At 38.0% G+C, this 72,089-nt stretch overlaps 1 protein-coding gene across 1 annotated transcript; it reads right to left on the reverse strand.

Moving 5' to 3' along the window:
- Positions 1-13,688: 13,688 nt before the first annotated feature.
- LOC140235929 (uncharacterized) lies at positions 13,689-15,623 on the reverse strand. Its single transcript, XM_072315922.1, has one exon. The coding sequence runs from the start codon at positions 15,621-15,623 to the stop codon at positions 13,689-13,691; it is 1,935 nt and encodes a 644-aa protein (XP_072172023.1).
- Between the last annotated feature and the right edge of the window lie 56,466 nt (positions 15,624-72,089).

Consider the following 72,089-nt stretch of genomic DNA (forward strand, 5'->3'; position numbering starts at 1 on the left):
TATGCTTATCTGCACAGTACTTCTATCCCTTAGAAGGCTGTTATACATGACACCTTAACTGGAAACTTTTGGCCATTTGTTTTCCTGATCATAGGCGCCAGCTTGAGGTCGACTTTGGATCTGACCCTCGAGATGATGTCGTGATTCATCATGGGAACACAGAGATCGGGAAAGAGATCGAAGTCTATAAACAAATTTGTGTCGTGCGCAAAGATTTCTACGATATCCTTCCCGAGGTAGGCCAAGATCAAGAAATCAGTTTCAGAATGTCTCCTCATCTCCAGGTCGTCTTAGTTCTGTCATCAGTTTTGTGTTCAAGTGATCAGAAATGTGAGAGCGTCCATTGTAAATCAAGCGTGCGCTCACAAAAGTTCAATTCGCTGCACCATACTCTATCTACTATGCAATGGTCTGTGTGCGTGCGATATACGAAAAGGAAAGAAAACTCTCGTATGGGGCGCCAAGTGTCGCCCAGTCGATTTCTTCACGGAATCGATAGTGCGACACTTGGCTCCCCATACTCTTACACCCAACATATCTTTATTTCATTTTCATTCCCTAACAAAAAAATCCTGGGTCCCATTGCATAAAACTTTTTTAGCAACCTTAAAAAATTCAGGTTGGGATTTGCCCAACCTGAATTTTTTAAGGTTGCTAACTTAAGAATGTAAAATCCGCTGCATAAAAACTCTGGTTGGGAGCTTCCAACCGGAATTTTGTGATTTCAACCGGAAAAAAATCCGGTTGGAGTTTTATGCAACGGGCCCCTGTGGTACGCCCTGTGGTACTTGTCGGTACCACACAATGTACCACATACAAGCAATGTTGCCACAGGAACTGTGTGGTACTGTACCACAGGCTTGTAGGGTACTCCCCGTGTAGTACTTGTCAGTACCACACAATGTACCACATAAATATATTTACAACAGGAATTGTGTGGTACTGTATTACAGGCTCATGTGGTACTCCCTGTGGTACTGGTCGGTACCACACAATGTACCACACAAATATATGTTAACACAGAGGCTGTGTGGTACTGTGTCACATGCTGGTGTGGTACTCGCTGTGGTACTTGTCAGTACCACACATATACAGCAGAAGCATATGTCAGCACAGGCACTGATGAGTGGTACAGGAAAGTACCGAAGGACAGTACCACAGGACAGTACCACACAGGACAGTACAATTGGAAATGTCCTGTGGTATTTTGGAACGTACCACAGGGCAATACCACAGGAGAGTACCACAGGACTTTACCACAGGAACTGTCCTGTGGTATTTTGGGACATTACTGCACGACAGTACCACAGGATCTAGCGACATTACCACTGGAAAGTATCACAGGAAATAACTACAGAACATTACCACAGGGCAGTACCACAGGACCAGTACCACAGGACAATCTATAAGTATACCACATACCATTAGTATAGGGCAGTACCACACAACATTATCACAGGACAGTACCACATGACCAGTACCACAGGGAAGTACAAAATGACCAGTACCACAGATCATTACCACAGGACAGTACCACATGCCATTACCACAGGGCAGTACTACACAGCATTATACCACAGGACAGTACCATCACATGACCAGTATTACAGGACAGTACCACAACACAGTACAACAGGAATTGTCGTGTGGTATTTTGGGACATTACCACAGGACATTACCACACTACAGGAAAGTACCACACGAATTGTCCTGTGGTATTTTGGGACGTACCACAGGACAGTACCACAGGAATTCCTGTGGTAATTTGGGGCGTTTACCACAGGACAGTACCATAGAACAGTACCACAGGACAGTACCATAGGACGGTACCACAGGACAGTACCACATGAATTATCCTGTGGTATTTGGGACGTACCACAGGGCAGTACCACAGAACAGTACCACAGGGCAGTACCACAGGGAAGTACTACAGGACAGTACCACAGGGCATTACCACAGGACAGTACCACAGAAATATGAAAATAAATGAAATGAAAATTAATTTTCATTTCATTTATTTTCATATTTCTCTATAAATAATATAAAATACATCGAATGTAACAAAATTGAATAATACATGATGTCCAACTTGGAGACATACAAAGAATACTGTAAACATATAACACATAGTGGTCGATCGATAAAAGTTGAAATATGGGAATGAATGCTAAAGAAATATGAAGGAACCAACTAAAAAGCAAGCTTGTGAATCGTAGGTCCCAATTAAATTCGAGCTACAGTTGATATGAGGAGCACGGGTACAACAAATGACCGAAATATAGAGAAAAATGAAATACAGAAAAAACAAACAAACACACAAATATACAGTGATATTGCAGTGTTAATTCTTCTCTCATGTAGGTCTGGGGTCGGATATCAAAGCAACATGTTGTAAGCGGATGAGCCGTTATCATTTTGACATTAATAACAGAATGTGGATCAATGTACAATGGCAATAGTACACGGTTTAAACAGTTTTAGAAAATCATGCATTACGTGTCTTCAGAAGAGACAGGGAGGTAAAGAGAACCCATGCACCTGGAAATCTAGACAAAAAAAGAAGTCATCCAACAACCAGTTGCAGTGCAGTGAACATAAAAACCAGCTGTTACAGCACCCCAATGTCTTTAAAGAAGAAAGAATTGTGAACACTGTGGCAGAAATTGAGAGCGCAAACAGCTGGGTTCAAGTCTGACTTAATATGACAACGACCATGCAGTACAGTACAGTGGGAGAGTCCTGAACAATATAGAGAAAAATCGATGAGCTTAATTGATGTAGTTATTCAGTAAGTACTGTCTTAATTTGCATTTGAAGGATGATAGTGACAAACAACCTGTGAGTTCTGGGTGTGTGTGTGTGTGTGGGGGGGGGGGGGATCATTCCAGTATTTCGGCCCTGCATACATAATAGTTTTCTTAGCAAAAATTTATGTGTGCAAGGTGGCCAAACAGGGAAAGAAAATGCAGATTCCCCCCCCCCCCCGACCATCATCATCACAATCATCATCACCATTACACACTCGGATGGGGTTTGTTATTCCGAAATGTCCGTTCATCCGAAAATGAAATAGGGTTCGTTAATCATGGTCTGAATGACAAGGACATTGAACTTGTGGACGTTGACAGTACTATAAGATCAAAAGTGAAAACATGGATATGAAAATGGGGAAATATAACAATGGTATAACAAAATAAATATTTCTGTCATTTCTTTTCTCACTCGTCACAGATATCCCCGCTATCAGGAAAGCGATTCCAAACGTGTAGTGTGGTGGGGAGCAGTGGGCTACTACACCACCGTCACTGTGGGGCTGCTATAGACCGTGCCCAGCTCATTTTCAGGTGAATATGATGATAATAAAATGTTAAAATTATGAAAAAAAAATACAAAAACAATATATTTTTTACATAATGCGGAGTGTAGTGCGACTGTAAATCTATTTACTTTGGGGGTAGTAAAAAATGTTTTAGGCAATGAATTGTATTCGTCGTATATGATTATTTATACAGTGTATGAAAATTTCTTTAAAAAGAAACTCTTTATAGCAGACTCCTTTCAAATTGTGCTGCCTTAATCTTATCATCACCACCTATCGCCATTATCAACAGTACCATCACCATCAATATTGCCATTAACCACCACCATTATAGTTATTATGATAGTCACTGTGATATCAGTAGCAGGTGCTCAGTTGCACGCCCCAACTCCACGGTTCCGCTGCCTAATCTTACGTCATAATTACTGCTGCCATTGAGTCCCAATTTAATGTTAGATAAATCGTACTATAAATACGATTAGCATGACCACGACTGAATGAAATTGTTTCACTCAATATAGGATGAATGACGCCCCCACCTATGGTAGGTTTCGAAAAGATGTCGGCGCCAAGACAAATATCACAACTCTCAACGGAGGTCTCCTATCTATAAGGTTCGTTCACCTATAAGCTAATCTTAGCGGGTTACAAATATTTATAAGGTAATCAATGAAGAACTTTTTCTATTTCAATTTGCAAGCATTACTATATTTTTAGAAACAGTACAGTGCTGCATGATAGAACAAATATTCAGCTACATATTCCAATTCCTGTCGTAGATCACTTTTATTTCATCAGGTCATAATGACAAGAAAAAAAATCACACATATCTGTACTGAAATTGAACAAAGCATTAACCAAACGTTGCAACTGCTATTCATTGTCATGGATTTATTTCTATCGTCAATTTGGTAAAATGTAGTTGACAGATACATATTTGACATAGGATGCGTTTAAAAAAAATAAAAGGAATTAAAAAAAAATCATATTCGTTCAGGAACGATAAATGCATCGAGGCGAACTACTCACTCTTAGCAGACACCACCCTCTGGCAAGCTGGAGAACTACCTCCAATGAAGATTGTTCGACTTCCGCTGTCCTTCAAAAATAAACTGATGAAGAACGCCCTCTTTGGTTGCAAGCTGGCCAGGAGGCATTTGGTTCTTTTCGGACACTCTCGTTTCGCCGAACGAGCTTCGTCCTTCTGGGCCAAGGTCGGGGACAACAAAAACATATCGGCCGGTGAGCTAAGGAACTCCTCATTTTTTGTTGCTTGTTGCAGAATAAAGTTTAAACGTGAATATTAAGCCTCGTTTATATCAGGATTAGACATTTTTATGTAGCCTGTTCACCCTTTTTATGTCATATCAAAATTTAAATTTAAACATAATCATTGACTAGCAAAATGGGAAAACGCCTTTCTGGGATAATTAAGAAATCCCGAATTTCAATTTTCACTGGCACCTTCAGAAATTTTGCCTACACTACTGTCATATCACCAGGTATCGTGTAAATTCACGTCTGCGATGAATATGGCAATTAACTGCAATGCTCGAAACAAATTATCGTTTTGTTTAATCTGTAAGTAACAGAGAAAGATTGAGACAGGTCATTATAGAATGAAAGAGCTTTCAAGAAACTGACATTGGAAACACCATATGCCTAACCAGCCAGAGTTTTATAGGTGAGTTTGATGTAAAAATTGAATATATGATATCATTTCTGTGAAGCCGGCCTGGACGAAGTATTCTACCATGATCCTATTTAAAGATTAAAAGAACAAGAATAATACATTCTATCACTTACAGTTCACGTCAGGAAGAAGTAGTCTATCACAATTCTACCAAAGTGTGCATTAAGCTGTTTAAGCTGTCTGTCTTGTAATCTTTTCTAAGGTTTGTACGTACTGACATTGGCCATATCTGTGTGTGAGGAGACACACCTTTATGGCTTCTGGCCTTTCCACTTGTCACCGGAGGGGGCGCCTGTCAGATACCACTACTACGACAGAAGACGTTCGGGTTCCTCTCACAACTTCACGGCTGAGTTCGCTATTCTCTCCGAGCTGCATGCACGAGGGATTATCAAACTTCATACTGAACGATGTGCCTGAGAGAAGAGTTGAAGTTCAACATTACTGAGCAAACTATCAACACAAACACCACAAAGCAGGCGTACATGATTTATACACAGTCGATACTATAAACTTTACTATTTATAACTTTATTTATTCCAGAAATCGCTAAAGCACAGAGGGCCAAAGCGCTAAAAAACATGTGGGCCAGAAATTAAGCAAAATTGTTAGTACAGTACTTGACATTATCCCCACTTTTGGCGTGTAAGTGGGATGAAGAAGCCTCACATAATAATATCAACCTATCAAGAATGCAAATGCATAACATAAGTTACGTTCAGACGGTGCTAGAGGGTAGCTATCTCCGAGGATAAGCTCTGGTCTCCTAGCTACGACGCACGTTCACACAACGAAGCTTATCGTTTAAGGTAGCTATCCTCGAACATAGGCTCACTGCACCTCTTAATTATCTGTCCACACGAAGCTTACCTACGAGTGGGGACCCCCGCGGCTCGTTGATAGAGGACTAACCCTATAGATATCTCGTGGATAGCTATCTTCGAGTTAACTTCAAGTTAGCTATCAAGGAATCCGTACTTCTACACGGTGGTTAAATACGAGCTTATCTTGGAAAATGGCTATCCTCGAGGTTAAGGATCACCATCTGAACGTAACTACAATCTGCATTCTACTGAAATATTTCTGTGGCTTTTAAGTTCCTCCTTATAAAAGCAATGCACATTTAGAAGTATTAGAAAATAATGGAGAAGAGTAGCACAGCGCATTCTATATTCTAGTTAATGCAGCCCTCTGTTGGTAAGGGTAACTACGAAATCAGTATCGTGTTTTAATAAAACTGGCAATTTATTGAAGTAAGATATTGATGAAGATTTGACACAAATCAAATTTAGAATCACTTGAAGTGAGTTAGTCAACATATTAACATCCATCCATCTATTTCATGTACTAACACATACAATGATACAAGTGGATACAATAATTTTTTTTTTATCCTCCATTTATTAATTTTGATTTAATTTAGGCTATTGCAATAACCATCGTAATTTTCCCGACATACCTTTGAAATGATAATAGAGACAGTTTCGACATAGCATGCCTGTAACGCCACATCGAATGAGAAGTATGACACCCTAGGCCGCGTTCATGCGAATTTCGTAGCCAGAATCACAAACATGAATCATGATTCAAAACGGCGTTTCAAATCACGGTCTCAGCGGAAGAGCGTTCAATGCGGGCTTTCGCAACGCTGATTCTGGCTCAGCTCATCCTTTGCCATTGCGCAGCGCACTGCGCAGTTTGAGCTTGTCTACCACGTCTCTGCAACTTTACTCGAGCCAGACCCCCTTATTCCAACTGTACAGGCCTTTGCGTTTTTATTTCGGTGAATACTTTCCGATAAGCTGTGGCATTCAGGCTCTGCCCACAGATTGAGGAACAGATCGAGGAATAATCCTAATTCTTCGTCTCTCCAATTGTTTCCCTTGGTAGACACAGCGCTGCAGCCATTACTTTTATCAACTCAATCGGAGAGTAATTACATGTATTATTATATTAAACATTTAACGTTAGATACTAGCATAGAATCGGTGTATGGCGTTGATGTAAACAAACAAGTGCAAGCATGGTACCAAAACACACGATTCATAAGACGTACACAAGCGCGCTAACAGAACTAGAAGCTGTGTACACACCCCATGAGACACGCATGCGCACAGCGCACAATGACGTCATAGAATCATGATTGAAATCACGGTTGCGTTCATGCGGTTTCTGCAATCGTGATTCTGGCAGAATCATGATTCAAAACGCCCTTTTTTCCGCGTTTCAGATCGGCGTTTTTAAACGCGTTTAAATGGAAAAATCGCATGAACGCAACGCAACTAAACACGTTTAGCGACTAAACCGTGTTTAGAAACGCAATTCTAGTTTCGCATGAACGCAGCCTTAGTCACGTGACTGAAGAAGCTCTACCCCAGGCTTTTAGGCACCTTTGTCACCCATTGAATGCTGTATAATAGATACCTCACTAATATTTCTTTACGGATGTGAAATCAAATCTCTATGGTAACTTTATTATTTAATGTGGCGAATTACCATTCCTACTATTACGATAGCTCATTCTATATATTCTGCCAAACTTTACTTTCCTGTCTTGAAAAAAAAAAAGCTGTTTGATTTAGGTTTGACCGTTTTCATCTAGGCCTCAGTGTATTTTTTTTGATACTCACTTGGACGGATTCTTTTATCTGTGTCTGTACTTTGAGCAAACTGAGGTATTAAACTCATTTGGAGTAGGCTACACAACAGCTCTGGAATCCTATTAAGTCAAAGTCTGAAAAACATATCATGCTAAAGGTATTTCATTCCCTCTCCCCATAAAATTAAAGAGATTGTATAGTTGTTGTTGTTTTTTTTTTTTTAGATGGGGATCCAAATTTTAGCTTCTTGCGAGATAATTAGAAACCACTTCTACCCAACTTTTATTAGGATCAATTTGATTTGCTTTGATTTTCCATATCTCAGCCGTTTTAAAACCGCTTATCATTAAATAAACTTTAATTCATCTTAGAATTGTATGCTCTTTGATATTTCATACAAATGGGTTCTGATCATCTCACAAAAATTCAAAACCTAAATCCCCATCTCAAACAAAACTGTACCATCCGCTTTTAATGAATAAGGCAAGAGAACGATTTCGATTCTGCTAAGTTCATGGCTCGACAAAGAAATGATATAAATTGCACAGTTCTCATAATAATTACGTTACTGAAATACATATGTTATCATTTATCTTTAAGTAACTGCATAAAGTAGCCCGTTAGATTTCAGACTGACGAAAGCAACGACAGTATTAATTCTATAGGGCAATGTTAATATAATTTTATAATTCTGTAATTATATAATTCTTTTAATTTTGAACGGCATTATTGGCATGGTTTTATATAATTTTCGCTATTTGACGAAAATGAAAATGAATTTGAACTCGAACTTAAACTTGAACTTAATCTAATATCATAACACAAGCCAGTCATTATAAACTACTTAAAAGGGATGGCTAGTAACTGATCAGTGGGAATTAGTGGGAATGATGGGGGATGATTATTCCAATTCTTGTGGGATTCATTTAAGTGTACATTATATTTCTATTGTTGTGTGAATATTATTTGCTTCAGAATGATCTCATATTCAAATAATGTGCAGTTAAATGTTTCCAGGTTAGCATGCCTGTACAGTGACTTTTTGCTCGTTTTGTGATGCACGGTCACATATGCTCCCCTTAAGATTTGCAAGTTTGGCCAAACACAAAATATTCTATCCCGCAAACATAACCTTTTTATAACCCTAATCCTAATCCTCACATCAAACTACACCTAAAACCCTATCACAACCCAAATCCTAACCCTAAGTCTTTGGAGAAAATAAGACCAGAGCTATTGACGCAGGAGTAATATAGTGATAGCGTCACAGTTGGGATCTTATGTAAATCGTTTGAGTTTTGTATAGGAGTTTTAAATTGTTTGAAATCATATTTGTTTTTGTTTTTGTTTTTCCCGTCTTACTGCGAGAACATATCTGGGTGATAGAGAAGTCCGGATAAGAGATGACCGCATAACCGAGATCCGACTGTAGTTTCCCCTTTAGCATCCCTATGAAGTTGAAATCCGGTTTAACTGGAGGAAGAGGATGCGGTGTTTCTCTCGAAATTACAAAAGTCGGAGGTAGGCATGATATCATGGGTGTTTTCCCGTAGGGTTTTGGTTGTATGTTCGCATGTGCTTTACAATATATGTAAATAATCATATGAAGAGATTTATTGCAAAATGACCAAAGGTCCATTTTTAAACGTTTCAAAGTAAGGTCATCGTCAGATAGAGCAAAATTAAACCTTTCCCAGTAATAATTCACTTGCGACATCAGTAGGAATATCCGAAAGGTTGTGATTACAAAAATATCACATAATTTCTTATCGGTTTCTCTCTTTTTTTTCTGCAGCTTTAATCACAAATATCCCAACTTAACAAGAATTGATTTAGCTTGTTTTTTCGATAGAACTCTTCTTATATGAATGTGTATATGTGTGTGTGTGTGTGTGTGTGTGTGTGTGTGTGTGTGTGTTGCCAGTACACATTTTCATGCAAAATTTGCTTGATTTCTATTTTCCCCTTTTGGGTGTGTTTCATTGCTAGCCCAATTAAGAATGCAAAGGAGCCACTTTGTCTGATTAAAATTTTCGAATAATATCCATCTCAGCACTGCGTCCTTGCTCCGAGCGAGAGTGAAAAAAAGTAATAGCAGTGTCGCGATTTTTGTTTTGTTAGGCCTATTACGTGCCGTCGTGTTTCGTTACGTTCACCCGGTTTTACCACGTCACACAAAAATCCTCATTAGCACCGGGACTGCCTTGACAATTTTTTTTTTGACATGTTAAAAATCTAACACGGCATCCACAGTCTGTCATGTTTGCCTATCCCGTCTCACCCCATTGTCTCACATCCATTCTGTTTTGTCCATGGTGGCTTAAAACGGGGCTGCCGTGGCTGCCGGGAACATGGTGTAAACACACCATGACGAGAGTCTATTTGTTTTATTCTTGACCATCATTCCATAAACTCATCTACTTATTGAAGCTATGCCTATGAAGACGGTCCGCTGCTTTCCACTTATTTTCTCTTAGCGCCAATAACAGTATGTGTTCCCTCTTTTAATGTGGATTCAACATGACATTGCTTTCTATGTTTTCTCATGTAGGCCTGAGTATGGACTGCGCATAATGCATGATGATTATGTACACATGTTATATCGCCATGTTCTAGCCGTTGTAGCACTGTATACTGACAAAACAAAATAATATAAAAACGAAATGAAATATCATGAAATGAAATAATATCTATGAAAGGAAATGAAACAAAATACCGACTTCGGGAAACGATTATGACCAAATCCTATTTTTGTTTTATCAATGTTTGACAAAGTAAATCAAAATATTGTTTTTTATACACTTTGTATGAAACGTAATGAAACTTTAAAAAGCAGTTAATGTTAACAATGAATATGTAGGCCCTACATAATCATATTGCTCTAGTGTGTATATGCATGCATAATATGCATGTATTAACATGTGTGTCTATCAAGCACAAACAGTAGTGCATCTTTAATTCTAGTAAATTGTTACTATATCTGAATAACGATATCCCCTATACACCTATACACACACGAAACATCTCTCACACACGCGCACGTGAGTCGGCATACCCGATATACATCCATTATGTAGAAACATAACCATAGATATAATAGTACATATTTTGGAAAGAAAATACCAAAAAGATGTCTTCGTACATATCATAATGGGACAGTCCATCACAAAACCAACAAAAGTCGCCACCTTTGATCTTATGTGAGGACTAAAAAAGGGGAAAATAGTAAAAAACAAACAAACAAACCAACAAACAAACAATTTTCAGTTTCCGTGTTTTCCATAAGGACTATTCTTCTTCTTATACACTATTTATAAGTTTACGATGATGAAATGAAAGGGAAAGTGGGTTTTCATCTGATCTTCTACAACCCGTTTTTGGTAGCATATAGTGTTAGTGTTATAGTCTCAGATGGCCCTTTACATATAGTGTTAGTGTTATGGTCTCAGATGGCCCTTTACATATAGTGCAAATTCTTTAAACTTTCTTCACTTCGAACTCTCATAACTTCTGAAAGGATACCGTTACTGCTTTGAAAGTATGCATTTATTATAGAAAGAATGTTGATAGAGCCTGATCAATTTCAGTTTTGAATCTGATAATTCCTTCTTTGTTGTTCTTTGGCAAAGTATGATTATCGTATAGCAGAAGTTTGATAAAGGAACTGGATTTATGTTTTCATCTTTTATCCACAAAATGTTTCTATTGATGAGGTGTTCGATTGTATTTTTGTGTTTAAGTAAATGAATGTGATACTTCAGAAGATAATTATATTGTACAATATTGCGCTATATATCATGGCGCATTAGGCCATTTCGACAAACATTGTAATGAGTGTTATGTTTGTGTGTGTGTGTAAACCAATAGAAGAGTTGTCAGATAATGACGTTATCACATATAATAATGGTTGTTACCATGATCAAGTGATGATCAGTATTTGTTGAACTGAAAAGTCATAAAATATCTACATTTATCTTATCTTTAACATAACTTTCTTATTTCTCATACTAAACGGTGTAATATATATATATATATATATATATATATATATATATATATATATATGAAGAGTTTGTTTGCAAAAACCGATAACATATCATTTAAAATGTATTATTTTGTACTTTATGACAAAGATCGTACTTCAAAATCTTCAAAAATGGACTTATCGGTTTTTGCAAACAAACCCTTCATATATATCATATATATATATATACAATTTATATAAGTAATATACATATGCATATATGATTATACATATGAAGAGTTTGTTTGCAAAAACCGATAAGTCCATTTTTGAAGATTTTGAAGTGCGGTCTCTGTCATAAAGTACAAAATAATACCTTTTAAATGATATATTGGTCACTACACATAAAGGTACATGTTTGAAGTTATGGTTGAAAGAAGCAAAAAATTCTTATTATTCTTTTTATTTTTCTTGACCTTTAATCACAAATATCTCCATTTGCCAAATATGGACTTATCGGTTTTTGCAAACAAACTCTTCATATATATATATATATATATATATATGTATATATGTATATATATATAGCGAAGAATCAAGAAATAAACTAGTAATGCATTATTTCGCCAATAAGAATGAGTTTATTGAACAACTCAAATTTTCGGTGGCCTCCACCTTCTTCAGGAGTCTCGACGGGGAATGTCAATAACAAAACATAAATTGAACATGAAGAGCGCGCACTCATACACAGAATTAGTTGCTATGAGAGTGCGTACCCTTTACAATGATGTTGCCATGTAGACGCAATGTAGTCAAGGTACCCCACGCAATCATCAATTACAAAAACTGTGGTTTTTGTAATTGATGATTTCATCTGTTTCTTAACAGGAATTATTATACCAACTTCTTCCTACCGATGATTTTTGTATTTTAAGTAATGAAACAATTTAATTGTTGGAGCGCTCTTTAACCTAATTTTGTAACTTATGGTACGTTGATGAGTACATATGTCGATATCATAACATGTGATAATACAAAGTAATTTAATACCATTGTTACGTAATAAACATGTCAATGTCCTCCTCCTTATGCGTGGGGTACCTTGACTACATTGCGTCTACATGGCAACATCATTGTAAAGGGTACGCACTCTCATAGCAACTAATTCTGTGTATGAGTGCGCGCTCTTCATGTTCAATTTATGTTTTGGTATTGACATTCCCCGTCGAGACTCCTGAAGAAGGTGGAGGCCACCGAAAATTTGAGTTGTTCAATAAACTCATTCTTATTGGCGAAATAATGCATTACTAGTTTATTTCTTGATTCTTCGCTATATTGGAGCCAATACGTGAATTCGCAACATGTTTGTATATATATATATATATATGTATATGAAGAGTTTGTTCGCAAAAACCGATAAGTCAATTTTTGAAGATTTTGAAGTACGGTCTCGGTCACAAAGTACAAAATAATTCCTTTTAAATGATATATTGGTCACTACACATAAAGGTACATTTTTAAAGTTATGGTCAAAAGAAGCAAAAAAATTCTTATTATTCTCTTTATGTTTCTTGACCTTTAATCGCAAATATCTCCATTTGGCAAATATGGACTTATCGGTTTTTGCAAACAAACTCTTCATATATATATATATATATATATATATATATATATATATGAATAACAGCAATAAATAGTTTCTGCTCGGAGTCCTAAGAAAGTATAGATTCACAACAGTAGGTCAATATAAACTCCGTTGGAGACGTAAATTTGACGAATTTTCGCCCATAGGGCTTTGTCAAGTCAATACATTTGACAATTTATTTTGAAGCAGATCAAAATAAAAGATGCGTCGTCACTGTGATGGTAGCGCGTCCATAACAAGATGCGCACAAACACAAAAAGCGCACAAGGGCGCACATAGACAATTAGCGCACAAGGTAGGACGTCACAAAGAAAACTAGGAAGGTAAGGAAAATACAAGAAGCGTACAAAATAGGACGTCACAAAGAACAAAGAGAAAGCACGTCACAAAGCAAGGAGGTAGAAAATTGCAGATGAGAGAGAGAGAAAGAGAGAGAGGGAGAAGGAAACGAAGATAAAAAGGAAGGATTATTCCCTAACGGAGAAAGAACGGAAAGAAACATTCAGTCCATTGGGGTGAAGGCAGCCGAGGCGATAGATTAGTTGCTCTTCTCGTAGTTTGCGGATTTCGTCTGGGCCATTATGACAGGTCGTCATTACACCGATTTTCAGGTGGTTAATGGTGTGCCCGGGTCGGTTGAAGTGCTGGGCCACTGGAAGTCCCGGTGTATTGAGCCTTACTGATCGGAGGTGTTCGGTTGCGCGGTCTGCTAGTCTCCGTTTCGTCTCACCTATGTAGATCTTGTGGCAGGCTGTACAAGTGATCGCGTAGACCACATTCTCAACGGTACAGGTGAACCGATCGCGAACAACCCAGGTGTATTTAGGACCTTTGATGTGTGCTGCCCTATCCACATGGCTACATGTGTTGCACCTTCTCCTTCCACAGGGATGGGTACCGCATTCCAAAACTGCTTCTGACTGTGCCTGGACCTTCAACCCCGTGTGGACCAACAGATCCCGTAGACTCCGGTCCTTCTTGTATGCTACGAGAGGAGGCTCTTTGAAGATTTCCTTGGTGGATGCATCTTCCTGTAAGATGTGTGTGTTGTCCATAATGGTAGAAACGAGCTTTTGCGTGGATGGGTGATATGTCAACACTAGTGGTACTCTGTCGCTGTTACGTTGTCTCCTCGGTTCCAGGGCTTCTTGCCGGCTCAAGCTAGACACTTTTCTTGTCGCCTTCTTGACAACCTGTTCAGGGTAGCCACGCCGTTCAAAGAAACCGGCCATTTCATGCGATTTCTGTTGGAAGTCTTCATCATCACTGCAGAGACGGCGGAGTCTAGTGAGTTGGGAGAACGGTATTGAACGTTTGCAGCTGGGTGGGTGAGATGATGAGTAGTTCAGATAGCAATGCGCATCAGTAGGCTTGTAGTGTACGCTTGTCTTTATTCGATCTCCTTCTAGGCTGAGTTCAATGTCCAGGAATGCGATCGAGTCAGCGGAAATTTCATGTGTGAATTTCAGTGAGTTATGGAAGTTGTTGAAGTGGTTGATCAGCTCATTCAGGTGTTCGAGGGAGCAGGATGCAACTCCGACGTAGTCGTCGATGTACCTCTTTAGAAGCAGCGGTTTGGGGCCTTGGAAACTCCTTATAATTTGCTCCTCGATGAAGCCTATGAAAAGGCAGGCGTACGAAGGGCCCATTTTAGTTCCCATGGCAACTCCCTTCTTCTGATGGTAGAAATTTCCATTGAACTGGAAGGTGGAAAGTCCCAGCACTAGCTCCGCAAGACGCAGGATGGTGGTGTCATCTGGCCGGTCAGGAGACGGGAACTTCTGCAAGAAATGCTGTATTGCCTGTAGGCCCTCCTTCTGAGGGATATTAGTGTAGAGAGAAGAAACATCCATGGTAAACAGATATTGCGGGCCTTGTGCTGAGAGCTTCAGAGTTTCAAAGATACGGAGGGCGTCCGAAGAGTCCTTCACGTATGTATCCAGCTGTGCAACAAGAGGGGAGAGTATGCCATCTAGGTATTGGCTTATCAGCTCCGTCGGGCATCCTATGGTAGAAACTATTGGTCTGCCGGGGTTTCCCTCTTTGTGGATTTTAGGAAGAAGGTAGAAGGTTGGAACGCGAGGGGACTTTTGACAAAGGTTCGATGCCGATGATGGGAGAGCGTTACTCCTGATAAGATCCGTAACTGTGTCTTTAACGATCTGGTTATGATCGCTTGTTGGATCCCTGTCTACCTTTTCATAGAAAGTTGGATTGTTTAGTTGACGCTCAGCCTCAGCGATGTATAAGTCACGTCGCCATACGACGACGGCTCCTCCTTTGTCGGCCGGTTTTATGATGTAGTTGGTGTTCTTCCTCAGGGACTTGAGCGCTTGTTCTTCCTTTTCAGTGATGTTGGATCGAGACTGAGTACAGGATGAGTGTACGTTGTTGACATCCATCCTACATTTACTGATAAAGCGATCGAGATTGGGGTTCTCACCTTCAGATGGAGTCCAAGTAGAACGCTTCGGTTGTAGAGATTCAAACGATGGACATGATGGTTGTTGGGTAAGATCTGCTGAGTCATTTGTTCCACGGTCAGCTTGATCAGTTTCAATATTCTTATGAGCAAAGTGTGCTTTTAGCCGCAGACGACGTGCGAAGCTCAATACACCGGGACTTCCAGTGGCCCAGCACTTCAACCGACCCGGGCACACCATTAACCACCTGAAAATCGGTGTAATGACGACCTGTCATAATGGCCCAGACGAAATCCGCAAACTACGAGAAGAGCAACTAATCTATCGCCTCGGCTGCCTTCACCCCAATGGATTGAATGTTTCTTTCCGTTCTTTCTCCGTTAGGGAATAATCCTTCCTTTTTATCTTTATCTTTTTTTTATCTTTATCTTTTTTTATCTTCGTTTCCTTCTCCCTCTCTCTCTTTCTCTCTCTCTCATCTGCAATTTTCTACCTCCTTGCTTTGTGACGTGCTTTCTCTTTGTTCTTTGTGACGTCCTATTTTGTACGCTTCTTGTATTTTCCTTACCTTCCTAGTTTTCTTTGTGACGTCCTACCTTGTGCGCTAATTGTCTATGTGCGCCCTTGTGCGCTTTTTGTGTTTGTGCGCATCTTGTTATGGACGCGCTACCATCACAGTGACGACGCATCTTTTATTTTGATCTGCTTCAAAATAAATTGTCAAATGTATTGACTTGACAAAGCCCTATGGGCGAAAATTCGTCAAATTTACGTCTCCAACGGAGTTTATATTGACCTACTGTTGTGAATCTATATATATATATATATATATATATATAATATGTATAATTATATATATATATATATATATATATATATATATATATACATACAATTTACAAAGTAATATACATATGTATATATAATTATACATATATATGTATATATATATACATATATATGTATAGGAAGAGTTTGTTCGCAAAAACCGATAAGTCAATTTTTGAAGATTTTGAGGTACGGTCTCTGTCACAAAGTACAAAATAATACCTTTTAAATGATATAATTGGTCACTACATATAAAAGTACATTTTTGAACTTATGGTCAGAAGAAGCATATATTTTCTTATTATTCTCTTTATTTTTCTTGACCTTTAATCGCAAATATCTCCATTTGGCAAATATGGACTTATCGGTTTTTGCAAACAAACTCTTCATATATTTATATTCATAATTTAGTCATATCTCCACTGTAAATACAAAAATCATCAAGAAATCAAGTCAATAACAGTGCATGTACACTAGGCCTACATGACTTTATTCAAGATGTCACAAATCTCACTATTACACTGCAAAGTTTGACAAAGTGTTGCAAAGAGCAAGATGTACTAGACATTCACCACAAGAAAGCATTTTACTTCTATTACTACATTTTTTTCTAAAACAAATTGTTTGCAGTTTAAGTACACCTCAAGTACATATCGTCGGCTGAGAGCCAGAAGGGCTTTTTCACAATTATTCATGGTATTAAGTTTTTGATGCTACGTATCACGTTATGGTGTCAATTTTGAAATCCTCATTTTTAGTAAAATGTTAAAAATCAAAACCGCAAGGTGCTGTTTTACCCGATATTTGGAACAATGCTCATAAATTTACTCACTTTTGATTAAACAAAGTTATTATTTCATGAAAATGGATCGTTTCCTTCAGTATTTATACTTAAAAAGATTGTATAGTTTTGGTTGAGACCTAATTTCTCTTTTCTAACTTCTGCTATCATTTTTTGTGAGACAATGATAATAAATCATGAAAGAAGATATTGTAATTCTAAGAGGAATGTAATGTTTATTATTTGATGATTTTTTTTAATGAAATAGCTGAGATATTAAAATAGATCAATCGTAATGAAGGGTGTTATCCATGTTTTGTTGCATTTCCTTTGTTTTGCTTTTTTTTAAGTCTCAGCCATTTCAAAACCGATTTTCGTCCAATAAACTTTGAATTTCTTTTAGAATAGTATCCACATTATGCTCTGAACTATATCATGAGTGGTATCTTGGTATCTCGCAGGAGGTTAAAAGCCCGAATCCACATATCCACCAATACTATAATACAGTATTAAATCTTAGAACCCGATAACGCCCTTCTGCTTTTCAGCTGACGATATTTGTAACTTTTTACTCACAACCGACATATTTCTTAACGTATGCAAAAATTACACAATGTATATATTTTTTTCTTTTTCTTTTTACGGTAATTGTCGTACTAAATCACGATCAAATTCTAGTCTATAAAAAAACAGTAAGTCATGTGCATGTACATTTGGGGAGATGCAGGAGCGTTGAGCCACCCTCTCAAACTTGGTTAGAGCTCACAGATGCAGCACTTGTGCCCTCTGTTGGTAATGCCTAACATCACTGTCATTTTAACACAAGCAAGTAGAGGTGGACACAGCACAACAAAGACACAGGTCACAAAAAAAAAAAGAAAATCAAAAGACAGCAGAAAATGATTTGACGAGTTTCAGGTATTACATTTTCTGTTACATAACAGCAATTGATTAGTCAGTGATTATGTGTAATCTAGTTCCCATTGTAATCTTTGATAAATTTGATGGGTTTTTGATTTGCTGATTTCGATACGCGTCATAAAAGTAAAAAAAAAAACAAAAAAAAAAACGGTCACGTTGAGGAGAGTTAAGGAATACAGTCTGGGGAGAGTTGTGCCAAAATTTTCATCAACAAACACATGAGGGTTTGAGTTGTATGGTTTTAACATTCTTCAATTACTATATCGTCTACTTCAATTCGGATTGATATAGGTAGTATTTCAAACAAGGATTGATATGGGTAGTATTTCCAAAAAATAACAAAAGTGGGTCGTCTCCTGCATCTCCCCTATATGACTTTATTCAAGCTGTCACAAATCACACTGGTACACTGCAAAGTGTTAGAAAGTGATGCAAGAAGCAGGATGTACTTGACATTCACTACGAGAGTGCATTATACTCTTATCAATAAAACTGTTTTAAACCAATTGCTGGCAATATAACGACACTTCTTGTACATAAACAACCTTTCACTTACAACCAGCGTATTACCATTCGCATGCTAAATTGCTTAAGTTGCTCCAATTTTCACACATACACACAAAGATGACTCCTATGTATGCTGTCACAAATCACAAATTTAACTGGTACACTTCAAAAATTGAGAAAGTGTTGCAAGGAGCAAGATGTACTAGACATTCACCACCAGAGAGCATTTTACTCCTATTACTGAAATTCTTGAAAAAAATATATACCGACACCTCTAATACTTATCGTCGGCTGAGAACCTGAAGGGCGTTATCACAATTATTCGGGATATTGAATTATTGAAATCACGATATAGAAATAATTTATCTCCTTTACATCTTGGTGTTAATTTTGGATCATTTTCATTTTTAGAAAAATATTAAAAATCAAAACGATAAGGGTTCTATTTTACCTGATATTGGAAACAATGCTTGTAAATCTACCAACTTTTGATTTAAAGAAGACTTTATTTCATGAAAATTGATTGTTTCGTTACCTATTCTTTTTAAAGAGATTGGGTAGTTTTGGTCGCGACCTAACCTCTCTTTGTTAACATTTTTTTTTTTTTTTTGGGGGGGGGGGGCGAGATTATGAACATAACTTATGAAAGAAAGTGCAATTCCAAGAGGAATTCAACGTTTATTTGATGAAAGCTGGTTTTGAAAGAGATATCCAAAATAAAGATCCATCGTGAAAAAGGGTGGGACACACTTTTTATTACGATTCCTTTGTATTATTTTTTTTTCGGATATGTCAGCCATTCCAAAATCAATTGGGTATCTGAATATTAGAACGACCGAAGTCCATGGAAGGCCATTTCGAGTAAACTTAAAAAGACGTCATATCTTTTCTATTTGTCCAATCGTATTCTATTTAACTGTGACGGGAAGGCAACATTGCACATACATATTAAAACATATGAAGAGTTTGTTCGCAAAAACCGATAAGTCCATATTTGCCAAATGGAGATATTTGCGATTAAAGGTCAAGAAAAATAAAGAGAATAATAAGAAAATTTTTGCTTCTTTTCACCATAACTTCAAAAATCTACCTTTATATGTAGTGACCAGTATATCATTTAAAAGTTATTATTTTGTACTTTATGACAGAGACTGTACTTCAAAATCTTCAAAAATGGACTTATCGGTTTTTGCGAAAAAACTCTTCATATATTATTATGACAATTAACATTTACATTAATTTTGGAGAGGCCATTTCGTGTGATGGACTTGGGTCGTTCTTTGAATCATATGGACTTGAGATGAGAGAAGCGATAAGAGAGGGCGCTATGATATGATTTCACTCATTTATTTTAGGCACTTCCGGGGGTAATTAGGATTTATCATTGCAAGATGAGTCCATGCATAAAGCTACAATTTCCCATGTCAAACTGAATTTGGCCAAAAATTGGACTTGGGTCGTTCTTATATTCAGGTCTTCAATTTTCATCAAATGAACTTTGAATTCCTCTAAGAATGGTACCCATTATAGGCATAATATGCTCTGTATATGAGTATATCATGAGTGGTATCTCAGTATCTGACAGAAAGTCAAAAGCCAAATCCTCATATCCACCAATACTGTATCATCCGTTTCAATCTTACAACGCGATAATGCCCTTCTGCTTCTCAGCTGACGATATTTGTAACTACTTTATTCTCACAACCGGCGTATTTCAAAACACATGCAAAATTACACAATGTATCTTTTTTTTTGTTTACGCTAAATTATGCACTGAATCACGAACAAATTCTGGTCTATATAAAACAGTCAGTCATGTGCATGTACATTCGGGGAGACGCAGGAGAGTTGAGCCACCCCCTCAAACTTGGGTAGAGTTCACAGATGCAGCACTTGCGCCATCTGCTGGTAGTGTTTAACATCACTGCCACTTAAATGTACTGTTTACCTTCGGGAGCAGTGATTTAAATAACGTTCAAGTTATCACATGTGATGCATATGTGTAAAGGTCAGTTGTATTGTATCACAAAACATTCTACCAAATAAAAATTTTTGCAATAAAGCCTAAAAGATGAAGAGATATCATTACTTTTTTTTTTAACCATAACTGTAGACTCTTTAGTCTAGAGACAACTTTTAATAACTATTGTTCACATTTTGTTTATCTTGATTATACCGATTTTTTTTTTTTTTTGCGCTGATTTTCTGTTGCGCTGATTTTTCTATCCCTAACTCACATTTTAGAAATATTTTGAAGCACTACAGCTCGACTTTTGTTTCATCTGCAAATGGTGAATAATGCCTTCAAGCACAGGCAAGTATAGAGGGGGTATAGTACAACAAAGACACAGGTCACAACCCCCCCCCCCCCAAAAAAAAAAAAAAAAAAAAAAACAACAAAAAAACAAAAAACCAAAAAAAACAAAACAAAACAAACAAACAAACAAACAAACAAACAAAAACCCCAAACAGCAGAAAAATGATTTGACGAGTTTCAGGTTTCAAATTTTCTGTTACTGACATAACTGCAATTGGTTAGTCACTGAGTTATGTGAAATCTAGTTCCCATTGTTACATCTTTGATAAATTTGATGGATTTTCGATTGACTGATTTTGATACGCGTAAGGAAAGTTAAAAATGGGCACGTTGAGGAGAGTTTAGCAATGCAGTCTGGGGAGAGTTGTGCCACAATTTTCATCCACAAACACACGAGGGTTGAGTTGCATGGTTTTCCATTCTTCAATTACTATATCTTCTACTTCAATTCGGTAACAACACTTCCTATAAGCAAAGATTGATATGGAAATATATAGCAAAAGTGGCTCGTCTCCTGCATCTCCCCGACATGACTTTATTCAAGCTGTCACAAATCACACTGGTACATTGAAAATGTTAGAAAGTGTTGCAAGAAGCAGGATGTACTTGACATTCACTACGAGAGATCGTTTAACTCTTATTAATAAAACTCTTTTAAACCAATTGTTCGCAAAATAACACTTCTAGAACATAATATATTGATAACCTTTCACTTACAACAAGCATATTACAAAACGCATGCAAAATTGCTTAATTTACTTCAATTTCACATACACACACACACACACACAAAATGAGTCCTATCTAATTATCCATAATTTTCAACAATCGTCCTATTTGTAATCTTCCTGGTCTTTTGAGAGCAATAGAAAGACTTGTCTATCACACCCTATTTTTTAATGCTAAAGGATGTACTGAACCACGATCAAATCCTGGTGCATAACGAGTCATGTGCATGTACAGTACACGTCTTTATTCCAACTGTCACAAATCTAACTGTTATACTGCAAAATTTGAGAAAGTGTTGCAAGCAGCAAGATGTACTTGACATTCACCACCAGTGAGCATTTTACTACTATTACTAAAACTCTCTTTGAAGCAAATTCCTGGCGGTATACCGACACCTCTAGTATTTATCGTCGACTGAGAACCAAACGGGCATTATCACAATTATTCTGGATATTGAATTACTGATATCATGATATGGAAACTGACCTCCTCTACATCGTGGTGTCAATTTTAGATCATTTTCATTTTTTTAGGCAAAGGCCACAAATCAAAAAGATAAGAGTACTATTTTACTCAACTTTGGGAATAATTCTAGTAAATCTACTCAGTTTTGATTAAATAAGCATTTTATTTCTTTAAAATTGATTATTTTCTTTTCACTTATGCTGCGTAGAGATTGTATAGTTTTAGTTGAGACCTGACTTCTCTTTCCTAACATTTCCTTTTTTAATTTGTGAGATTATGAACATAACTTATGAAAGAAAATGTAATTTCGAGAGGAATTCAACGTTTGTTTGTTGAAAATTTGTTTTGAAATAGCAAAAATAGATAGATCGTAACAAAGAGTGGGACCCACCTTTTATTACGATTCCTTTGTAGTACTTTTTCAATATCTCAGCCATTCCAAAACCGATTTCCATCAAATAAACTTTGAATTCTTCTAAGAATGGTACCCATTATAAGCATAACATACTCCGTCTGTATATGGGTATATCATAAGTGGTATCTTAGTATCTTGCAGAAAGTTAAAAGCCCAATACTCATATCCACCAATACTATACATATCTTTCAATCTTAGGATGTGATAATACCCTTCTACTTTTCAGCTGACGATATTTGTAACTTTTTACTCACAACCGGCATATTTCAAAACTACAAAATGCAAAATTACACACTGAATATATGTAGTTTTAAATGCTAAATGTTGTACTGAATCACGATCAAATTCTGGTCTACAACACCCCATGTGCATGTACGTACGGGGGAGATGCAGTGAGCGTTGAGCCATCCCCCTCAAACTTGGTTACATAAAGAGTTCACAGATGCAGCACTTCTGCCCTCTGTTGGTAGTGATTAACATCACTGTCAATTTTAAGCAAGGAGAGGAGGTACAGCACAACAAAGACACAGGACACACACACACACACACACACACACACACAAAATCAGAAGACAGCCAAAAAAAAAATGAATTGATGAGTTTCAGGGACTAGTATTTCCTTTTCTAGTACTCACAGGACAGCAATTGGTTAGTCAGTGATTATGTGTAATCTAGTTCCCATTGTTACATCTTTAATAAATTTGATGGGTTTTTGATTTTGCTGATTTTGAAACGCGAAAGGAAAGTTGAAAATGAGCACGTTGAGGAGAGTTTAGCAATGCAGTCTTGGGAGAGTTGTGCCACCATTTTCATTCACAAGCTCATGAGGGTTTGAGTTGTATGATTTTAACCTTCCTTTCGACTCAAGGTTAAATGATCATTCAGAGGTTGTATTAGATTACAAGGTCTCCAAAGGAAATATCAGCAAATCCCTGATGGCATGAATCATTGTGTATTTACCTTTATAAATGATCTTTGCCTTTCTCATACAGATGTCAACAGTATACACACATTCTTGGAAATAAATGACTACTTTTCTGGTGCAACAGCGCCAGAAAATTGTTGTACTTTACTAACCGGAACGAGTAGATTTTATTCTCTCAAAGTTCATATTTTTTGTTAATCATCTATGAATACATTACTTGCCTGTAGTTTTTATTCATGTGCCATGCCTATTAATTATTCAGAGGGTGATAGATACTCAAGCACTCTGAAAAGGAAAATATATGTTTGTTATATTACCAAAATATGACTTACCTTAACATTTCTTTTGTATGTCTCTAAAATAATGGTCCTTTTTAACTTCGTAAGTGTTTTTGCTTGGCTTCATTATGCAAGATGTTATCCTATCTAAGACACGGAAATGTAATGCGTTAATATAATGAAGTCCCATTGCGAAATATTATAAAGCAAAATTTCACTGTATTGAAATACGAGTGATTCTAATGAGGAGTGTTGATAAAGTGCATGAAACGAGTGTTTGAACCTCTTTCCAGATATTCCTGTAATTCGATATAGTATGAGTATATAGTATGAGTATATAGTATAGTATTTCATATCTGTTGACATCAGGGCTGAACTCTTCAAAAAAGTGTCACATGCCTTCCCAAGCTGGCTCAGCTCTCCTAAAGACATCGTAACTCTCCTCACACTGTGGGAGTGCTGAGCAACTTGACTTTTCTTTTTCCTAGGAAAAGATTGTAAAAGTAGGCAATCATTTAGAATAAAATTTCATACGTACAAGACATCTTTATAGTTGTACTCTAATTAGGTAACAAACACTTGTTAAAATATTTCGAGAAGTGTCTAGTCTCATGCATCTCCCCTACATGACTTTATTCAAGCTCTCACAAATCACACTGGTGCACTGCAAAGTGTTAGAAAGTGTGGTAAGGAGCAAAATGTACTTGACATTCACTACGAGAGAGCATTTCACTCCTATTACTAAAACTCTTTTAAAACAAATTGCTGACATTATATAACAACACCTCTAGTACAAATTTGTTACCTTTCACTCACAACCGGCATATTTCAAAACGCATGCAAAATTACAAAAGTTGCACGGACACAAAAAATGACTCCTCCCTAGATTCCTCTAAATTTCCAATACTAGTTCTATATTTACTTCCTGGTGTTTTGTGTGCAATAGAAAGACCTAATGTCTTGTTTATAACACACTGTGTGATTTTTTTTTATTTTTATTTTTAACGCTAAATAATGTACTGAACCACGATCATTTCCGGGTGCATAACAAGTCATGTGCATTACATTATATACATGGCTCTATTCAAGCTGTCACAAATATCACTTTTACTCTGCAAAGAAAGTGTTGTATTAAACAAAATGTAGTCGACATGCCCCACGAGAGAGCATCTCACTACTATTACTAAAACTCTTTCGAAACAAATTGATGGCAGTATAACTACGCCTCTATAGTACATAAAAAGTATAACATTATTGATTTTGCAACCTTCCACTCATAACCGGCATACTTCCAAACGCATGCAAAATTGCACAAGTTGCTGAAATGTTGAAAAAGTGACTCCTTTCTGATTTTCAGCCATAGTTCTCCTCTCTTTTCTTCCCAGGAGTGTTTCATAAAGCTGTTCTTAAAGTTACAAACAACTTACGAGCTACTGGTGATCAGTTCTTGTGCTGAATTATTGAAATTTCGATAAGTGTAGCACATCACAATTGATTACCAGTCGCTCGTAAGTTGTTAATAAATTTATGAACAGCTGTATGAAACACCCCCTGGTCTCTTTTTTTTTTTTAATAACAGAAAGACTTGTCTACAACACACTCTTTTTGACAATAAATCAAGTACTGAACCACTTGGGCCCCTTTGTATCCTTGGTCAACAACGATGATATTTCATCCTCATCTTAGTTACTACAATTAGAATTTAAAAAAAAGCCGACGAAACCAATGTATTCTGTTCCATTTTACACGTACAGTCAGTCGTAAAAGGCTATAAAAACCTCCTTTAAACGGAATTAGCACAATTGTATATAAAATTATATAATAAAGTTGTAGAGCGATAGATTATCATTCGATTTTATAATTTGAAAAGAGACTGGTTTTATTCATTCATACAAACGGAAAATGATAAAGATACACAACATTTCAGTATTAGGATGCATGGCTCATTAATAGAACAAAAAGAAAACGCTTATTTCTTGAGAATACTATAAATGGACATTTGGAATAGAGCGTTATGTACATTTCCTGCAATTTTAGGAGGCTTACGCTGAATAGTAAGTTAAAATATTGTATTCCAATGATTATTTCATTCCTGCTTTATGAGTTTCATTTTTGTACATTTCATATTGCAATATTGAGCAACTTCAAAAAACTAATACATACAACTTCTACAAAAGAATGCCATGCATATCATACAATAACCCAGGTTTTAATGAACATTCAGATCCTTTTTCGCAGAATTAAAAACCTTGAAGGGAAATTACATTTACTTTTTTAAAGATTGACTCTGATTTTTGTTTATATACCCGACAGTTATCATTTTTTGTGTCTAATGATCTTAGTTCAACAAGGACACACACTGTTATTCTACAGGACAAATTGAAAAAAAAAAAGCAACAACCTTGTATTTCTGGAACTCTCTTCCTTGTGATATATTCGAAATACAAAGGCTATAATGATGTAGTCTGTTAAAAATAAGAAGCTGTCAAAACAATGCTCCTCGCTAGATATCAGTGTTACAGGATATTGATGCATGGTAGCTGTACATGAACTTCTTCCTTTTTTTCCGCTTTTTTTTTTCAAATTTTGTTGCATTTTTTTTTAGCCAAAAACGTTGGGGCTGCAGTTCCTTCAGCCCCCCCCCCCCCCCCCCGTTCAGCGGTGATACCTTACATGAACTAAAAGGTGAACAGAGTTTCTGAAAGCAGTCAAACGTCTCCCTTCCCTCTTCCCTCTCTTTTACCATATCTTAAGGCCCGGTCCCACTGGCCGACGGACGCAAAGCGTATGCAGAAAGGACACAGCGGACGAGGAAAATTTCGGGGATGGCTTCATCCGCTTTCATCCGCTCCAGAAATTGACAAAATTGGCGAAAATTGGCGGTAACAGAACGGAAATAGAACGGACGTGGGTAGCATGTAGCGGGGATGTTAAACGGATGTTCATCGGAAGCCTAGCGGATGAAAGCGGATGGAAGGGGATGACAGCTCCGAAGGGGTTACCGGAGATAATTGCGAAACGGACGCATAGCAGAAAAAGCGGACGCAGAGTGGATGCAGAGCGGATGTAGAGCGGATGCAGGGGGGATGCTTTCGAAATGCTTTATATACGAGATGCATACGCTTACATCCTTTCTATTAACGTGCTATTAACGATGTAAGGACGTTCCACGTACCATATCTTTCCTCCCTCTTTCCGTTTTTAGCTGCAGCGGATGTGAGTTGCGAGGATGCCCAGAGGATGTAGAGAGGATGCAGCGGACGTTTAAGGGATGCCGCACGGACATACAACGTTTGTTGCTCGTATGTCGCGGATTTACATCGTACACAGCGGAAAGTTCATCCGTTTTAAAAGTTTTAAGCAGCTTAAAACTTTTTGCGCGGATGAAATCACAGTGGACGGATGCTCGATGGATAGAGCGGATGAAACACGTTTGCGATGGGTACACAGCGGATTCGTAGCGTTTTCCAACGGATGGCAAGATTTTTTGTACGCTTTACATCCTCTTTGCATCCGTAAGTGCAGTGGGACCGGGCCTTTAAGAGATGTAACTTTCCTCTTTCATGTTCTCTTTCTCTTCGTATGTATTACCCTATGTATCGTGTATCATGCATATAAGGGCTGCAACAAAGCGAGCTTCACTAATGTTGGGGATAGCCCTTCTGCGACATTTATTATGCAGCGTACAATTTTAATTCGAACTCAATTCTCTTATGCAGACTCCTATGTCTCAAGTTATATGAAATTATTAAATCATGATATTGTGCATTGCTATTAAACAGCATTGGAAATCCATTCAAGATAAAATTACTTTGTAAACAACGAACGCATATATATCATAAATGCTATCAATAATGTAAATGTGTACATGTACAATGCTGATGAAGAAACCAATTAATCAATTCAAAGGAAAGGCAAATCAGCACAAAATCCCCTTCACTCTGACAATCATCAACATGTGCACACGATATACTTGAATTATAATCCTACGGAACAAACTTTGAAGCGCGAGAGCCTCACTATAGTTAGATACATCAGCTACAATACTAGTAGGTATACAGTGTACTTACAGTGTACTGGCTTTCAACAAAGAGTATGATGCCTGCATGTGGGAACGAACTGAATGAAAAATGATGGGGTGCATTAACCAAGGCATTTCTTTTTTAAAAGCCGAAGTTTACACTTTGTTGATCAAGGGCGACTGGCACATGCGGGTAACAGCGTGTGTTCTAGGTCGGATGTCCGTTTGAGGGTTCAATGACATTTTAATCTGCGACAATTGCTCCCACGAAACATCTCTGCGCTAAGACAAAGATAGACTCTACCCACATATCATAACGCTAAACCTAATCCTAATCTTCACGTCAAACTAATCCTAAACCCATATCACAACCCTAACCCTATAAACCCTATAACTCTAACCCTAAGTCCCTGGAGAACGTAAGACCGAAGCAACTGTCACAGGAACAATTATCGTGTCACCCTGTTGCAGTTTTCGGTGTTTCAGGTACGTGAATTCAGGCACTCAGATATATAAATTAACAACTTGAGGGCTACATTTTAATAGTAGTGTTTTAAAGCTGTACATGTACTTGTCTCAGGCAAAGACATTTGCTTGACAGACAATAAGATAACTTGGATTAAAGAAGAAATGAATTCATATGTTAATGTTTATTGATCTTTCAATCCTAATTTTCTTCTTCTTTCAACCTCAGGTAGTAAAATGCTGAATATTCATCTTCATGTACATTGTCTCCCCATATTTCTAAGCCAACACGTATTACGCATACATCAGAAGCGATTATTGATAATGTATTTTTCAAATGTTCTGACTCACGATGATTTTTAGTTGAACATTTCGGAGTGGTATATGGGATCATCTCCTTATTTTTGCTGTCACAGAAAATACGGCGTTTTACCATAATCCCCAAGCTGAATGTCGAATGCGCAGAAAAGAAACCAATGCTAACATTGATTGACTAAAACTTCAGTTTAGCGCAGGTGCTTCATTTTGTTTCTCTTTACAGAAACGTAGTTTTATTTTGTTTTGGAAAGCAAAATAAATGCAAGGAAGCAAATGCCAGAGAGAACGTCAACTCATAACAACCGATGTTTCCTCTGTGTAATAGTCTCATATCAGCAATCGTGAAGTAAAGGACAATGAGACCTTCTATTTCACATAATCCCATCTACATCGTGCAGATGATAGCGATAGTATACTATACTATCACGTCAGAATAAAGATATCATAAAATCAGTACCATATCATTAAAATAATCATAAATAATTTTGTCTCATTCATAACTTGGAATACGAATCCAAACACATGACTGTATCATTTTTACCATTCTTTATGGTGGTTTTGCGGTGACTTCACATGACGACAATGCAGCATTACATTCAATCATCATAAACTATGGTCAGTCGCCTCAGAATAAGGGCCTTATTACCTCCGAGTTCATCCTGTGTTATGGGATGCAGCACGGAAGTCGGACTGCTCGAAGCGTAGTCTCTGGTGACTACCACACCGTCCTGCCTCAGCCAGTACACTGTGTTGTTGAATATACTCACATCCCTCAGGTTTCTGCTACTGGCTGCACTTTGTATGTCAACTCCTGGTATCTGAGTCCACCCTGAGCTCCCTGAAGGCAGGTTAGTGTAGTAAGCTGCGTCGGTTCCATGCCAGTCACAATAGAGCAGTCTGCCAACTGTGAGACAAAATACAACTTGCGAGAATAGGAATATTCTTTCGTAGGTATTTAAAGATATGTCACAATGTGCATAGAGAATGAACTTGCCGATGGCTTTCGGTATGTTCAGAAACGATATGGGCATAATTTTTCAAATGTGAAATGTTGAATTACGGCTTAATTTCAACCCGTATAGTAACAGCAAACTTAACAATAGCATTCTATTGTGCGATATGTATCCTTCTTTCTGATGAGAGATAGGCCCTACACTTGGTCATTATGTTTGACAGTTAGTACTCAACTCTATTGGCATTTATTCTTAATTATCGATTAATCAATTTTCAGTGTAATTAACCATTTTACAAACATTGATATGCGAAATGATAGAATTTTAAAATACCTCATGTGAAGAGCCTCTATAAGGCTCTATTTAAGCATTGGGAAGAGATTAAGCTGATTTGTTTAAGTTTGGCATTACACTCTTCGTTTCTTTAGAGCTAAATCTCAACCATATTATGTACACTTGTATGAGTTATCTAAGCTTGGATCTGGGAAACTCAATAAAGTGTTCCATCTTGATTTTGCCTTTCAAGTTTGACACATTGTAACACCGTATTCTGCAGTGGATAATTTCTGTTGTGTTAAGCCTTCATGACAATTTAAATAGCAAAATGACATGTACATAGAAACAATTAAAAGAAAACATACAAAAATGTGTTAAAAAAAAACCCTTCTATGGGTTAGAAAATTATGTTATATTCTTTATGTTTCCGTGCAATAACTGTTTGTTTCATCATTGCTTCTTTCTTTTCATAGAGAGACTGGTTTCTTTGTGCTTTATCTATATAGTAGGGTCGTGTAATTAGTTTGTGCCATCTTGTCAATAACACGGTACGCAATGACACATGAGAACACCACGAGAAAAAGGAAGGACTGCACTGGAGGTGGGGGGGGGGGGGTGGTGCTACCAACGCAACAACGAACACTTCGCTTGACGCCCCCCCCCCCACTCAAACACAGACACGCACGCACACGCATACACACCATCACGCACACACACACGCACACACACACACATCAGTTTCAGTTTAGAAAATAGTAGTATATGAATGATACATGACAATACTGTTGCAAACAAGTGAGACAATGGGCGATTTTAAGTCAGTTACTACTACTGGAAGGGGCTGGTGTTACCTTTCTCGCAAAAGCACACACAAATGTACCCGCATGAGCAATTAAATAGCAGTTCAGAAAGTATTGCATTATTCAGCTGCATCTTCATTTTATACAAATAGTGAATGGTCAGAAGTGCGATGGTACACGATATCGCACGAGGTGAAAAATAGAGGCGCTTTATTCAATGAGGCGAAGCCGAGTTGAATAGAGCGCCTCATCTCTCACCGAGTGCGAAATCTTGTTCCATTGCAAGAGTAAAGACCATACACTATTTTTTTTTTAATACAGTGTATACAACACCTCGAACGTCAACAGAAGCCCTTTTTACACTTGTGTTTCTTCACCCCGGACTTTCTCTGACCCAGGACTATCGTTAGTCCCGTACCATTTTTTTTTCTTCAGCTTTTTACACTCGCCAATTAGTCCCGTACTATCTCTTGTCCGGGGCTAAGGAGAAAACTGACCTTTTTACATTCGTATTTCTTAGACCCCGTTTACAGTGCGGGGCCGTGCTCGGCCGCGGCCTCAATTGCGCGGCCGAGCCTAGCAATTTTGTCCGTTTACACTGCTGGGCTCGGCCGCGCTTTTAATTCAAACCTTTCAATATTTTGTCGTAGTGGGGCTCTGCTTGTAAACAAACGCAATTTGGTATAGCCTGGTTTTCAGACCCTTTGCCAACTTGATTCCGTGGCGACGAAGTCGCCGTTCGGGCAAAGACCTTTGCCGAAGGAAAAATCCTTTGCAGGACAAAACCACCTTAAACTATACTAGTTTTACACGTTGAGGGGGGTAATATCGTGAATAGCGAAATAGTACGGGCAGAGGGTCTGGAAGCCAGACTAAAATTGGCCGCGCATTTGGCCCAGTTTGCGTTTACACCAAGAAGAGGCCAGGCTGGGCTCGGTCGTGGCCGAGCCTCGCACTGTAAACGGGGTCTTAGCCCCGGACTTTCCAAACCACATGAATATTCATGATTACGCTGTGTACTGTACACGTACACGCACGCACCGGCAGCACTTGATTACCTCGTTTCTGATTGGTCAATGAGGGTCGGACTTCGTCTCCGTCGCTTAGCCCAGGATTATTTTTCCTTCTGTTTACACTCACTTGCTTGGCACCGCAATTGCGGTGCTAACCCTGCATTTTGCAGAGCCAGATAGTACGTGATTATCGGTGGGGCTAGCCCACTTTGGCAAAAACGAGTGTAAACAGAAAGTGGGCTAAGGATAGTCCCGTACCAACGGTGGGGCTAAGATTGGTCTACACACATTGTTGAATTGAGCACAGAAATGGCAACCATTTTCCGTGAAAGACGAATGAGTAGCCGACCCAGAGTCGCAGTAACAGTGTACGTACGCATGCGAAACGAAGTTGTTTACAAAAAGAACAGAGTGACATAAGCATGCGCTTGTAAGCGCGCTTGTAATTGTTGAGTGTGCGCGACAAAACGTTTCTTTATTGGGCCATTCTCCGAAAAAGTGTGTTATTACCGTTGTACAAATGACAAAAATTAAATATCAGATATTTCATTCATTTTTCATGGATTTAGAAACTTCAATCCCTTAGGAATACAAAATAATCAATGGGTGATTTTTGGGAGCCCATATTTTTTCTAAAAACATTTCTAAACGTAGAGTCTTTTTTTTGCATGTTAAAACCAAATATCAGATACCTTGCCAGAGGTAGCATCTTGGAAAACTTTGATTGTCTGCTTATTTCTCGCTTTAAAATGGCAATGCTTTTGTAAAACTACAAGCCTAAACATCTACAAACATCATGAAAATATTTTGGAGTCAGCCTTGATCTAATCTGGAATGAAAATGAGGGGGCATCCCACGAGACCGACACCCACGAGTCATACGGTCCACGAGACCGACATCAATATTAGGTCCATGAGTCATACAGCCCACGAGTTATACGGCTCAGGAGTCATACAGCCCATGAGTTCGACACTACGCACAAAAGGCTCATGAGACCGACACTAAGCAAACATAGCCTACGAGCCCGACACTGAGCAATAAAGGCTCATGAGACCGACACTAAGCAAAGAAAGTCCACAAGACCGACAGTAGGCAAAGAAGGCCCACGAGACCGACATGATAAACAGCGCCATCTACATGTCAATCACCTGTACAAGGTGTTCCATGAATGACCGGAGAAATAACATACTGGCGGGTGTAATTTCGTAACGCTATCAATTGAAAGATGGTGACCATCTACATAATTATGAACGTCATCAAATATCTATTTCTACATACTTCTGGGGGGGGGGGGGCAAGTGTGTCAGGGAGCGACATTGTTATCAAGTAGAAAAATTGAATTGTATTCTTCATGCCCCCGCCCCCCCCCCCCCAAAAAAAAGTAGAAGAATTAGTATTCTTCATCCCCCAAAAAAAGAGACAAAAAAAAAAACACAAATGAATTTAAAAGAGGACAATAACGATGTATGGATTAATTTTAGAGCTTTGATAATGCCATCGTGCTATTTTTAATGGGCTTTCCCAGTTTGCAGCTAGAAGATGGACAAGATATAAATTTTACCTCTTCTCTTTCCCGATTCGCTAGTTGCTTATTCTATTTTAGATAGAAAAAAAATAATATATATATATATATATATATATATATATATATATTATATATATATATATATTATTTTTTTTTTCAACAGGACATTCGATGAATAACTCATGGTTCCATGTATGCGTTAGGTTGACTCTGTTTAGCACATTTCAATCGGGTTTATTCACAATAACGCCATGGCAGCCAAATGGCTGAATAGCGGAGTAACATACACTTGTATATACAATAAAATATAAAATGCCATGATCAGATGAAAACAATGCATAGTAATCATATACAATCATATCATATGATATCATATATATCATGAAATTACATTGCCATGTTGCATTTTTTTGATCTTCTCTCAAGAGTCTGAAAAAGTGTAACGTATCAGACAGCGATTTGGCGACATGATGTAAATGATCTCTTAGAGAAAGGCATCATATTGTTATGTGATATTATTTTCCATTCAGGCACTCGAGGGGCAATGGAATGAGGTACAAAAGATTTGATTTGAATGATGTGTTAACAGCTAACAACTTATATACACATATATGAGCACTTCCTTGTTTGGCGACATGGGGTATTTAGGGTTACATCAAACTTCGGATCGTATTCCTAATACTATCCATGATGTCCCGATAACTATTTCGATTTGTATTTTATAAGTCTAACCTCACGGATGAATTTAACGTAAAAAAATGATATCTGAGGAACAAAATATCAATTTAAACTGTATGAACATGCTGGCGACACGAAAACCACAGTTTTGCACTCAGTCTTTTTTGGAAGAATGGCCCTATTATGACATCAGAGTCTTGCAATGGAACAAAAACTTACGGGTGACGTCAGCCATTGGGCTATCCATTTTTGCTCATACAAAATAACACGGCTGACAGCTAGGGCGTGCGATGGAACTTTTCACTAAATGTCATGTGATAGGCAATCGACTAATTGGATAGCTACATTCTAAATTGGTGTTGTATAAAATAAAAATGCAAATATGAGGCATACTTCACTACAGAATGGGAGTATGACTTTGGGAGACCGGGTCTAGTTGTTACAAGGGTGAGATGTTACATGATCATTTTCTCAAATTCTAAACAAGAGTCGGCGTTTAAAACGATATCACATCAAGACATAAGCGTATATGAACAGATTTCTGCTTGCGAAATTTAATCATATCTGGGAAAACCCTAATGGAGAAGTTTAGAGAGAGAAAAAAAACCCCGCCGTTTCACCTGTCTGTGTAAAATCGTAAAAAAAAAAAAAAATCAATATTCTTTTATTCTATCAGAACCAATCATCCCAAGTTTAATGATGGTCACGTGAGTGAAAGGAGTGTGTTTTGGGCATCTTTCGGTCGGAGTAGCAACGTCTGATGTTCGTGTGTTTATTGAGCACACGTAAGTTATCATTGAGTTATAAGTTGAATAGGGTTGTTAATAAGCACATGATCATGAGCTTGCCTGACCATGCAGCTAACCACAGAGCAAATGGTGTTCCTCGGCCGAAAAAAAAAAAATAGGGGGGGGGGGAGGGGGAGTAACCGACCGAAAAATCCTTCTGCCACGTGCTGGTACTTTTGAAATGTTAAAAGTGCAAGTTCAGTTATAAACAAAGTGATACACCCTCTCTATCTGCTTCACCTCCCCATTCAAAAACTTCAAAACTCTGTAAGTGATGAAGGATGAACCAAACTTGAGAGAAAATTTAGCGAGGAATTAGAGCAGTGAGATAGGTTTGAGGTACAGAATTGTCAAAATGTGTGCCGTACCATTGTTGTTACGTTGATTTCCCATAGACATCGGACTCCATGCAGCCTGAGAATATTCACGACATAAGTCTTCAGTTATTAGATTTAAGTCTCATAGCTTATTCTAGATAAACGACAACAAGGGGTTTTCCGTGTCATACATCATTCTCTGTAAACACCCCTCAACATTATTCACTTGTTTTTTTTTTAGTGTGAATTCATCTTTTATTGCGCAGATGAACCCATTGTCTAGTGCTAAATCGGGAGAGCCGAATGTTTTTTGTTAGTTTTTTTTTTAATCATCCGTGATAATCGGTAGGAATGAAACATGTTTTCATGAAACTTTTTCGAGCATGCGATATTCATATCTTTTTTAAATCCATGTTCCATATTCCACATTCATACGAGTTCTATATTCCATGTGATTTTGAAAAAGAAATGTTTTTAACATAATGGTCAGTTTGAAACAAAATAACACAAATGTATAAGGACGTATAATTGACGTGTAATATGAGAAACCTACTAAAAAGCAAAGCTTGTAGGATGTTGGTTCCAAAAATATGATATATTCTTTTAGTACAGTATATCAATGTCAAAAGTGACGTAATATGCAAAAATACAAGATGTCAAGAATATTATAAAGTTTACGGAATGTACAAAGTACTGGATGATGTTTGTGATTAAACGTATGGTATCAATGCTAAGAAAAGTAGCAATTTGATCAAACAAATGAAGTCATCCGAGCGAGGAATCATTTTGAGTATGCAAAAACTTTTTCAAGTGATCACGGCAAAATAATTAAAAGTAGGATTTTAGAAAAATTGCTTTAAGTTTTTGCTTAAAGGAACTTAATGAACTTGATTGCAACCGAACAGAATCTAACTCATTCCAGAAAGAAGGGCCCGTCGAAGTGATTGTCCTAAGGGCTAAAACTCTACGAACAGGGGAAAATGATAGGATTCATTGTTTCTTATAGGGTACATTTTGTAAGTATGGATATCACTGTTTTTAACAAACATTGAGGAAAATATATTAGGAAGATCACCAGTGTTCAACTTATACATAAAAATTCCAACAAGGCACAAATACAAATCAGAAATTTTTAACAATTTTCCTTAAACAAACAATTCATTAGTGTGATAAAAAAAAAAAAAAATGTGCACGATTGATAATCCGCAAGGCCTTTTTCTGAATCAAAAATACCGAATCGATTTTAGTGTTTGAGCAATTCCCCCAGGCCAATATTCCGTAATTCATGTAAGGTAATAATAGAGTTGTATAAAGATAATGCAATATTGACTTTGGGTAGAGATTTTTCAGTTTGTGAATAACTCCAACATTTTTACACAACAATTTACATAAATAATGAACGTTTACCTTCCATGAAAGGTTACTATCAATATAAATACCTAAAAATTTTGTTGCATCTATATTTGGTTTAACTGTAATCCGTTCACTAAAACTAAACCTGGAAGAGATTCTATTGTGTTACTGAAAACCATATAATTAGTTTTATTTATATCAAGCGACAATTAATTTGCCTGAATCCACTCAAATACCAAGTTAAGTTTATTATTCAAAGAATCGAGCCAAACATAAGGATCTGAGTGAGAATAAAAGAGACTTGTATCATCTGCGAACAGGAGAAAAGACAGCAGAGAGGATGAGTTCCGGAAGTCATTGATATATAAAATGAATAAAAGAGGACCTAAGAGGGAGCCCTGTGGAACACCACAACAAATCGAGTTTATTTCAGAGTCATGATTATTACTGAAACAAATTGAGTTCGATCGGTATGATAACTTCTGAACCACTCCAAAGCCTTTCCACGAATACCGTAATGATTTGATTTATACAAAGAATTTCGTGATCTATTGTGTCAAAGGCCTTGGAGTAGTCCAGAAACAGACGACTGTATGCGACTTTGTGTCTATAGCTCTTACAACTTTCTCAACCAATACTAATATAGCATGGGTGTTTGCATGTTTTTTTTTTCCGGAACCCAAATTGATTATCAGCTAAAATATCACATTCATTTACAAATTTGATTAAATGATTATAAACCACCTTCTCAAGTAATTTAGAAAAGGAGGGAAAAAGCGATATTGGTCGATACCGAGTAATTTCCTAACTCATCCTCTCTGCCTTTCTTATAAATTTAAACTTTAGCAATTTTCATTCTAGTGGGCACAATACCTATTAATAAAGATAAATTCAAAATGTGAACTAATGGTGAAGTATTTCATTTACGATACGTTTCATGAGGTGATTAGAAATACCATCATGACCTGTACTCTTCTTGGGGCTAAAAGAATTGACAATATCTAAAACCTCTGCTTTAAGTACTGGGAGAAACAATAAAGACTGAGGATTGGAATTCAGTAGATATGAATGACAGGGTCTGTGTGCAGATGAAATATTGCGGGCCAGATTCGGACCAATATTAACAAAAAAAAAAGTTAAAGGGATAGTACAGTATTGGTGGAGATGAGAATTGGGCTTTTAACTTTTTGCGAGATACCAAGAAAACACTTACGAAATAGTTCAGAGCATACCATTCTAAGAGGAATTCAAAATTTATTTGATGAAAATCGGGTTTGGAATGACTGAAACATCCAAAAACAAAGTAAAACAAAGCAATCGTAAAAAAGTGTGGGTCCCACACTTTACTAGAATCGCTCTGTTTTGGATATTTCAGCCATTTCAAAACCAATTTTCATCAAATGAAAGTTGAATTCCACATGGAATTACATGCTCTTTCATATTTCATAAGAGGTTTCTCATTATCTCACCAAAAAAATGTTAAAAACCTGAAATTAGGTCTCAACCAAAACTATACGATCCCTTTAAATGCTTCCGCAATTTCCACATCATCTGTTAAATTTTTCCCTTCACAAAGGATATTATCAATAATACCCTTATTTACGCGTTTATGAATAACACTATTTATTACATGCCAAGTAGATTTTGCGTCTGACTTGTGTTGTTCAAACAAAGAACAAAAAAACATAGATGTATATATATATATTTTTTTTTTTTGCTTTATGCAACAGGGATGTAAGAGTTTTCGGATATTTAATGTACTTCGATTTATTCAAAGTTGTATTACGTGATTTATATCTGTAAAACAAAGTATTTTTCCTGTTTGTGGATCTAAGTAAAGCTTTTGTTATCCAAGGTGAGCGCGGAACTGTTTTGTAGTTTCCTCTTTGATTTCTCAAAGGGAAATGCGAGTGATATAAAGGTACCAAAATATTCATAAATCTGTCATACGCATCATTTGGAACAGTAGAGTCAAAAACCTCATTCCAATCAATTTCGGATAAACTTTGTTTGAACAGGTGGATATTATGATCGGAGAATACTCGTGATTGCGATAAATTTTTACACACCTTTTATTTATGCGATTCGGGTATAGCAGAAATGGAAGAAACTATAACGGGAAAAGGATCTGATATGTCTGTAACAACGATACATTGATCAACATAATTATGACTGTTTGAAAATATGTTATCAATCAGTGTTGCGGATGCTCCAAATCATCTTGTTGGCTTGGTAATACAAGGAGTGAAAGAGGATGATACCATAGTATCAACAAATCACTGGTTTTGGGCTTACCATAATCAAGTAAGTCTAAATTAAAACCGCCAATTATATGCACGTGTTTGTTGCGGAAATAGGACGAATCTAAAATAATTTCTAAAATTGAGATGAAGTCAGAATTATCACAGTTTGGGAGCTTGTAATTTTCTCCCATTAATACATTGTTACCACCTGGCATACTATCAATATTTGACGCATAAGGTCTCACATGAAAGGACAAAAATATGGATGTTTGGGTTATGAACTTTGTTTTTCGATACCATAGCGACAAAAGTCTAAAGAATTCACTCAACAACTTAATTCACCATTTGCGCGTAAAACTGAAAATTTGGTAGCATCACTGTCCATTGTTCTAATTCTGTCTTGTGTCTTGAATTACATTCAGGTCGCTTAACGTCAAATTTTGATATTACCGTTCATACAATGCAGATAAAAGCACCAAATTTGAAGAGATGACCCCTCAGGATCTACTCATTGATATTTGAGTAGGAGCCCCCTGTATCTTTTTTTTTTCTTCAAGGTATGAATGCTGAATTTCATTTTGCAAGAAATTTCGCGGACATGAAACTTTCGCAAATTTCGTGAGGAGCTAATATTCGCGAAAGCAAAATGCGCACGATTCTAAACAATGCATTTGATGCCAGTGGCAATTCGCGGAATTTTCATGCCTGCGAAAAAGCCCGTCGGCTCTAATTCACGAAAGGTTAATGTCGCGAAAATAACACCGTATGTATGTATCTGGGGGAGTAAAGTAACAAAAAAGAGGTTCACATATGTTGTACCTTTTTTTTTCATTTTTCATGGAGCTGGAAAACTTGAACCCAATCTTCATACATGGAGGTGCAATGGTTTTGATTGAATCATTTCTTTATTCAAGAAAATGTTTATACATAACCAGGTCAATTATCCCTTTAGATAATTGCACGTATACATCAAAAGTTACAAATCACAATTTTAACAACATACATAATAGAACAATTAATTACCAGTTTATGAAGAGAAAAATGTTGTTGAGGTGGCACAGTATGATGTATGTCCCTAATATTCCCAGTTTAATTACGTATAATATGAAAGGGGCTCGGAACGTTTTCTAATGTCAATGGGGGTGGGAGATCACTGATCCTTGAATAACCCCCCCCCCCCCCCGAACGGTTCGCAGCCCCCCCCCCTCCCGCCGTGTAACGGTAATTTCACTAAGCGACCTGACTATTATGAACATTGAATTGTACATCAAATGAAAGATGAGAAGCTTACGTTTCCATTCATGTGCATCTCATAAAGAAAATGTAAGATTTCGATCGATAAAAGCTACAAGGAAACGTGGTTTCGTTTCCGTTTTGTTTTGTCTTTTTTATGTGGGACACTCTGCATTGCATGATTTACAATACTGTCTGCTAAAGAAAAACCGCTGTGTAAATACGTGTATATTTATTCTCGCGGTACCGCGTCGAGTCAAACTATTACGGCTCGTTTGAATTTTTCAGAGCCCGCTCTGCTCTGGTACGAAACCATTATTGCATGATTACTAAGACATGAGAGCACTTTTGGGCGAGTACGTCTCACAGTGTTAGTTATATGAAAGGTACTTTAACCTGAAACACAAACTAAGACAAGGAAATTCAGGGAAACTTTTGAGGTACCAAAACTATCTTTAAAGGACAAGTTCACCTTCATAGATATGTGGATTGAGTGAATGCAGCAATATTAGTAGAACACATCAATGAGAGTTTGAGGAAAATCGGACAATCCGTTCAATAGTTATGAAATTTTGAAGTTTCTGCTAAGTTACAGCTGGATGAGAAGACTAATATAGCTTGTGATGTAACATGAGTACACCTATATAAAGAAAGTATAGAGATTCATGATATTCTTACTTTTCTCACATAAGAAAAGAACACTCGACTTCCGTGTCCCTCTTTCAGAAGTCAGGGGAAATAATATTACCCCTAACAAAAGTCAGTAACAAGACTTTAATCAAAGAAATGTGCACTTTATTCAAAAAGTCAAGTTTCGGGAAACTCTCTTTTTATTTTCCTTATATCGCTGTACGCATGTGACATCATACATAGTAGTAGTCTTCTCCTCCAGCAGTGATTGCACAGATGTTTTAAAAATGCATAACTTTTCAACGGATTGTCGGATTTTCCCCAAACTTTCACTGATGTGTTCTACTAACATTGTTGCCTTCACTCAATCCACATGTATATGAAGGTGGACTTGTCCTTTAAGATAAACTATATGACACCGACACAACATCAAACGGAAATAATGTAAGCTATCATACCATGTCTGTAAATCATTAAAAAAAAGAAGAAGATAGAAACAGGAGATGTATTCAAAAAGTTGGAGAATTGAGGAAACGATATACAATATAGTAATATAAGATTGTGGGGAAGACTAGAGATTACTGCCGACTGTATCACATAAAATTCGATACCATTGGATACCTATAAATATCAACAGAAGATAGAGAAAACAATTATATGTTTTTATATTGAAGAAACTTCCCACGGGAAATGAGAAAAATACCGAATGAGATGACACAGAATATGACAGGTGAACGGACAACGAATATCGAAGTTCACCTACAGATGGCGCCACCCACCACAACACAAGAATAATATGGAATATATTGACATCATAATTTCCTCCATCATTACACATATAATTATCACTGTCATGTTCAGCACATACATAGTAATAAAATAACTCAAACACCTAACAACCTTATCCTCGGACTTTGCCTATGGGGCGCTATTCATTGCAACACAAGAGAGAGAGAGAGAGGGAGAAGAAAAGGGACAAAACTCCCTTAAATATTCAAAATGATATAAATTAAATGACGATCCTTCAAAAACACAATTTCTCCATAAATATATTTTATATATAAACATATCTATTAATTAATGCCTATGTTCTTAAAAGCAGATAGAAAAAATAAGGACAAAAAATTCAGAGCCACTCACAACAAAAACACTTCATATTAGAACCAAAAAGCTCAGTTTCATCCATAGCCATATTCAACGTACTGCCAAGTGAAACCGGGAGAAAAAAACAACAACAACCCTTACTAAACCTGACTGACTGGCTGGGGAGATAAAATAAAATTGCTACTATATAAATCATTTCAGAACGCCATATTACAATCATAAAGAATCTTAAGGTCAATCTGAACACAAAGAGTTTACTGCAGTGACAAGGAGCAATGACAACGAAAACCTTGATGGTGACACTGATGCTAACGAAATATTAAATTGTTGTCATATCCGCAAAAAAAGAAGAAGAAAATAGCCTTTCACTTTACACATACAATATTTTGGACTCATTTTATGATTGAGTAAACACATGCAGTGTTTGGTCAATACATCTCGGTCATTCAGACGTCCAAACGAGTGGGGCCAAGCAATTATTCACACCAGTGATTCACAGGACAGTAATGTGTGACAAAATAACAGTGGATTAACACAATGCCTGTAGCACGCTTCATATTTATAGTATATAAATAGCACTTCATTGCCAACATACTCTCTTTAAAAACTTTTATTGGGGTATTATGAATATGAACAGCAATCAGCTAATACATCAGAACTGAATGAACACCATCTATGCTTCTGTTTTTAATTAGCCAGAAGTATTAGATATGAAGTGATAATGATATCCAACTGTATGAAAACCAGTCAAATTCATGTAATGTTATAGATTGGAGTTAAGTAGTGAAGCAAGATGAGGTATAGCTGACTGTTTATACATCTGGGTTCTGCAGAAAGGCTTCATGGAACTTCGTAGGCCTATATATGCATATAAACTGAGTACAAAGATTCAGAATTTGCATATACTGACTGGCAGTGACTATCTAGGGAATGGGGGGGGGGGGGTGTCATGGGTCCAAGGTCAGGGGTCAATGATCAAAGTCAACTCCTCAAAATGTTTATCATTTCCCTCATGCAGGATTTTACATGTATTACCAATACAGATTTTCTTGGAAGTTTTTCCCCAAAAGGTCAAAGGTCAAACGAAAGTGCTAATATGTATTTCTCTGAAGGTTTGTATTGTCTTCTTATGTTACTGTAGTGTTTGTTTATATTTCCCATTTAAGGGACCCCTATGTAAAACAGCGCTGAATAGGGTCATTCCTACATTGAAGGTCTGCTTTATGTAATATGATATATTTTGTTCGTATATCTTTTTAATGGCGGAAAATAAATAATTCTAACACAATACAACCACATGTTTAGCAACTTTCTTTGAGACAACAATACGCCTATGGATGGTATATACGCTCTTCAACTTTGTTTTGATGTTGCTTACATAAAAGTATCTCACAAACAATAGATTCTGACATCCCTTCACCGTTTGCGTCTTTTTACAAAATTTGACTTTAAAAGAGACCTCCGGACTTTTTTTCAGATTTTTGCATTTTAAAATCTATGAATGTTTAAACTGGGTCCACAACTTCAGACTTATGTTGATCATGGGATGATAAATGAACATGATTTTAAAGTCATGACAATCACACTGAACAAGGATGGTTTCATTGCACCTTCACTTGAGAATTGAAGTATCGATGAAGTGCTTAAGAAAACAAAGCAACAGTACATAACGTGCATAAATTCAGCATAGGTGAACAAGTGGTATTGTAATAAAATTATGTTGGCACACTGCTGGAATGTGCGTATGTGTTGAGGGGTTTCATAACATCATTTGTCTGATCAAGGACCACAATAAATTCGACAAATCTATAAACGTCACTATCGAATTTAATGTACGCAGTGAAATTATAAGCATCATATGGAGTGTCCCTGAAATTTTGAGGCATGACTGCACTAAAGATGACTTAGAACAATTCATTGTACATCCTATACTTACAACTTGTGTCGATGGACAAGCCGTAGATGCGGTCGTTACCAGGTGTGCTCAGAAGAGTGCAATCGGCTCCGTCTTGAAGGCTTTTACACTTTATTCCTTCTTCATTCCATATCGTCCAGTACACATTCCTGAAGCAAAGAAAAAAAAAAAAAACCGACACAAATTCTTCCACATGGACATCGTGTTTAACTGATAAATTACGTTTCCGCCATTTCTGACCATCAGACATGGTTAGTTTCAATGCCGAATATGAAACGTAGGCTAGAAAGAAAGACACCCCCCCCCAAAAAAAAAAAGTAAAAGAGAAGATAACCTTTAGCTTTTTAAAGATACATTGTTTGATCATTTTTATTACTTCAACTGCTCCTGCTCCTTTGAATAGTATTCCTTAAGGACGCTTTGTTTGCTTGCTTGTTTCTTTTTAAAGCGGCCTCTGCCACCAAGTAGAGAGTTTAAGGAAAACAAAAGAGTAATATCTGGAAAATGGGAAATTTGAAAACGAATGCTTAGTGCTGACACAGTTTTCACAAAGCTTCCTTTGGTACACGTGAACGTGTGTATCTATGTATTCATGTCAAATATCAAATATGAAACTCATGATACCTGATTATGGAAGCAAAATGCGTGTTAATTCTTTAAGCATGTCTGTATACATGCGCGTCACGGGGGGGGGGGTGGGTAACGCACCCCCCTTCAGACCCTGAAAAAAAAGAAAATACCACTTCAGTCTACGAGCGAAGTCAACGCGGGACGCTAAATAATTATTCGTTTTTATTTATTTTTTATTTTATCTTTTTTATTTTGCACCAGGGACAAAAACAAAATATATCAGAACAAAAAATCCCACCCCGGGCTCTGGCAGCACTGATTTTATACATATCTATTTACAGTTTTTACTATTTATCGACCGTAATGTATCCGTACGGTACGGAGCACGTGCTCACACTTTTGCGTGTTCGTGTACGTGTGCTACTACAAGGATGTAGTGTCTATAGCACTTTACTTCTGACCAATCCAAATTGAGAATGCGAGCCTTAGCCTCATAAAGACTCTGCAGGGGCAAGCACACTATGATTTTGGCCCCCTCCCAATAATGAGTAATTCTCGACATGAAAAATTTTCTTGCTTTTTTGACAGAAAAAAAAACAGTTCCCCATAAAACTATTGCAAGGGTAAGCATATCGTTTGCTCCCCTCCCCACATGATTATAATTCCCAAGATGAGAAGATTTTCTTGCATTTTTGTGATAAAAAAAGAAAGAGCTACCCCCTCCAACACCCTCCCCCCCCCCCCCCCGTCAAGTTCCATGTATTATTATATGCCCACACAATGATGTTGCACAAGTGGAAACAAGGGCTGAGATGCCGCGAGTTACTGAAGCAGTTATCTTTTTCATTTTTTTTAAATATTGTGTCTGGAAACATACCAGCCAAAGTTCATTGAGACTTGCTTGAGACTTACAATTTATTGATAATCAAAACAAATGAATACGAATCAATAAAGTTTTTCTGAGTAAAAACAAAACAGAACAGTAAATTTGATGGTGTTGTTCATTGAAGTTGGTTAAGAAGAATAAGAGAGGAAGTGATTTCGGGACTTTAGGATGATTAATTTATGATATGTTATCTATATTTTAGTAATGTGTGTATGGGCATAATGTATGGGGGATTTTAGGAACACACTGATATATCATCAATAATTATCAGATAAAAATGTATATGGGGCATTTATTATTATGATAAGATATATAATCAATAATATCTTGTTGGTCAATCTATAAGGGCAGTGAACATGTTGCAGGGTGCCCTCTACATAAGCGTATTCTATCTTGTCCCCAGAACCTGTACGATAAAAAAAAAATCATATTGTTGTGTTTTGTCTTGTTTCTTATTTGTACATGTTCGTTCAAAAAAAAAAAAATCCCTTAAATCTCCCTCCGTTTGTTTGTGTGTGTGTGTGTGTGTGTGTGTGTGTGTGTGGGTGTGTGTGTGTTTGGAAGCGAGGGGGGGGGGGGGGGAGGGCAGAGGGCACTTGCCCCCCCCCCCCCATATATTTTTTTTTCAAGGGGGGGGGGGGCAAAACGACTTCCCCCAAGTGCCCCCTGTATCAAATAATTGATCAATTATTTAAAGACCAAAATGAACAACAAAGTTTTGTTTCTTATTTGTACATGTTCGTTCAAAAAAAAAAAATCCCTTAAATCTCCCTCCGTTTGTTTGTGTGTGTGTGTGTGTGTGTGTGTGTGTGGGTGTGTGTGTGTTTGGAAGCGAGGGGGGAGGGCAGAGGGCACTTGCCCCCACCCCCCCCCATATATTTTTTTTGAAGGGGGGGGGGGGCAAAACGACTTTCCCCAAGTGCCCCCTGTATCAAATAATTGATCAATTATTTAAAGACCAAAATGAACAACAAAGGCGCTTTTCTCCTCTGAAAGTTATCAATTTCATAACTGAAAATGCGATTTTTTTTTCCGCCCATAACGGGGCAAATAATTCAATAACAATATACATTATTATATCTATAGAGTAATATTTACTAATCATGAGTAGATTTAGTATTAAAGATGGTAGCCTCGCGTCCTCGAGTGTGCCCCCTGAAACGTACCTTTAGTAAACCTTATATTTTTCCTCTTCTTCTAGTATTCTATACTGATGAGGACAAATTGTATTGTTCGAACAAGGCGATCACGTTTAAGCTTTTAATGAGTACATTTCAGACGAATGACAAATTGAAAATCAAAGTCCATCGCAGTGATTTTTTTTTTTTTTTAGTATGTTTAATTCCCTAGAAATTTGATTCAAAAGCTCTGTAAACGCGACTTTTATACTCTGGGTTTTTTTTTTTTTTTTTTTTTTAAGTCACTACCCTGGGAGGGTGCATCCCCCTCCCACCGTCACATAATGTATACCCCCGTTTGTTATAATCACAGTCCTTAACAGTGGTATTTTCACTGTTTAATTCTCTAGAAATTCACTTTTAGATGCTCGCTCGCTCCGCTCCCTCGCACATAAATGCTATATTCTACTTTCAAGTTTTTGCCTCCCCTCCCCCCCCCCCCCCAATTATGAAAACGGATCGACGCTGCTGGAATGGATTATGAATGAAAGGTTCATCATTGATTACTGTGACAATAATTATTATTGGGAGAAATTTCTTTTAAAGAGCGATCCATATAGTATTCACTAAAAATCATGATACCAATTAACAGCCACTTATACTTTGTGTCTGGAACGTACCAACCAAAGTTCATTGAGACTTACTTGAATTGACTCATTTTGTACACGGCTTCTTGTGTTTCATGGTCGAACGCAATACATTATATTTTTTTTTTCTAATGAAAATGTGAAGTCCTAGTTAATTATATGTCAATATAGGATTATGTGTTATATATTATGTATACATATATGATTATTACAATCTATTGATAATCCAAACAAATGAATACGAATCAATAAAGTATTGTAGAGTAAAAACAAAACAGAACAGTAAATTTGATGGTGTTGTTCATTAAAGTTGGTTAAGAAGATTAAGAGAGGAAGTGATTTCGTGACTTAGGGATGATTAATTTATATGTTATCTATATTTTACTAATGTGTGTATGGGTATAATGTACGGGGGATTTTAGGAACACACTGATATATCATCAATAATTATAAGATATCAATGTATATGGGTCACTTATTATAATGATAAGATATATAATCAATCATTTCTTGTAAGTCAATCTATAAGGGCAGTAAACATGTTGCAGGGTGCCCTCTATATAAGCGTATTCTATCTTGTCCCCAGAACCTGTACGGTAAAAAAAAAAAAAAAAAAAAAAATCATAATTATTGTTGTGTTTTGTTTTGTTTCTTATTTGTACATGTTCGTTCAAAAAAAAAATTCCCTTAAATCTCCCTCCGTGTGTGTGTGTGTGTGTGCGTGTGTGTGTGTGTGTGTTTGGAAGTGAGGGGGGGGGGAGGGCAGAGGGGCACTTGCCCCCCCCCCCCCCCCATATATTTTTTGAAGGGGGGGGGGGCAAAACGACTTCCCCCAAGTGCCCCCTGTATCAAATAATTGATCAATTTTTTAAAGACCAAAGTGAACAACAAAGGCGCTTTTCTCCTCTGAAAGTTATCAATTTCATAACTGAAAATGCGATTTTTTTTTTCGCCCATAACGGGGCAAATAATTTACTAACAATATACATTATTATATCTATACACTAATATTTACAAATCATAAGTAGATTTAGTATATAGATGGTAGCCTCGCGTCCTCGAGTGTGCCCCCTGAAACATACCTTTAGTAAACCTTACATTTTTTCCTCTTCTTCTATAATTCTATACTGATAAGAACAAATTGTATTGTTCGAACAAGGCGATCACGTTTAAGCTTTTAATGAATGCATTTCAGACGAATGGCAAATTGGAAATCATAGTCCTTCGCAGTGATGTTTTTTTACTATGTTTAATTTCCTAGAAATTTGATTTCAAATGCTCCGTAGACCCAACTTTTTTTTAATTTTTTTTAAGTCACTACCCTGGGAGGGTGCATCCCCTTCCCACATCCTCCCCCGCTCGGTCGCTTCGCTCCCTCGCCGAGGATCTCACACCGTCACATAATGTACCCCCGTTTGTTATAATCATAGTCCTTCACAGTGATTTTTTCACTATGTTTAATTCTCTAAAAATTCGCTTTTAGATGCTCTACAAACGGGAATTTTGTACTCTGTTTTTATTTTTTTATTTTGTTATCTTTTTTTTTTTGCACCAGGGATAAAAACAAAATATATTGGAAAAATAAAATCGTACCCCGGGCTCTGGCAGCACTGATTTTATACATATCTATTTACAGTTTTTACTATTTATCGACTGTACTGTATCCGTACGGTACGGAGCACTTTTTGCGTGTTCGTGTACGTATGCTACTACAAGGATGTAGGGTCTATGTATAGCACTTTACTTGTGACCAATCCAAATTGAGAATGCGAGCCTAAGTGCAAGCCTTAGCCTCATAAAGATTCTGCAGGGGCAAGCACACTATGATTTTGGCCCCCTCCCAATAATGAGTAATTCTCGACATGAAAAATTCTGTTGCTTTTTTGACAGAAAAAAAACAGCTCCCCATAAAACTATTGCAAGGGTAAGCATATCGTTTGCTCCCCTCCCCACATGATTATAATTCCCAAGATGAGAAGATTTTCTTGCATTTTTGTGATAAAAAAAGGAAGGAGCTACCCCCTCCAACACCCTCCCCGGTCAAGTTCCATGTATTATTATATGCCCACACAATGATGTTGCACAAGTGGAAACAAGGGCTGAGATGCCGCGAGTTAGTGAAGCAGTTATCTTTTTCATATTTTTTTTTTAATATTGTGTCTGGAAACATACCAGCCTAAGTTCATTGAGACTTGCTTGAAATGACTCATTTTTAAAAGGCTTCTTGTGTTTCATGGTCGAACGCAATTATGATACATTATATAATTTTTCTAATGAAAATGTGAAGTCCTATGTGTCAATATAGGATCGATGTATACATACATGATTATTACAATCTATTGATAATCAAAACAAATGAATACGGATCAATAAAGTTTTTCTGAGTAAAAACAAAACAGAACAGTAAATTTGATGGTAATGTTCATTGAAGTTGGTTAAGAAGAATGAGAGAGGAAGTGATTTCGGGACTTTAGGATGATAAATTTATGATATGTTATCTATATTTTAGTAATGTGTGTATGGGCATAATGTATGGGGGATTTTAGGAACACACTGATATATCATCAATAATTATAAGGTATAAATGTATATGCATGGGCGTAAATCCCGGGGGGGGGGGAATATATCCCCCCTGGAATGGAGGAGGGGGGGGGGGGGATGGCCTGTACAATCATCCCCCCCCCCCCCTGAATTTTTAGGAAAAAAATGGAGGAAGCAGAAATGTGATATGTATCAATTTTGGCATATTGCATGACGTTTGTACGCCGGCCTTCAGACAGGACTGGTAACAGAGCTGAACAATACATGCTATCTTGTAGGAAAATGTATACACAATTTTCTCAGGCGCTCGCTCGCTTCGCTCGCTCGCGAAGAAAGTAACATCGACATACACTGCGAGGTATGGCTCAGACGTTGACAACGTCAAATAGTATAGGCCTACATGTAAACATCCTATGACGCGAGTAACTGGGGACCATCTGCAAAATATGTACGAAAACAAACAAACAAACAATAACAAAAAATATATCGCCATAATTGAACCCCCTCCATTTCCTGAATCATTATTGAGAAACGACAGTGACTGATGACTCAGTCAGGATACATCTATGGGCATATCCAGGGAAGATCAGGGGCGTCGAATCTATTGGGGGAGGGGGCAAAGGGACATTTGCCCCGCCCCTATACGGATGTGTTTAGGCAGACAAACCATTTATCCTCCAAGCAATTCCCGAGATGAGGACAAATCTCTGCAAATGCTCTGCTATACAGGATCCCTTTCGATAAACTTTGTACACTTTTGATATTGACGTATATTTCCCTAATTTATCAAAGAGTGTGGAGCAGATCTTTCACTTAAAGGACAAGTTCACCTTCATAAACATAAGGATTGAGAGAATGTAGCAATATTAGCAGAACACATCATTGAAAGTTTGAGGGAAATCGGGCAATCCGTTCAAAAGTTATGAATTTTTGAAGTTTTAATGCAGTAACCACTGGATGAGAAGACTACTGCATTGTATGAATAACTTAGATGTCACATGCGTACAACAATATAAGGAAAATACAAAGAGAATTTCACAAAATTTCATCTTTTAAAAAAAGTACATATTCCCTTGACTCGTTACCGACATATGTTAGGGGTAATATCATTCCCCCTGCCTTTAGAAAGAGGCAAGTCAAGTGCTCTTTTATTATGCGAAAAAATTGAAAATATGTTGAATTTTCTTTACATTTTCTTTATACTGTTGTACGCATATGACTCACAAGCTGTAGTAGTCTCCTCATCCAGCGGTTCCAACACAAAAATTTTAAAAATTCATAACTTTTGCATCGATTGTCCAATTTTCCTCAAACTTTCACTGATGTATTCTACTAATATTGCTGCATTCTCTCAATCCTTATGTTTATGAAGGTGAACTTATGGCGTCGATGGGGGGGGGGGTGGTTCCCCCATAAAAGTGGGACAAACAAAAGCGAAAAATATAGCTACAAATGGCAGTTTTTGGAGTGTAAAATGTCAAAATTTTAAAGCTCGCTCGCTCCGCTCGCTCGCATTTAACCCCTATGCCATTCTCCTGATGTTGCTGCCAGTGACTGACAGCAGTTGCGCCCGATGCGCCCCCTTAATTGCCAAAGCGAAAAATATAGCTACAAACGGCAGTTTGGGGACTGTAAAATGTCAAAATTTTGAAGCTCTCTCGCTTCGCTCGCTCGCATTACTAATCATTATTCCATTCTCCTTGTGTTGCTGCCAGTAATTGCCAGCAGTTTTCGCCCGGTGCGCCCCCCTTAATTTCCAAAGCGAAAAATATAACTACAAGCGGCTGTTTTGGGACTGCAAAATGTCAAAATTTTGAAGCTCGATCGCTTCGCTCGCTCGCATTTAACCATTCTGCCATCCTCCTGATGCTGCTGCCAGTAATTGCCAGTAGTTTTCACCCGGTGCGCCCCCTTAATTTCCAAAGCAAAAAAAAAAAAAAAAAATACAGCCACAAAGGACAGTTTTTTAGACTGTAAAATATCAAAATTTTCAAGGTCACTCGCTTCGCTCGCTCGCATCTAATCGTTATGCCATTTTCCTGATGTTGCTGCCAGTAATTGCCAGGAGTTGCGCCCGGTGTGCGAACAGCCACAAACGGCAGTCTTTGGACTGTAAAATGTCAAAAATTTTCAAGCTCGCTCGCTCCGCTCGCTCGCATTGAACCACAATGTCATTCTCCTGATGTTGCTGCCAGTGATTGACAGCAGTTGCGCCCGGTGCGGCCCCCTTAATTTCCAAAGCGAAAAATATAGCTACAAACGGCAGTTTTTAGACTGTAAAATGTCAAAAATTTAAAGCTCGCTCGCTCCGCTCGCTCGCATTTAATTGCTATGCCATTCTCCTGATGTTGCTGCCAGTGATTGACAGCAGTTGCGCCCGGTGCGGCCCTCCTTAGTTTCCAAAGCGAAAAATATAGCTACAAACGGCAGTTTTGGGACTGTAAAATGTCTAAATTATTAATGCAAAAAGATTTCATCGTGGGAGGGGGAAACCTCCCTACCATACCCTCCCCCCCCCCCTCGCTTGCTTCGCTCCCTCCGTGGCACATAACCGCTCCTCCTAAGATCAAATCCTGTCTACGCCGGTGATAGGCCCCATTATTTAGTAAGCCTTCACAGTGATGTCGCACAGGCGGAGCAAGAGCTGAAATACCACGATTTAGTCATTCAATAATATATTGTGAATATTTCATTTTCTTATTGTTTTTTTAAAGAAAAGAAAACAAAATTTCACCAAAAGTGTGCACCAGATCGCTGAATTTCAGGTCTGAAAATGCAAAATCTTCCTCGTGTGGGAGAGGGATACACACCCTCCCCCCGTTCGGTCGTTCCGCTCCCTCTCACAGATATTTCAAAAACAAAAAGAAACATGTTTTCATACTTTTAAGGTCTCATTTTCCGCCGAAAGTCATCTGACAAGCAAAAAAAAAAAAAAAGCAATAAGAACAAAACGTCTTCATATTTTTGCTGCCACTTTCCTCCCACTATAACTTATTCCATGCAAAAGAGTGGGACATCCGATCCCTGTAAAGTGTGTGTGTGTGTGTGTGTGGGGGGGGGGGGGGGTCACCAAGCTTCCCCCCCCCCCCCAAAGGCTGCGCCGGTCCGGTTATGGGCTTGTAATCGTGGTGATGGTGACCATCCCCTCCCCCCCCCCCAACTCCTCAGTACGGATTTACGCCGTTGTGTATATGTGCATTTATTATTATGATAAGATATATAATCAACAATATCTTGTTAGTCAATCTATAAGGGCAGTAAACATGTTGCAGGGTGCCCTCTATATAAGCGTATTCTATCTTGTCCCCAGAACCTGTACGGTAAAAACGAAATCATATTGTTGTGTTTTGTTTTGCTTCTTATTTGTACATGTTCGTTCAAAAAAATTCCCTTAAATCTCCCTCCGTTTGTTTGCTCTGTAAACGCGACTTTTATACTCTGTTTTTCTTTTTTTTTTTTAAGTCACTACCCTGGGAGGGTGCATCCCCCTCCCACCATCACATAATGTACCCCCGTATGTTATAATCATAGTCATAGTCCTTAGCAGTGATTTTTTTCACTATGTTTAATTCTCTAGAAATTCACTTTTAGATGCTCTACAAACGCGAATTTTGTACTCTGTTTTACAAAAAGTCGCTTCGCCCCCTCGCGGAGGATCCCACACCGTCACAAATGTGCCCCCCCCCATCGGGACTTTGTCCTCCCCCCCCCCCCCCTCCAAACCAGAAGTGTTCCAGCGCGCTTGTGGGTGGATGTGTGTCCACTTTGTGTGTTTGATTAAACCATGACTAACTTTCATTTCCATAGGTAAAGTACATGTAAACTTCCCGTGACAATTCGTATCCAATACTGAATACAAAAATAGTATCTCTAGGCAAAATTGCTGAGTATGATGTTTAAAATGATACCAGATCAAACAATTTCACATCCAAAATATGTGTACACTGTAGAGGTAATGTAGAAAAATACTTTGAAAACAACTTATGCTTATGAATACGTGCCTCTAGCAATGTACAAATGTTGTATGTATACATCAAGGGCGGGCCCCCACACTCTGTGTGCACCATACAAAGAAATACATAAGGTGTCATCACTTTGGGCCCCCACACTTTTTTTCAACCCGGAAGTACGTAAGTGGCACTAAAATGGGAGGGGAGAGAATGATGTCAGGACCCTTTTTTAAAAGGTTTTTTTTTTTTTTTTTTTTTTTTTTTCTTGTTAGCTGAAGAAACCCGGAAGTGGACGGGGAGAGATGAGCTGAGGACCTTTTTTTTTTTTTTTTTTTTTTTGCTTGTTAGCCCATGAAACCCGGAAGTGGGCCCCCACACTTTTGAAAACACTGCGCCGGCCCTGTACATGTATAATTTGTGCAGTGTATGTTAATGTACATGATGATACAGGGATCAATAAATCAAATAAAAAAAAAAAAATCGCAGGTTACATTCAGTGTGAAAAACGCAACCCCCCCCCCCCCCCTTGAAAAAAAGCTGGTGACGCCCCTGGTATACAAGCTGAAAAAGACAATTTACATAGAGCAAACCAATGCTGCTGTCATTGTGAGTGTGTGTATGTGTTGTGTGTGTCTCTCTCTCTCTCTCTCTCTCTCTCTGTGGGCTTGTGTGTGTGTGTGTGCGTGCGTTTATGTAGTGGGTAGGTAGTGTTCGTACTCAAGCACTATCGATTCGGTGTAGCATACATTATTTGATTGAACAATGGAGACCACAGAAACTTTCACATTTTTCTTGTTCTTGTGTGACGCCAGCCTTTGTCTCAGGTATAATTTGGACACTCCAACCTTTTTGCTTTTGATATATAAATTATAGTCACACAGTAGACATATTCACAGACGGCATACCGGAAGACCAAATGCCCCGGCCCTTTAGTAAGTTAAACAAGACTTAGTGCAGAAATAAAAAGGTGTCGCTTTTCTGAATTTCCTTGGGCTTTTTGATTGATTGATTGATTGATTGAATAATTGAAACTGCACCGGTCTTACACTCGAGACACAGTAAACAGTTCCAGCATATTTATTTTCATATTTCACTTGAGATCCATTTCATCGAGATACATTAAAAAAGAATACAAACCAAGCAAGAAGCAAAATATGTTATAAATCGGGTCATGGACAGAAAGTGTGTCAACGTATAAATGTACGTAAGACAATTCTCTATAACTTTTGAAATATGATGGAACCGCAAAAGCAAAGCTTGTAAACGGAGGCTCCAAGAACATATACCAGTGTAAATTTGATACGCATTCAATGGAGATAGGACACAAAGTAATAATGACGAAACTATATAAAAACTAAATTATCAAGGTACAAAGGAAAAAGGAAATAAAAGAGATGACAAAGAAAGGAAAAAAAAAAGAACCTAAGGAATAAGAACCGAGTAAAAAAAAATAATATAGCATATAGATACACAAGTATGTACACGCACATATCTAGAATCAAATTCATAACGAGTTCAACATGTTACTATTGGTACGGATGCAGTGATTATAATGGGAGCATAAACCAGCAGTAAACAATCATAAACTGCAGGTTGATTGATCATACATTAAATTAGGATACTGTAGATAACATATTAAAGAAAAATTCTAATCAGCAGGTTGTATTCATTTATTAACTTTGATTTCAATTGTTGTTTGAATATAAACATACTAGAGCAATTTTGCAGGTTATGTGAAAAGCTTTCAGAAATAACCTTGAGGAATTTTATATCAATGATACATAAACTATGAAAAATCTGTCAGACGTGCATTGTGACGAGTGAGATTTGTAATGATACACATTATATTATGTAATTAAATAATAAAGGAACTATACGTGTGTGGAGGGAGACTAATCGCTTCATTTAGTCACTGTCTTCATAAATTTTCTTGTTAAGAACTTCCCAAATAGATGCCGAATTTTTAACATTAGCTTGGAAATCTTGGCCAATTATGAGTCAGAACATCTGATTTGTATCCTTACTAATGTATTCCATTTCAATTAAAATGAACATATACCAATCGAACCCGTCCAAGGAGAACTGATCCTTTTCCTTTAAGTCCTGATGAATCATGATAGTTTATCCATGATAATATATACGAAGTGTGTTGCAGTTCTTAGATTGGAGGTCGTCACTGCACGTTTGTCAGGTCCCTGCCTTCTGTGAATGAATTAGCCTACTGGCAGATCTGTCTCCCCATTTTTATTTGTCTTACTGTTGGTTAAAAGTGTGCGTGAGAGACAGAGAGAGAGATTGAAAGAAATATCACCATAATATATTCTATATGTAGTGCTATTTCCTCCTTTTAGCGAGAGAGAGAGAGAGAGAGAGAGAGAGGGGGGGGGGGGGAGAGAGAGAGAGAAAGACAGATAGGAGTCAGAAGAACTCCACAAATGTCGATCTATGAAACCTTTGAACCCTAGTAAGGTAGTGAAAGGTATTTATACCTGTTGTAAAGTACAAATGCAATGGCAATCCCGCCAGGGACTCCCAGTACATCCGTCTCCTCCCCGTCTGGATCAATTGACATCTGAGTGAGCTTGGTCCTGTACATCATGTAAAGCGTCCTTGGTGACTGAGTTATAGCGATTGCTTCTACTCTGCCTGGAAATGAAATGAAGTGATCAACAAACAATAATATTCAATTTGATCATTAATCATCAAATTATTGTAACCGTTAAAAAGCCATGTTGATGGTTTTCAACGCATTAATCATAATTGTTTGTTTTGTTTGACATTTCAGATCTTTAATCAGATTTCTGCATTGAATACATTACAAATGACATAGTCACTTTTTTTCCATTGATTAAAAGCGATGAGACGTACAAGTAGTACATCCAAGCGCAAAAGATCTACAGTAGTCTGGTAATAGAATAAAAAAGGGATGTCGATTTCAGCTTATTCAAGATAAGGCAAGACTGTGGTTTGACTTATTTATGTTATATGTTGGTTAAATGGGAACTCAAGAAAGCTCTATAGTCATAGCAAAATGATTTGATGAGACGGCAGCCTGAAAAAAAAAAGAAAATGAAATACATAATTATAACATATATTTTATGCACAACCCGATAGGAAAGTCAGACTATCCGTTATTCTTGCGTTGGGTTGCGTTAATCTTGATATTATGTATACGTATATATTGTTTTGGTATGGAAAGTGAGTGCTGGTGCATGCGTGAGTGTTTGTTCAGCAATGTCAATTTCATGTGAATCTTGAATTCACAGAGTGCTACCTTAAATATCAAATGTTTGAAACATTTTGTGATTGAGACTATTGGGTATCGACTTATCACAATCATTGTACGTGGTGTACTCATTCATAATGACTTTAAAATAGTGATGTGCATGATTATATTAACCAACACATCCACATCGTATCGCCAGGCCATCATGTGGACCTGGATAAGGTGGAGGTTCTAGACCTGGAACCTCGATACTTTAAGGGGAGTTAGGCAAGAAATTTACATCAGGGCTTACCAACCTTCTCTCAGCAAAGACGGGGGGGGGGGGGGGGGTGTACAAATTTCCGAAAGTCTACGATCCGCTTATTTTTTAAGAGAATGCTCTTCGAAGAGAAACATTAAGTCCCCCAAATTAAACGATTCGAATATTGTTTTTGCGGTAACTGAGAAATAGCGGAAAGAGAAAGACTTACAATGACCAACAAAGATGGTTGTACCCGTTGTGACATATCAATTGACTTTACATTATCACGTAGTGTATGCCAAAAAAGAAGTATGTAATACTGCATACATGTAACATTAGCCTTTCGGGGAAAAAACAAAAACAACAAATAACTACTTTTTCCAGTTGGTATGCGGAGACATCTTCAATATGTGACGCAGTTCAGCATTAGAAACAAAGATAATAATCGAATCTAAATATCAAAATGCCGTCTTGAAATCATCTGGTATGTTCTTTGTTCTCAGCTTGCGTTCGAAAAGTAAACATATTAAACTGAAGAAAAGAAATATCATTTATATTTGGCTACATGCGGTTATACATCCAGAATTGCCGACGGACAATATTTTCGTTTTAAGCAATGTATGTCTTGTGGGGTATTAATGTACTCAACTGTTGGTTTGTATTGCGAACGAGGGAGCAAAAATATTCCGGTATAAGCTTAATCGCTAGCTGATATATTTGAAGGGTTTGTTTGTAAAAACCGATAAGTCCATTTTTGAAGATTTTGAAGTACGATCTCTGTCATAAAGTACAAAATAATACCTTTTAAATGATATATTGGTCACTGCATATACAGGTATTTTTTTTTAAGTTATGGTCAAAAGAAGCAAAAATTTTCTTATTATTCTCTTTATTTTTCTTGACCTTTAATCGCAAATATCTCCATTTGGCAAATATGGACTTATCGGTTTTTGCAAACAAATTCTTCATTTACAAATTCTGGGCAAAAAAAAAATCGGACTTTATCAACATTAACTTTTTTTCATGAGAAAAAAAAATCATAAAATCCGCATGGAAGTACAGGGGAAGACGAAATTGGTTCCAAAATATTTCTTCAGTTTATATATTACACCTGTATTTTGCGACAGCAGGTTAGATTATCTCGTCAGTGAGTTTTCGAAATGAAATTTTTATCGAGGTAGTCATTTTATGTATTCAGCTTGTTAACATGAGGAATTATTCCTGTTCAGGGAACTGGAAATATAGAGAGCTGGATACAGTATAATTCATTTTACCACAGTTGGAGTGACTATTAAAAGTTGTTACCATCTTCCACATTTACCACTGACTCCACATCTTTATTGATGATATCAAGTGAAAAGGTGTACTGTGAGTTTCTCGCCCCCCCCCCCATAAAAAAAAGAAAAAAGATGTATGCTTGTAAGTATTAATTCATAATATAAACAGTATACTAGTGCACCTGTAAGCAAGAGGAATCAACAAGGGAAAACCACATCGACACGATTACAGCAAAGTTAAACATTGTCAAGAAAATAAAGTCTGCGTGGGAGTTATCCCCTGAACATCTCCCTTAGATTCCGTTAAAGTCCATACTGTCACAATCTGTGCAACTGGTTATCGTTATCATATGGGTCGAAGGTTCTTGCAATTCCCAGGTAGTTTGCTAAGTGAGGGCACATGAATCGTTAACTGATTAGGATGTTGATTAACCGCAGCAGCGACCCCATACGGACAAATACGTACCGTAAAGGGGTCGCACAGCAAACCTATACCTGTCACGGAAGCACCTGATATGGCTAAGCATTTACGTGACCAGAGACCAAAATAGAGGGTTTTATACTGAAATTAGTAGCCTTACTCTTAGATAAGATACTTACAATCACGGCAGGCGAAGTCGATTTACAATATGATCTGTTTTGAGAGCCCTGTGAAAGAGTTTATCCGAGGTTTTTATAGTCCTACCGCATTTCGTATTGTAGTACGACTTACACAGCGCATGCGCTAATATAGATAAAACGTAGCACATACTGTGATACGCAATGTATGCGTGTGGAAAAAAAAAACCGCACAGCTCGCTGAGAACTGAAATGAATATTCATGAGACGTAACAAATAGAATGCATCCTGGGCGATGATTTACTATCGGGCCTACCGGCACTTATTTATTTCGTTTTTAAAGCACATTTCGAATGTGTGGTTCATTATTTATTTGCAATAAAGGAAGTGCACACATAATGAACATCTGGAGATGTGAAGGATTAAGAAAATAACAGGTGATTTTCATGATAGAGGGTATGTTTGTTTGTTTGTTTTTTTTTTATATTTTTTCCCCCAGTCTGCAGAGGCAATGCCCCAGATGTCTCATCTATAGATCAAGTTTCCTTTCACACTGTACATTATACTGTAGTTTTAATGTTGTACATTCACAATGGGCTCCACTCACAAGCTCTGCTTCTTGGGGACTCATATTCATTTTTGCTTCATGTTTATTTTCTGCTGTGATTTGAATTGAATACACTTCTGTTACATACATGTTTTGTTTATTTCCAATAGTTGAGAATTATTTGATTATTTATTGAGAGACCTGTTTTTTTTTTTCTCCAAAGACTTACTATCGTATGAGAGGAGATCCTTCCTGTCTTTCTCTTTCTGTCAGGCTTGTCACTTTCTGTTTGATTGTGTGTATGTGTGTGTGTGTGTCCGCGTGCGTGTGTGTTTCATGATTATTGTGTGTAACAAGTTGGAAGAATTGGAAGCTAAATTTATATGTACTGTGACATACAGATCAATAAAATTGACTCTTGAGTATTCATTCATTTTCATTCATTCATTCATTCATTCATTCATTCATTCATTCATAGCAATGGGACAAGAAGTGTCTTCTGAAAATGTTTGAAATGTCAAATGTCATAACTTCCTTATTTTTTATCCGATTTTATCATTTTTGCACTGTTCTGCTGGATTTTTTTTTTATCATTGTCGTGAAATTGATAAAATTTTAGATTGGCTTTCATCTTAAAGGCATAATGGATTGGTTAATGAAAAACTAGAAATTAACCCTTTCAGATCCATCCACATGGTCATTGGGATTGTATTCCATTGCTCCCCAAGGCTTTTTTTTTTTTTTTTTTTTTTTGATGTTGTCTTGCTTGATCAATACCCTTTTAAGCCTTATACATATGTGTATGTACAATACTGCTTAAATGCATGCCGGTATTCCCCAACGCGTTTACATCGTTCGTTTGCTTGCGATCGGCTGTCATGCCATCAGACAAGGAGTATGTATTCGTAGAGGCGCACGCATTTCTGTGGTCATTTCACTCATGCCTGTTTTTTGATCCGATCCCGGCTTTGCAGCAGCGTGGCAGATGACATGTTAGACCGAGTTTCCTTGTGCAGATTTTTAGAAAAATTGAAAAAAAAAATACAGCAGTATAAAGATCTGATTGCGTTTGTTTTCATTTCATTCCTTCAGAATGGTCTCATAATGAAGATAGGCACAAAAGGGATAACGAAAGTTGTCCTGTTGTGTACCTTTCAAGAACGCATGCACAAAATGTGACGAGAAAAAAAAATTACAAAAAAAATCATAAAATCATCGCAGTCCCGTTGAAATTTGCGGAAACAGTAGGCGCGAAAAGGATCTTGAATTCGGTCCTGCATGCCATGTTGGTTATCAAAAACGGATGCACAAATGTGAAGAAATTATCGGGGGGAAAAAAAAAAACTACTTTCAATCCTTCTTGTGCGTGCATCACAACAGATTACAGCCGAAAGAATTCACGAAATCATCGCAATCCTGCTGATATCTGAGGTATAGAAATAGGCGCAAAAAACTCGTGATATTCGAATAGTGCGAAGAGATTATTGGGGGAAAAATAAAAGACACATTTTCAACCCCTTCTGGTGTTGCATCATAAAGATTACAGCCGAATATCAAATCATGGCAATCCCGTTGAAATTTGAGGAAACGATAGGCGCAAGAAGGATATCGAATTCGGCCCTGAATACTGTCTTTCAAAAAACGCATGAATAATTCCGAAGAGATTTTCGGGAGAAAAATAAAGAATGTTTTTTCAACCCTTCTGGTGTGTGCATCACAAAAGATTACAGCCGAAATAATTCATAAAATCACCGCGATGCCGTTAAAGTTTGAGGAGACAATATAGGCGCAAAACGAATCATAAATTCGGCCGTGAATACCTTCTAATCCGAGAGGACGCGCATTTACGAAATGTGGGAGAGATTATCGGTAAAAAGTATAAAAGGACACATTTTCAACCCCTTTTGGTGTGTGCAAAGTAAAAGATTATAGCCGTAGGAATTTATGAAATCGTCACAATCCCGCTGATATTAAAGTGATAGGCGCAAACATAACAGATCATGAATTCGGTCGTGTTATGATCTTTCAAGAACGCATTTACGAAATTCGAAGATTTTATCGGGGAAAAATAAAGAACACATTTTCAACCCCTCTTGGCACGTGAATCATTAAGATTATAGCCGAATAATAATCCATGAAATCATGGCCATCCCGTTGAAATTTGAGGAAACAATTAATAGGCGCAAAAAGGATCGTGAATTTGGCCCTGCATGCTGTGTATCTTTCAAAAACGCATACCGCATGCACAAATTCGGGAGAAAAATAAGACACATCCTCTTTTGGCGCGTGCATTTCAAAAATTACAGCCGAAATGATTCATGAAATCATCACAATCCCGTTGAAGTTTGAGGAGAACAAGAGGTGCAAAAAGAATCATGAATTCGGCCGTATCATTTCTTCTAATAAGAGAGGACGCATTTACGAAATGCGAAAAGATTATCGGAGCAAAATAAAGGGCGCATTGTCAACCATTCTGGTGTGTTCATCACAACAGATTACATCCGAACAGTGATCCGAAGTAAAGTTCATGAAATCGTCACAATCCCGCTGATATTTGAGGTAGAAATAAGCGCAAAAAGGATCGTGAATTCGACCCTGATGCCGTATGCTGCCGTATATACCTTTCAAGAGCGCATGCACAAATGCGAAAAGATTATAGGGAGAAAAATAAAGAACCCCTTCTGGCACGTGCATAAGAAAATACTATATAACAGCAAAAATAATTTATATAATCATTACAATCCAGCTGAGCACCAAAAATGTGAAAAGCGTAGCAATTTAAGTAACGCGTGTTACTCTACGTGCGCCGATGTTGACAAAAAGTCACAAACGCATTTGAACAATCTAATTTTGTTCATAATCATTTAACACTTTAATTCACAAACATTCAATTCTTTTAAAATGGTTCTATACACGAAGAAGAGATAGGGGTACAAAGCATCACAAATTCGACCCTGCAGTGTACTTTCAAGAACGCATACTTGTAAGATACGGGAAGAAATTTTCGGAGGAAATTTAAAAACCGCATTTCAGTCCCTTCTTTTTTTTTTACTTCCTTTTCGTATCAACAAATCAATTCACAAATGATTCCTTTTTGTTCCTTCTCAAGGAAATGATCCATAAACAAGGCACTTGAGTTTACAAAATATCTATTTGCAAAATGTTTTTTTGTTTTGTTTTTTTTTTGGGGGGGGGGTAATATTATTGTCGACAAAAACATGAAAATAAATTTGCAAGCCAGTTAATGCTTTTTCAGGTTGTTGTTGACCAGTAAATTTTCTGTTCCGACCAGTACAAAAATGGGGAGGAAAAATGGATATTTACTGATCAGACAGAGACAGGTTGGACCGGCAGAAAAAAAAAAAATGGGTTAGTGTGCAGCCCTGCTTTATCCAACTTCCAAGATTTGGTGATGAATCCAAAGCAAGCACTCTTGCCAAACTCAGTTGGCAACATTAGGAAGGTGTCATTCTGTTTCACTGCGTTCTCGATAATTTCTATTTGCTCCACTTTGAACTTAATTCTTTTTACATCCTCCTCTACTTCACTTAGAGCATCTTTGAACTCCATGATACCTATGGTATTGGTACGAACAGGTGTCCTTTATTAAATGAGACCGAGAACCAAATACGAGCAACATTGTACATATATGGCAGATGACGTAAAATATGAATATTCATTTGCGCATGCGCAGATCAGTATATTTACGTGATACGTTCAAAACGGCGAACGCACAGTATCTCGAGTAGACGGTCTCAAAGATGACTATTTATCTTGTTTTCGGAGGTAATGGTGAGAAATACACAGTCGCCTCTAATATTCAGCAATAATGGTTTTATATCATGTGGCTTTTCGTTGCGAATCCAAGTGTCCTTTTGAGCGGTGAGTTGTTTACGTGTTGCAGTGCATTTGAGTGCTTCCTAAAATTGCATGGGTTGCTTCGGGGCGCTGTTACTGTGTTACAGCGCCCCGCGACGGGGTTAGATGTTGATAAGATAACGAGATTTATGTTAAAGTCGGCCATTCACTTGTACACATTTCTATTAAGCAAATGTAGAACGTTCATTAATGCTCTCAGAGTTACAGCTCGGTGATTTGTTAATTTCATCTGACAAAATGTGTCAGCCTTCTGATTTGGACAGCCTTATAGATAAGGTTCAATTATATCATTATATTTATATAATTTATTTTATCCGGTGATTACAGACGAATGATTTGCAGGATTTTGTATAATTGTACCCCGAAGACACAGAAATAAATCACCCATATTAGTTTTTGTTGTATTCACAGTTAAAGACAAAGACATATTAATAGGTTGAATGTTTGAAAATTGATGTTGATGTAAAATATGTTATATGATTTTCTTCAGTTTTATAATGCTGGCAAAAAGATGCCTCTCTTATGTGTTATGTATACCAAGGCCAAGTCTCGATCTTCACGCGCCGGCCTGCAGTTCGCCGTCGGCCGAGTTCATCGCTTCCTTCGCAAAGGCAATTACGCCCAGAGAGTAGGCGCTGGTACACCACTGTGTATCTAGCTGCTGTTCAGGAGTACCTGACCGCAGAGATTCTGGAGCTGGCATGAAACGCGGCACGCGATAAGAAGAAGAAGATATGTCATTTTGAATGCTGTTTATGTAATTGCATATTGAAAACTGAAATTAAAAAGATTTCATGGGCCAGTCTTTTAGCCCGATTTCACTCAACAATAATTGTATGAAGTAAATTGCGATTAGTCTTCTGAATAATAATGATAATAATAATAATAATTGAGAATATGAATATAAGAACGACCCAAGTCCATGGAAGACCATTTCGAGTAAACTAAAAAAAAACTTCATATCTTTTTTGTTTGTCCAATAATATTCTATTTAACTGTGATGGGAAGGCAACATTGTATATACAAATTAGAACATATATCATTATGACAATTAACATTAATATTAATTGTGGAGACGCCATTTTGTGTGATGGACTTGGGTCGTTCTTTGATTCATATGGACTTGGGTCGTTCTTTGATTCATATACATGAAATTCTGCTATAGAGATGAGAGAAGGACGAGAGAGGGCGCTATAATATGAATGTAAGAATGACCCAAGTCCTTCATTCTTACATTCATATAAGATTTAACTCATTTAATTCAGGCACTTCCGGGGGTAATTAGGATCTATCATTTATACACAAGATGAGTCCATGCATAGGCTACAATTTCCCATGTCAAACTGAATTTGGCCAAAAATTGGACTTGGGCCGTTCTTATATTCATATACTCAATTGCATTTATATGGCGCTTCATACTGGCGTTTCTAAGCGCACTTGAAGCAATGAGAGGATCGATATTTGGACAGAAGCCAGACGCATATTTTCTTTTTTTTTTATAGTAATCAGCTTGTTTCTTTGTCTCTCTCTTTTTTCTTTTTCTTTTTTGCAGCATTCTTAAAACAGCTATGAGGAAGACAATTCTTACATGCATAATCATAATCATATTTATTTTATAAAGTTGCAAATCCGTCTTGGAAAGAAATATTTCATACCATGTCTCTGTATATGCACTTTCTTTTTGAATCAATCCGTACGTGATTGTGCGCAGACGAGCAAGAGGTACATTATGGGGGTTCCATCTTGTGTTTTGCTTTATTTAGTCAGACACTAGGTTGTAAAAATGACATAGTGAGAGTAGTTTGTCTATGGGAAAAAATAACTGGGTACTCCCACAAGTAATTAATTTGGAATATGCACATGTACGTTTGTGTGTGTGTGTGTGTGGGTGTGTGTGTGTGTGTGTGTGTGTGTGTGTTTGTGTGTATGTGTGCGACCGCCGTGCACGTGTGTGTGGATGTTTATGTAAATATTTGAGCACACAGGGTGCAACACAAATAATAGTTGTAGGTACCATTGTTTGTAACTTGTTCTGGATCCTTCTCCTGAAGACAGGAGCGCCAAACGCCAGAGCTGAGGGTGGACCAATAGAGCTTCCCTCCTTTTGTGTCATACGCTACGTCGAGTGGTTGTTCTGTCAGAGTGATAAACACGGTGAATTCAAGTCTTTCAAGGTCAGCCACCAGAATCCGACGATTGCCAAGGTCGGTGACGAACATCCTCTGGAGAGCTATTGGGATAATGAAGGCAATTGACAATGACATTGGAATGAACGCTAACAAAGGAAAACTGACCAGATGTGAAACTTGGTGGAAAATTCAGCAAACACGGCTTCAAACATCGCGATGGAATTTCATTTTCTTGCTCAATTTTCCATAAAAAAAAGGTGTACTATTTTACATATATATATGAAGAGTTTGTTTGCAAAAACCGATAAGTCCATATTTGCCAAATGGAGATATTTGCGGTTAAATGTCTAGAAAAATAAAGAGAATAATAAGAAATGTTTTGCTACTTTTGACCATAACTTCAAAAATGTACCTTTATGTGTAGTGACCAATATATCATTTAAAAGGAATTATTTTGTACTTTATGACAGAGACCGTACTTCAAAATCTTCCAAAATGGACTTATCGGTTTTTGCAAACAAACTATATATATATATATATATATATATATAGAGAGAGAGAGAGAGAGAGAGAGAGAGAATTAAACAGATAAAACAGAACCATCATTTCCTTGATTCATCTTTATTCTTTTTAAGACAATGATTATACAACAGGGAGAACTGGTCACTGAATCCCAAAACATTTTTTCTTTTTCCTGACGCGGGGTAATTAATCACAAAAGTAACGAAAAAAAAAAAAGACTGAAAGACTGTACTGACAAAATAGGCAAACAAGATATTGATTGATTCAGCAGCATTTGTTTGCTTGTTTTTGCTTTGACAATCATTGTTTTTCAACGAATTCAAGAAATTGTAAGGGAAATAGCTTTTGATTCCTTTATACCCGTTCTTGTAAACATAAACATTTACATAGTGACTTCATCCTAAAATATTTTCATACCTTGACACCAAATATGCATTTTGCACCAAGGATGGTTCGAGTAATTTTGTGTCATATTTTCCTTTCTATTTCCTTCCTTGCATTCCTATATTTACTTTGGGATGCGATAATTACATATAGATCGAAAACAAGAAATCGAGAAATGAGAACAATCATTGAATGATCAAAAATCTTCTTCAAAATTATTCTAGAAGTTCGTTATTTCCAAAATTAAACAAGGTTCGTTAGGGCGGAGGTTCCGAAAATGAAACTATTTTTGAAATTTCGAGGGTTCGTTAGTACGCCCCTCGTTTTAACAAGAACAGTTGATTGACTTGGTTGCAGAAGTTGGATGCGGAAACAACTGACGGTCTGATACCAATCTCCTGTATTTAGGAAGTAGTCACACATTATCTAAAGCACACGCACACACACAACACACACACGCACACACACACACACAAACACACACACACCCTCACTCATTCACACACACAAATGCCACTTGGCTTGGTTAGAGGGAGGACTTTCGTTCCCTTCTTCTAAAAATAAAGCCGCTGGACAGCCTGACAGCCATGAAGTGTGGTAAGATCCTAAAATGGCATTCACATGCTCCATCCTGCCCATGTTTCAAGAACCAACAGGCTCCCGTATTCCTTGAGAAATGTATTTCATTCTTGATACAGGACTAAAAGTCAGGAAACAAAAAGTGTTTTTTTTTTTTTTTTTCAAATTCATGAAATTCTTCCGTTGAGACGTTTTCATGCAACTGATTTAATTTCCTTACAGCGACGGAGATAACCACTGAATTGATCAGTATTTAATAGTAGCCATGGCAGAAATCATGAGACCACACACTTGAGCAGGATTCGAACCTACGACCTCCTGATGTCCGGACAGGCGTCATCTCCAGCAGGCCACCGAGGCTCCTCCCAATAGCAAGTGTTGGTTCTAATCGTTATACAGCATGCAGTCACCTGTGGGCATCGCGTAATCGGCTACTATTGGCTACCATTAAACACTGATCAATTGTGTGCTTATTTACGTCGATTTAGGGTAATTTGTCAATGACTTGCATGAAAACATCTCGACGGAAGAATTTCATGAACTTGAATAATTACGTGGTTCCCACTGCATACTATAAGGATGGGAACCACCATTTGCTGTCGGGCGGAGACTCGGTGGTCAGGTGGAGATGAAGCCTGTCCGGAGATCAGGGAGTCGTAGGTTGGAATCCTGGTCGAGTGTGCGCGCCTGGCCATGATGTTTTGTCATGGCTACTATTAAGCATTGATCAATTCAGTGACTACTAACAAGAAATGTGTCTTCAGTTACAAATTCATCTTCAGATTGCTATTCGCTACTCAAAAATATTTAATCCCATCTCACCTGTTTGGTAGTTCGACCCGTTATGACACAGACACGAGTACATATTGACATAGTCCTGACACGTTCTTCCGTTCTGACAAGGATTGCTATCACATTCATCAATATCTGTAAATTGAGAAATGTAGATTATGATTAGAATGTATCATCTTATCAATAAACAAAGAAAAAGTCAACGGAACGTACATGCAAAAACTAAAACGCAAAAGCATACAGTGAGTTGGCTCAGTCGGTAGCACGTCTGCCTCACGATCACGCGGCCCGGGTTCGAACCCGAGTCTGGACTGAGCAATGTTGTGTGTGAGCATACCGTCCCCTCTAGCAAGAGGCAAAAACACTCTGTCCCTCGGATAGGACATAAAATGGAGGTCCCGTGTAAGAGAGAGTAACAACTCAAGCACGTAAAAGATCCCGCTTCATTCATTCATCGCAAAGTGCAGGGTGTTTAACCCGGTGAAGTGGTCCCACCTCACACCCAACTGGACCCCATGGAAGACCAGCTTAACGTAGCTGAATATGGGCTATCCAGCCATCTTCTCAGATGGAAAATGAATCAAACAAACAAACGGAAAGCAGAATATTGGCCCCGAGTTTTAATGGCCCATAAAAAGATTATCATCTTAGAACCGAATAGATTTACACGCTTTCGAACAGTAAAAGCCTATAATGTAATAAGAATGCTCGGTTATACAAACCACCGAATAGGTAGCATATTAGTAAAGTAGTATGAATGAGTTTTAGTTATTCTAATCATTTAAGAAATATTTGGACAGAGAAAGGTTTTTCTTCATCGTGTTCATTAACAAATTCATCAGCAGATTGCTAAAGGCCCTTTCACGCCTTTCCGGGCAAGCCTTGCGTGCGACTTGCAAAGAACAATTTTTGCTACCCGGAGGTCCCCGCAGATGACCCGCACATGACAGTACCTTGCAAGTATCTTACCCGTAGTTACCCGGAGTTGAGCACGCAAGTCAAGCACGCAGGACAATTTTTGCAGGCGGACAAGGATTTTGGCAGTTTCGCATGCGTCTTTCTTACTTGCTGGATCTGTGCTACTTACGCTTTACTTTCGTCCCTTCGGTTTGACATGCTTGTAGGCGCATGGGTGGAGAGTGAGGGCTGACAACTCAGTGAAGGAATTCCTCTGAAGGAATTTGATATGGCAGATATCCCACAGAATGCCATGCAGATGACACGCGCTTCCGGCGCAAAAGCATAGATCCACGGGCAACTTACGTACTTCAAGCGAGTCAACTGCCCGTGACTTGCGGCAGCTACGGGCCTCCTACTGATGTTCTGCGTGGACCTCTGCGTTCAATCCCCGCGACATCTCCGGAAAATTTTTGGTCATGCTCAAAACTTGGCTGCGGGTAAATCGGACTTGCGTGCGCACCTCCGGGCAACTGCGGGCTAGATACGCGCTATGTACTGTTAGGTGAAGTCCAACTGTTGGGAGGTCCGGGTAGCAAAAAAAAAAAAAAAAAAAAAAAAAAAAAAAAAAAAAAAAATCCCCGCAAATCAACCCACAATGCTTTCCCAGACAAGACGGGACAAGGCCTCGTATATGCTCAGAACTCGTTCCGGGCGAGTCGCAGGGGTTTGCCCGCAGAAGTGTACGTAGAACGCCAGTAGGAGGCCCTTATCGGCAGCACCTCGCTAGCAACTCATACGAGGGTACTTCGCAACTGCAGCGCAGGTACTTCGCAGCCCCCGTATGTCGCTCGTACCTGAAAACGGATCGGTTTCGAGGCTGTCACGCAGGTCACACGGAATACATGCAAGTAGCAGTTAAGTAGCACGTGTCTAGCAGGTAAGACGCAAGTACTGAATTCGCCAACATCCTTGTCCGCCCACAGAAAATGTTCCTGCTTGCTGGAAAATCCCTATTCGCTACAGGCCCCAGTAGCTTACCCAGAAAGGTGTGAGAGGGTGTAGAGCCCACTAATGTCAAAATCGCCCACTAATGTCAAAACAACCACGGATCGGTTTCGAGGCTGTCACGCAGGTCACACGGAATACATGCAAGTAGCAGTTAAGTAGCACGCGTCTAGCAGGTAAGACGCAAGTACTGAATTCGCCAACATCCTTGTCCGCCCACAGAATTAATGTTCCTGCTTGCTGGAAAATTCCTATTCGCTACGAGCCCGAGTAGCTTACCCGGAAAGGTGTGAGAGGGTGTAGAGCCCACTAATGTCAAAATCGCCCACTAATGTCAAAACAACCACTAATGTCATGACACGTCGACGACAAATGTCAAAACAACCACTAATGTCATAACACGTCGACGACATACAGTTGACATATGTCAAAATTTCCATTTTTACTGCAAATGTCATAACTCGTCGACGACAAATGTCAAAATCGGATTAACCACTAATGTCATAACACGTCGACGACAAATGTCTAAATTTCCAAATTTACTGCAAATGTCATGACGCGTCACAAGGGCGGATCCAGGAATTCCATAAAGGGGAGGCACCTTTACAAAATCATAGGCTGCCCGATCCTCGCCCCCCCCCCCATTTTCTTATTTTCATTTCTGTTGTGTTGACGAAATAAAGAGAGGGGCACTAAAGGGGGATGCGCCCCCTCTCAATCCGCGATTGTGTCAACCACAAGTCAAAATCGGGGATTAACTACAAATGTCATAACACGTCGACCACAAATACATAACGCGTCACAGGGGTGGATCCAGGAATTCCGTAAAGGGGGGGGGGGGGGGAGGTCTTTACAAAATCAAAGGCTGGCGCGACACTCCCCCCCCCCCCTTTCTTATTTTTGTTTCTGTTGTTTTAATCTAATAATTACAGTGAGGGTGCACCAGAGGGGGATGCGCCCCCTCTCGATCCATGATTGCGCCAACCAGAAATATCAACACTCATTGCTTGCATTACGGGGGCGGATCCAGGATTTCCGTGAAGGGGAGGCGTCTTTACAAAGTCAAAGGCTGGCGTGACCCTCCTCCCTCCCCCATTTTCTTCTTTTTATTTCTGTTGTCTTGATGAAATGAAGAGAGGGGCACTAAAGGGGGATGCGCCCCCTCTCAATCCGCAATTGCGTCAACCGCAAATGTCAAAATCGGAGATTAACCATAAATGTCATAACACGTCGACCACTTATGTCAAAATTTTCAAACTAACTTCCAATGTCATAACGCGTCACAGGGGTGGATCCAGGAATTCCTTAAATGGGATGAGCGCCTTTTAAAAGTCAAAGGCTGGCGCGACCCCCCGCCCGATTATATTATTTTTATTTCTGTTGTTTTAACATAATATAGTGAGGGGGCACCAGAGGGGGAAGCGCCCCCTCTCGTTCCATGATTGCGTCAACCACAAATATCAAAACTCATTTCTTGCATTACATGGGCGGATCCAGGAATTCCGTAAAGGGGAGTCGCCTTTACAAAATCAGAGGCTGGCGAGACCCCCCCCCCCCCCCCGCCATTTTCTTGACTCTATTTCTGTTGCGTTAACAAAACATAGCGAGGGGGCACCAGAGGGGGATGCGCCCCCTCTCGATCCGCGATTGCGCCAACCGCAAATGTCAAAATTGGATTAACCACAAATGTCATAAGACGTCGACCACAAAAATGTCGAAATTTCCAAACGTACTACAAATGTCATTACGCCTCACAGCGGCGGATCCAGGAGTTTCGTAAAGGGGAGACGCCTTTAAAAAAATTCAAATGCTTGTGCAAACCACCTCTCCTTTTTTTTTATTTCCTTTGTGTTAACAAAAAAAAAGGGGGGGGGGGGGCGGGGAGGGGGTATACCGCCGCCCCCCCCCCCCGATCCGCGACTGCGGCAACCACAAGTTTATGGTAAATCTCATTGTTTGCATTGCATTGGGCGGAACTAGGAATTCCATAAAGGGGAGGCCCCTTTACAAAATTAAAGATTGCCGCATCCCCATTCTTTTCTTTTTCTTTTTTTTTTACGTTTAAACAAAAGAAATTAAGAGAAATAAATAAATTTTATTTCTTCCGTTCTGAAGCGATCGCCCATTGGATCAAACGAGGGCGCCAAAGGTGTCGAACATGCGGGAGGGGGGGGGGGGGCTGGCGCAAAAAACAACAACAAATCAAACAAGATAAGAACAAAATGTAATGATGTCGCGGAAATATACAAATTTCGGCTCACTCGCGCGTACTGATTTAAAGTACTTTTTTTCAAGTCCTCAGTTTGTTGGTATAAATCGTTATCTATAAGGCTGTCACTATACAGTCATACCTGTCTATAGCGGCCACCCAAGGGAAACAACAAAAGTGACTGCTAAGACAGGTTGGCGGCCATTTTGAATTTCAATACTTGCATTTTATAATAGCAGAAAATACCGCATGTTATTCTTACAAAAAAAAAACCAGCAAATAAGTTTGCACGTGCAGCAGTGCTACTATGGAGATTTTCGTTGTACAGTTCACTTCAAATCATTTTTTTTTTTTTTGCCCGCTTCTGTTCTTTTGATGTTAAAAATAATTTCGGGCCTGAGGAAGTTCTCTGGTTTATACCGGTTTGCATGAAAAGGGTTCACGAGTGCTTAGTTCGATAGAGATTGATGTGTGAAGCATACGTAAACAACAAACAGTACCCAGACAAGTACCGTAGTGTCCATATTAAAAGGGACTTAAACACTAATTAATTGGCATTTTGGTGAAATTCTTAGAGTTGTCTAAGGAGTTGTCTTTGCCTTTGTAGCATCTTCATTACAGAAGCCTAGATCTAATCTAGTCAAGTTAACGGTAAGACGGGTTTTCATGACAAAGAGCTGTATCAAT

This window comes from Diadema setosum, chromosome 12 (genome assembly GCF_964275005.1).
Source record: "Diadema setosum chromosome 12, eeDiaSeto1, whole genome shotgun sequence".
Lineage (NCBI taxonomy): Eukaryota > Metazoa > Echinodermata > Echinoidea > Diadematoida > Diadematidae > Diadema > Diadema setosum.

What these genes read in the sequence shown, in the direction of transcription:
- LOC140235929 (XM_072315922.1), bottom strand. Translation starts at nt 15,623, where the DNA reads ATGGATGTCAACAACGTACACTCATCCTGTACTCAGTCTCGATCCAAC.